This window comes from Vombatus ursinus, unplaced genomic scaffold, assembly GCF_900497805.2.
Source record: "Vombatus ursinus unplaced genomic scaffold, bare-nosed wombat genome assembly UNPS02014884.1, whole genome shotgun sequence".
Classification (NCBI taxonomy): domain Eukaryota; kingdom Metazoa; phylum Chordata; class Mammalia; order Diprotodontia; family Vombatidae; genus Vombatus; species Vombatus ursinus.
In genome coordinates, this window is record NW_020954662.1 from 4,729,011 (window position 1) to 4,799,709 (window position 70,699).

General features: G+C 45.2%; 4 protein-coding genes across 5 annotated transcripts in view; 3 read left to right on the forward strand and 1 right to left on the reverse strand.

Moving 5' to 3' along the window:
* Positions 1–3,752, forward strand: part of LOC114028472 (F-actin-capping protein subunit beta) — a 165,400-nt gene extending 161,648 nt beyond the window's left edge. Inside the window, exon 9 of the mRNA XM_027842706.1 lies at positions 3,509–3,752. Within this exon, the coding sequence (XP_027698507.1) occupies positions 3,509–3,596 (88 nt within the window). The 3' untranslated portion in view covers positions 3,597–3,752. The remainder of the gene's footprint in view (positions 1–3,508) is intronic.
* Positions 3,753–24,871: 21,119 nt separating this feature from the next.
* Positions 24,872–42,820, reverse strand: LOC114028512 (lysosomal amino acid transporter 1 homolog). Of its 2 annotated transcripts, XM_027842777.1 has the most exons (9): positions 42,743–42,804; positions 39,456–39,549; positions 32,322–32,516; positions 29,775–29,904; positions 28,892–28,979; positions 28,168–28,310; positions 27,558–27,650; positions 26,795–26,980; positions 24,872–25,455 (listed from the first exon to the last, which is right to left on the reverse strand). In XM_027842777.1, exons 3-9 carry the CDS (start codon positions 32,495–32,497, stop codon positions 25,375–25,377), a joined length of 897 nt encoding a protein of 298 aa, XP_027698578.1. In that variant the 5' UTR covers positions 32,498–32,516; positions 39,456–39,549; positions 42,743–42,804; the 3' UTR covers positions 24,872–25,374. The 2 variants fall into 2 exon arrangements, with proteins under 2 accessions (XP_027698578.1, XP_027698577.1); XM_027842776.1 differs by lacking the exon at positions 39,456–39,549 and having other exon boundaries at positions 42,743–42,820.
* A 264-nt stretch (positions 42,821–43,084) lies between these two features.
* Positions 43,085–57,480, forward strand: LOC114028516 (aflatoxin B1 aldehyde reductase member 3-like). Its single transcript, XM_027842785.1, has 7 exons — positions 43,085–43,384; positions 46,962–47,149; positions 47,583–47,687; positions 48,107–48,203; positions 52,321–52,420; positions 53,786–53,915; positions 57,052–57,480. The coding sequence occupies exons 1-7, from the start codon at positions 43,168–43,170 to the stop codon at positions 57,211–57,213; spliced, it is 999 nt and encodes a 332-aa protein (XP_027698586.1). The 5' UTR covers positions 43,085–43,167; the 3' UTR covers positions 57,214–57,480.
* A 9,303-nt stretch (positions 57,481–66,783) lies between these two features.
* LOC114028519 (aflatoxin B1 aldehyde reductase member 2-like) overlaps positions 66,784–70,699 on the forward strand; it is a 9,759-nt gene continuing 5,843 nt past the window's right edge. The window contains exons 1-2 of the mRNA XM_027842789.1: positions 66,784–67,015; positions 70,515–70,699. The exon at positions 70,515–70,699 is cut by the window's right edge and continues 3 nt beyond it. Coding sequence (XP_027698590.1) covers positions 66,805–67,015; positions 70,515–70,699 — 396 coding nt within the window. The 5' untranslated portion in view covers positions 66,784–66,804. The remainder of the gene's footprint in view (positions 67,016–70,514) is intronic.

The following is a 70,699-nucleotide window of genomic DNA, read 5'->3' on the forward strand; positions in this document are numbered from 1 at the left end:
AGATAGTGAGACCATATCAACACTAGCCACATTCATATGGCCTCTTTTAAGTGGCGACAAGAAGGCTAGTGACTAAGAAATGTAAATTACTTTCATATTTGATTCCCTGGGTATTACTGACCAGGGTAGGTAGGATTTGGATGGGGTTGCCAGAGGTTCTGAATATGCCCTCAAGACTTACCTAAATCACTGCTTTATAATTTGAAATGTAAAAAGAAATCTCCCCTTGAGTCCCCCTTCACCCATTTATCTCCCTTGGAATTTTCCAGTCCCCAACTGGGAAATCCAACCCCATTCCTTCCAGCTGGGGGATTTTGCCTGGCGTCTTGGCAACACCACATCCCTCCTGTTGCTGTTAGAGTGACTTATACCTCACTGTGGTTAGGGGAACTCCCTGGTCCTCAGGCAAAATGCTCAGTGGTGGCCTAGGTTCCATGGAGTGAGAGACCCCTTGTGACACCCCCACCCTCTTGGGACCCTGTCTCTAGGCAGGTGGCCAGCCTCAGACTCATGCACATCTCCAAGGGGGACCCAGGAAATGTATCTTTAGTTTCCTCTCCCCTCCCCCCTTTTTTCCTGCCTGATGCTGTTGAAACTCTCTGGGAAAAGCCAGAGCAGGGCTGTTCACTCCAGACCCGACCCCTAGTCCCTCACCTAGGGGAGGGGCTGGGGCTGGGGTTTCCCCTCCTCTCTTTCTCCTCCCCTTGTTTTTCTGACTTGTGAGTTTGTTTCTGTCCTTCATTTTTCCTTTGCTCACTGCAGGTGTCTCTCCTCTCCCACCCCCTGTCCCTGGGTCCCTGTTCTTGGCCCATTAGCTTCACTTATTTCTAAACTACTCTCTGTAGATCTATTGACGCTATCCCTGACAACCAAAAGTTTAAGCAGTTGCAGAGGGAGCTTTCTCAAGTGCTGACTCAGCGCCAGATCTCCATCCAACCCGATAACTAAGCCGATCCAGGTACCCGCCTGCCTGCTGCAGAGGCGCAGGGAGGCTCCTCACTAAACCCAAGTGGTCCCTGTGTACAGCCACTAACCTCCCACATCCTCGGGGGCTGATTAACAAACAAGCACCGTAATCCTGCAGGCTCCTGTCATGTCATGTACCTCCTGTAACAACTAGATGCTCTCAAGTGTGGGGGGTGGGGGCGCGCGCACTCGTGTGTGTGTGTGTGTGTGTGTGTGTGAGTGTGAGTGTGAGTGTGAGTGTGAGTAGGGGTGGGCTTGTGCGCCTCTACACACCTAGCAGGGGTGTGCATGCATGTACCTGCCCATGGGTCCATTATTTCCATTCTGGTCAGAGGTCGAGATGTGGAAACATGGTCACTTTTTAGTTGAGTGTTGCTCTAAGAGGGACTAATTGCTCTTGAGCCAGGAGCCCCTGAGTGATGAGGCCGTTTGTCCACATTCTTTCTCCCACTGCCTCCATTTGGCTCCATGTCATGGAGCCAAAAGAACATTGGGTCTGGAATTGGAAGATCCGGGGTCCTCTTCTGGTGTTGCTGCTTAGTGGGCTGTGACTTTATTCATTCACTTCTGCTCTTGGGGCCCGCGTCTCCCCATCCATAAGAGGAGGGGGTTGGGCCCTCCAGGTTTTAAGTCTTGGCTTGTGGTCTCATTTGGTCCAGTTGGGAGCCCCCTGAAATTGGCAGGTTACACCTTTCCACTGAAAAGAGGGAGAACAGCTCGGGCTCAGAGCAGTGAAGCACCTCACTGAGGATGGCTTAGGATAGATGGATCAGAGCCCATCGCTTGACACACTTCCCTGGAAGCCGGGGATGTTTTAGAAAAAGGCATTGCCAAGAATCAGGCCTACTTGCATCCTTCCTCTGGATCCTTCACTCAAAAAAAGAAGGTCACGCTGCCCTTCCCTGAGGGAGTCTGCTGCTGCCCAGCTTTCCAGGAGACTCTTTCCTTGTGGCCCTTCTCCTCGAGGAGCAGGACTGGCTGACCTCAGCAAAGATGCCATGCCATGCCATTTCTCTGCCTGGCCTCAGGGCAGGCAAGACACCAGTGCCCTTAGCAGTGACTCTTGGAGCCCCAATCACCTTACTTATTAGGGACAGACTCCTGATGAGTTACAGATGTCCCCTCATGATGCTTCCCTGAGAGAAAGCGAAAGACTCTTGCTCGCTGTTGATGGCCAGGAGACATAACTGCATCGATGCGGGCAGCACCTCCAGAGAGAAGGAACGCCGTAGTAAACAGAAACCCTCCAGAAAGGCAGGTCTGCATGGTCAGCCAATGTAGAACCTAGCGTGCCCCCATGCAGGGCTGGAGTGAGTCCGCTCAGGGCAGGCAGACCAGATGGACGATGGTCAGGAGCCCCTGCTCTCCTAGCGTTTCTCCCTGTCTGCAGTGCGGCCTACTCCTCTTTGGCCTCCCGTGGGCTCCAGGATTCTCTTGGAGAGTGCCGTCAACATGGCCTCCTAACGGAACTAGAGTCGGAACAGTGGGGGCTGTCGTTTAAGCTGTATTTCCCTCTTGGCCAGTCACCAGCATTGCCTGTTGTCCCCTCTTCTGCTCCTAAGCTGTTCTCCCAACTCCTCAGACATTCATTGAATTGGACCATGAGCCAGCCACATTTGGGCTCACCTGGCCCTGGATGCTCTTGGTGCTTTTTCCTTTGTATTTCAGCCTTTCTGAGGCTAACTTAGGTGACAGGGCATAGAGGCTAGGGGAGAAGCAAGACTAGGGAACTTCTTTTCCAAAGCAGCAGCGGCCATAATCGAGGCAGACATCCAAAAGGGAAGGAAGCAAGCAAGCCTGGCAGATTCACCCACTGGGGCTCTGGGGAACCTGTGCAGGTCAGCTCCTTTTACTGCAGCCGTGGGGAGTGTTGGCATGGCCACAGACCTGGTGTTTCACAGCGAGGGCACGGGCTTCAGGGCTTCTTCACGACATAAAGCCTCCCTTGACAAGTCTTCTGTGCTCATGCAGCCCACCAAAGGCAGGCGCCACTAAAGCGCTTTTGTTCTCAGACTGCATAGCTGTCTCTGAGTCCTGGCGCCCATCGTCAGGGCTTCTTGCCTGTGTGCGTACCAGACCCCCAGGCGGCCAGCCTGTGGAGGCTGTGAACCCCCTTCCCCACATAATCAGAATGGACCCCCTGATAGCTATCTAGGGAGCCTTGGGCCTCAGGTTAAGAACCCAGAAACTACCCCTTCACCACCCCCATGTCTTGGGACTCCCAAAGGCCTTGCCTTTGCCTAATTCTGGTGTGCTCCGAGCCTGCACCCTGCCCCTCAGCTCTGAAAGGTGCTGATGATGGGGGAAGGGGGTGCTGAGCCTTCTCTCCCAAGAGTATGTGTAGCTAGGAGCTATACAGGTAGAGAAGGCCAGCCCTCGGCTCCCGAGATTGAATGTCTCTGAAAAGGGTGAAGTCAGGCCTCCCCTTCCGCCCCACCCATGCCAGGGGACTGTCTGTCCCTCCTCCTCCTCCTCCTCCTCCTCCTGGTCCAGGTGTCGCCTAATCCAGGGTGTGTTTTTCTTTTTCCTTCCCTCCCTACAGGTCTGTGCAGACTTTTGCAGACAAATCAAAGCAAGAAGCCCTTAAAAACGATCTGGTGGAGGCTTTGAAGAGGAAGCAGCAAAGTTAAACTATTCCTCCTGCTAACAAGCCGCGCTGTGCACTCACTAGATTCCTTTCTTAGAGAACTCTGCCTCCGCCACCCTCCCCCCACGTCACATAACAATCTGCTTCCGAGCTGGCCATCTCTCCCGTGAATAAAGCTGTATAAGCCTTCTCAGTCTGAGACCGACTTTCCACCACATTTTCCTACAAGACCTTCCTTCTGGGTTTCCATGGAGACCACGAGTTGTTGTTGGGTTGGGTTTTTTGTTTTTGATTTGTTTTTGGGTTGGTTTTTTTTTTGTTCTCTCTTCCCCCAGTGTCCCCTTCCCCCCCCCCCCCCCCCCCCCCCCCAGTCCATTTACAGGCATCAAACACAGTCCATCTGTCTGTCCAGGCCTGCTCTCCCACCTTTTTGTTACAATGGTGTAAAAAATGTAAAACAAAAAAAATTTATGAAATACTGTGGTGTGTGAAAGAGGAAAAACTGGAAGTCCAATTCCACGTGTGTGTGGGAGTTGTTTGGGGTGGGGGTGGGGGGACCCAAGAGGGATTGTGAGGGAGGGGAGGCAGCTCTGAGAGGAGGCTGAGGTGGGTCCTCAGTGTTGTTCTCTAGACTTACCCCCAGTCCCAAGGAGACGCTATTTTCGGGGGAAGGGTGGGGGGTAGGGAGCGGGAAATCTGCTTTACCGTTCTGCTCTTCTATCTAGCCTGAATCCAGGCGCTTTTCTGTCGATTTTTATGGAATGCAAAAAGGGTTTTTTTGTTTTATTTTGGTTTTTTTTGTAAAGCTTAAACTGAAAAAAAAATTAAATAAAAATAAATCTACATCTTATACTTGAGCCTCCATACTTAAGAAAAAAAAAAGAAAACATCTAAAAAAAATAATAAAAAGAAGCTGGGAAGCAGTAAACATCTACCTTCTTGATTTATTCCCTGGTCTTTCTCTAGCTTGTGGATTATTCAGAATTCTGTGCACCAGCGTGGTAGGATGGAATGGGCATTGAGGATGGGTTCTGGAGCTCAGGCTGGGCTTGTCCAGGGCCAGAAGTGGCTCCTTCCCAGCAGTTTGTTGGGCATGGATCTGGCGGGAATATTGATCTTTACCAACTCCTTTTCTCTCTGCTCTCATGGCATACTTAACATAGGATTCAGAGCTTCATTTAATCCAGACTCCTTCCTGCAGAAGATAACAGGCCCAGTGAGGTGACATTTAGATCAGGTCACAGAGCAGGAATTCTAATCCAGGGCTCTGGCTGCTGCAAACTCCACCCTCACTCCACAGAGGAGCTTTGTTGCTGTCTTCAACACCCCCAGTTTGTCCTCTTTTCTGTTGTCTAGCCCACACCTCTCCATCTTCTCCACAATGAAATCTAAACTGCTAAAATCTAGATACGGCTTATAGCTGTTTTTCACTAAGGGGCCTAGTAACCCTGTCAAAAAAGGCAATAAGTAAGGTTAGTCTGGCATGACCAGCTCTTGAGGATTACCATCTTATCTTCCCTTTCTAGATACCCACTAACTATTCTTCTAAAAATAGATTTTGAGCATTGTGTTAGGAATTGAAGTTAAGCTTACTGGCCTCTAGTCGACAGACTTCTTTCTCCTCCCTTTAAAACACCTGTCTCCAGGAGGTTACCCTTTCCACAAACTTTCAGAGAGCACTAGCAGATCCTAAGCTATCACAATTCCTTTAAGGAGTCACAGATGCCAACCATCTCTTCCTGCTAGCTTGAACTCATAACACCTAAGAGAGCTCTACCAACTCCCCATTTATTTTGAGTTTGAACCCCCAATAAGCCATTTTGTTTGGGCACTGTTCTCTCAGGCTCACTGACCCTAAGGAAGATACAAAGTTGAGATAAAGCATGGTCCTTTATTCTCATGGTGTACACAGTCTAATAGGGGCAATATAAACGTGAGTAATATGCAGTATAACATGATTAGTACATTAGAGATTTCAGAACAGTGCTATGTAAGAACCAAGGGGGAAAGATTGTTGCTAACAAGGGATCAGAGAAGCAAATGAGTTAATATTTGTAGAAGTGCTTAGCACAATGACTGGCATATAGTAGGTGCTATATAAATAAGTACTTATTTCCTTTCTGAAATAAATGGCATTTAGCTGTGCCTTCAATGATGGGTAGGATTTCAACATCTGAAGAGAGGGAGGGAGGAGATCCCAGGCATAGGAAACTGAACGCAGAGATGGGAAAATGTGGAGTGTATTAAGGGAAAGAGATGGAAGGAGGAAGGCACAGAGTAGACTTGGTAGGAGTGTACCTTGTATGAAAGGGAGTGTGAGATATAAGGTAGGGTAGCACCAGATTATGGTGTGGTAGAAAGTTCTGGGCAAAGGAGAGAGAGTTTCAAATCCTGCCTCTTGCCATTTATAGGTATGCACTTAGTTTCATCTGTAAGTGGGGGGCTACTTTAGAAATAACTAATGTTGAACTTTAAATGTTTACAAAAGCACTTAATGCAGCCAAACTCTAGTCTCTCCAGATGTTGTCCAGCAGTCTCCAACGTGATCTGGTGCCACCCTACTTCATCTTAAAGTAGTCAATTTAGCATTTATTCAGTACCTACTATGTGCTGGGCACTGTAGTAAGATTCAGGAATATGAAAAAGAGGCTAAAGAGAGTCCCTGCCTTCAAAGAGCTCACAATTCTCCCCACATGTGGCATAGCTCTTCATTTGATCCTCACAACAATCCTCTGAGATAGGTGCTATTATCCCCATTTTACAGATGAGGCTGAAGGGTTCATTGATTTGCCCAGGATCATTCAGTTACTAAGTGTCTGAGGCAGATTCTAACTTGGGTCTTCCCGACTCCAAGCCCAGCTCCATATTCACTGCACCACCGAATGAGATGTTACACATCTTTGCAAAGTTTTATGTCAATTATTCTTACACATCTAATAAGAATTTGAGACGCTATCCTCATTATAATAATATCACATGAAAAGTGTTGTAGATGCCAAATGTTTTACCTTTGAAGTGGAAAGTTACCACTTATAAGGTAGCATATAATCAAAGGTTTCGTAAAGAAGGGAGCTCTTGAGTTCTGAATTAATGGAAAGGAGAAAGTGTAAAAAGAGAAGAGGGACCAGGATAGGTGCCTTGAGGAACAATTTCATGAAGGATGAGGAAGAGGATGAATCCAGGATGTTAAAGGCTCCTTCAGTTCTAACACGCTGCGATGCCGTGGGCAAACATTGGACGGCCCTGAGTTTCAGGCAAAGGAGTTTGTCCTTCATCTTCAAAGAGGACCAATGACATCACAGGGTGATGTCTTGACTTGTGAGTGAGTTGCATTTAAGTGAGGCAGAGCCGTACAAAGTCTTCAACCTCACTCTCTTCCAGAGTCATCGAAGTCCAGTGGCAAGACAAAAGTCAAGACGACTTGTGATGGCCCGGGATGCAGTGGATGATGTTGGCGTCTTCTATGTCTGACCAAGCCCTAAGTGCTCCACAGCACCTGCTTTAGCCACTACCATAGCCATTGCAGCAAATTGTGCTCATCCTCCCACTCCTCAGGGGAAGTGTTCACAAGCTTTCACGGACATCCCTGTAACTCACCAGTGCGTTTGAGGCCTGTCTGTCATCCTCAACTTTGTTTAGCCTGTCTGCCCTGAGACAGGGTTTACCGGGGTGTGGCTGCTGCCCATGATACAGCTCCTTGGAGCCACAGCTGAGAGTTGGGTGGCAGGTGGACACCAAAGGCAGATAAGCAGCCCTCACACCAAGGTGTGGTGCATAAGAAAGAATAGTTGGGCCACATGCCAAGAATGGAGTGGAGGGAGTAGGCAACAGAGCTATAAAACTGTAATTCTCAGATCTATTTATCCAGCCCTAACCTCTTCTGACTCAGTTTTACATCTCCAACTGCCTATTAAACATCTTGAATTTTCCTGTAGACATCTTTAAGCTCAACTTGTCCAAAACTGAGTTCTACCTTTCCCCAAAAACCATCTCCCTTTCAAACGTCCTTATTACTGTTTAAGACACCACCATCCTCCCAGTCAACCTGAGCTCACAACCTTGGTGTCGTCCTGAATTCCTTTCTCTTATTCCCCTTATCCAATTTGTTGCCAAGGACTTGCCAATTCTCCCTCCAAAACATCTTTAATATATGTTCCCTTCTTTCCTCTGACACAGCCATCATTCTGGAGCAGGAGACCCTTATTACCTCACATCTGGATTATTGAAAGATTCTCCCAGTCGGTCTCCCTGGCTCATCTCTTCCCTCTATAATCCGTCCTTCACTCAGCTGTCAAATTGATAGTCCTTATTTGCAGGTCTGACCATATAACTATATCCAATCAGGGAATTCCAGTGACTCCCTATTACCTCCAGGATCAAATATAAAATCCCCCAGTTGACTTTTAAAGTCCTTCACAACCTAGCCGCCTCCTACATTTCCAGTCTTCTCACACCTTACTGCCTCCCTATCCCTCATTTTCCTTGGCTATCCCCATTGCCAGGAATTACCTCCCTTGTCTCTGCCTCCTGGCTTTCCTGGCCTCCTTTAAGTCCCAACTAAAATCCCATCTTCTGCAAGAAGGCTTTCCCAGTCCCCCTTAATATTCCACTTGAAACGGTCTCCAATTTATCTTCTGTTATCTTGTTTGTACCTAGTGGTTTGCATTTTGTCTCTCCAATGGAACATGGGCTCCTTGAAAGTAGGGACTAGTTTTTGCCTCTCTTTGTATCCTCAGTGCTTAGCACAGTGCCTGGTACATAGTAGGAGCTTCATAAATGCTTGTTGACCTCACAACTTCTAGTGTGTACTTTGCAACAATCTGTTCAGATCCAGGTCACTTTGTAAAAAGCCTCTTTATCCGACCTATGAAATACCCTCTGGCAATTCGAATCCATTCCCAATCCAGTGAATGTGCTTACTACACACCAGGCACCATGCTAAGTGTTGGACATAAAATGGGACAGCCCTGGCCTTCGAGAAGCTTGCATTCTAGGGGAGGAGGTACACAATACAGCATGTTCCCAAACGAGAAAACACAAGATGTATACAAAATCAATGCAAGACAGTTTTTGTAGAGAGTGGATGACAACAAATTGGGAGCCTTGGGAAATACCTTTTGTAAATGGGGCGTGCAAAGAGTTATGCAATGTGATGCTTCGAGGAGGGAATGGGCGCAAACAATAATGGACATTAAGATTCTAAAGCCAATGTAGCCAGATGCTTCCGAGCTCATTCTTTTTTTAAATTTTTTTTATTGCTTTTTGGTGAGGCAATAAGGGTTAAGTGACTTGCTCAGGGTCACACAGTAAGTATCAAGTGTTGGAGGGTGAATTTGAACTCAGGTCTTCCTGGCTCCAAGGCCAGAGCTCCTGATTTCATTGTTTGGTTTATTTTCACTTCTCAGACAAGTCTTCCGTGGAGAAAATGCCATGTGAACCCTGAAGGATTCAGAGGATTCTGAGAGTCAGAGACAAGGAATGAGTGCATCCCAAGCATGAACAGCAGCACGTGCAAAGGAGGGGAAATGGAATGTCATGTAGAGGGAGCAGAAAGTAGGGCCAGTTTGGCTGGAACAGAGTGTGGGAAGGGGAGAAAGGCATCCCTGCTGGGGCCCTCCCTCCCTCCCAAAGGTGTTGATGTTCAGTTATTTTTCAGTCATGTCAGACTCTTCATGACCTGATTTGGGGTTTTCTTGGCAGAGATACTGGAATTGTTTGCCATTTCCTTCTCCAGCTTATTTTGCAGATGAGGAAACTGAGGCAGAGTTAAGTAACTTGCCAAGGGTCACACAGCTAGTAAGCTTCTGAGGTCAGATTTGAATTCGGAAGATGAGTTGTCCTGACTCCAGGCCAGGTACTCTATTCACTGAGCAACCTAGCTGTCCTTCCAAACTACCTTGTACTTCTTTGTATATATTAATTTTTAGCTTTAGGATGACTATATTATTTGTATTTATATTATCAATTTATTAGTTTATATAATTATTTATATTATTATGTGAAAAGTCCATTTACAATAGGTGCCTCCACTTTCTCTCCTCTCACTCACTTCTTGGCCCTTTACAAACTGGCTTCTGACCTTATTCCACCAAAATTACCTTCTCCAGCCTCAGACCAAACACTTGCACCTACCAGCTGTGTGACCCTGGGCAAGTCACTTAACTCCAATTGCCTGGAAAGAAAAATTACCTTCTCCAAAGTTGCTAATGATCTCTTCATCAACAAATCCAATGCCCTTTTCTCAGTCCTCATTATCTTGGACCTCTCTGCAGTCTCTGAACTGTTGATCCCTCTTTCTTCCCTGATACTTTCTTCTCTTTAGGTTTTCAAGACACCTCTCTCTCTCCTGTTTCTCCTCCTACCTGTCTGATCCCTGCTTCTCTATCTGCTTTGCTGGCTTCTCCTCCAGACCACACTCTCTAACCACAGGTGTCCCTTAGGGGTCTGTCCTGGACCCTCTGCTCTTCTCCCTCTATAGTGCCTCACTTGGTGATCTCATCAGCCATGGATTTATTGATCATCTCTATGATGATGATTCTTAATCTACCTTTCCTGCCACAATACCTCTGCTGATTTCCAGTCTTGCATATCCCACTGCCTTTCAGACACCTCAAACTGGATATCCAGTAGACATCTTAAACTCAACATGTCCAAAATGGAACTCATTATCTTTCCTCCTAAACCCTACCACCTCCTACCTTCCCTATTCCTGTGAAGGGCAAGGCCATCCTCCCAGTCCCTCAGACTCCCAACCTAGAAGTCATCCTGGATTCCTCTCAATCTCTCTCACCCCCCCCCCAATATCCAAGCTGTTGCTAAGGCTTATCAATTTCACTTTTGCACCATCTCTCGAATATAATCCGTTTTCTCTTCTGACACTGCCTCCACCCTGGTGCAGACCCTCATTACCTCACACCTGGACTATTGCAATAGCTGCTGGGGGGGTTACCTGCCCTGAGTCTCTCTCTCCACTCTAATCCACCCTCCATTCAGCAACCAAAGTAATTTTCCTAAAGCCCAGGTCTGATCATGTCACACCTCTACTCAGTAAACTCCAGTGACTCCCTATGACCTCCTGGATTAAATATAAAATGCTCTATTTGGCATTCAAAGCCCATCAAAACTTAGCCCCTTCCTACTTTGACAGTCTTTCTACACCTTACTCCCCACATAAACTCGTGATCCAGTAATACTGGCCTCCTGGCTGTTCCGTGAACAAGACACTCCATTTCTCAACTCCAGACATTTCCCCTGGAATGCTCCTCATGCCTGGAATGTTCTCCTTCCTCTACTACTAGTGACATCTTTGGCTTCCTTTAAATCCCAGCTAAAATCCCACCTTCTACAGGAAACCTTCCCCAACCCTTCTTAATCTCAGTGTCCTCCCTCTGTTAATTATTTCCTGTTCATCCTTTATATAGCTTATTTTGTATATATTTGTTTGCATGTTGTCTCCCTTATTAGATTGTAAGCTCCTTGAGGGCAGGCACTGTCTTTTGCCTCTTTGTAATCCCAGCTCACTTAGTACCATGCCTGTCACATAGTAGGAACTTAGTAAATGTTTATCAGAATGATTATATGAACTTGTTACATTAGAATGTAAGCTCCTTAAAAGGATGGATTGCTTCATTCTTTATACTAGTATATACTTACACTAGTATCCCTGGTGCCTAGCATAGTTCCCTGCAATGGTGGGCACTTCCCAAATACTTGCTGATTAAGAAAGCTGGCAATAAGGGCAGCTAGGTGGTGCAGTGGATAGAGCACTGGCCCTGAATTCAAATATGGCCTCAGACCAAACACTTGACACTTAACTAGCTGTGCGACCCTGGGCAAGTCACTTAACCCCAATTGCCTTAAAAAAAAAGGAAAAGAAAGAAAGCTGGCAATAGATACTATAAGCAAATTAGGGGAGCATGGAAAAAATTAGCTGCCAGATCTATGGATAAGGGATGAGTTTATGACCAAACAAGAGATAGAAAGGATCACGGAAAATATATTGAGTAATTTTGATTATGTGAAATTAAAAAGGTTTTACACAAATAAAAGCAATGCAACCAAAATTAGAAGAAAAGCAGGCCACTAGGAAACAATTTTTACAAGTTTCTCTGATAAAAGCCTCATTCCTCAAATATATAGGGAATTGAGTCAAAGTTATAAAAATAAGAGCCATTCCCCAATTAATAAATCATCAAAAGATACAAACAGGCAGTTTTCAGAAGAAGAAACCAAAGCTCTGTGGTCATGTGAAAAAATGCTCTTTTTTGTTAATTGTTTAGATAAATTCAAATTAAAACAACTCTGAGGTACTACCTCATACCTATCACGTCAGCTAACATGACAGAAAAGGAAAATGACAAATACTGGAAAGGATGTGGAAAAGCAGGGACACCAATGCACTGTTGTTGGAGTTGTGAACTGGTCCAACCATTCTGTAGAGCAATTTAGAACTAAACCCAAAGGACTATAAAACTGTACATACCCTTTGACCCAGGATTACAACTACTAGGTCTATATCTCAAAGAGATCAAAGAAAAAGAAAAAGGACCCCTTTCAGGGGAAAAAAAATGGTCATTCAGTGAAATAGGGGACCTCCAAGCATTCTTGATGAAAAGACCAGAGCTGAATAGAAAATTTGACTTTCAAATACAAGACTCAAGTGAAACATGAAGAGGTAAACAGGAAAGAGAAATCATAAGAGACTTATTAAGGTTGAACTGTTTACATTCCTGCATGGAAAGATGATATTTGTAACTCATGAGACCTTTGTCAGTATTAGAGTAGTTGGGAAAAAAATTATATGTATGTAGATAGATAGATAGATAGATAGATAGATAGATAGATAGATAGATAGATAGATAGATAGAGGGCACAGGGTGAGTTGAAGATGAAGGGGTCATATCTGGAGAATAAAATTAAGGGGTGAGAGAGGATTATACTGGGAGAAGGAGAAAGGGAGAGGTAGAACGGGGTAAATTATCTCACATGAAACAGAGAAGAAAAGGCTTTCACAGTGAAGGGGCAACAGGGAAAGGTGAGAGAGAAAGAGTGAATCTTATTCTCATAGGATTTAGCTTAAGAAGGGAATAACATACACACTCAATTGGGTATGGAAATCTATCTTATCCTACAGGAAAATAGGGGGGGAAGGGGACAAGAGAGCAGGGGGATGATAGAGGGGAGGGCAGATTGGGGGAGGGGGTAACCAGAAGCAAACACTTCTGAGGAGGGACAGGATCAAAAGAGAGGACAGAATAAATGGGGGGCAGGATAGGATGAAGGGAAATATATAGTTTTTCACAACATGACTACTATGGAAGTGTTTTGCATGACTACATATGTATAACCTGTATCACGTTGCCTGCCTTTTCAATGAGAGTGGGTGGGAAGGGAGAAAGGGAGAAAATTTGGAACCCAAAGTTTTAAAAAACAAATGTTAAAAAACTGTTTTCAAATGCAACTGGGAAATAAGAAATACAGGCAATGGGGTATAGAAATCTATCCTGCCCTACAGTAAAATAGAAGGGGAAGGGGATAAGAGAAGGGGGGGAGAGATAGAAGGGAGGGCAGATTAGGGGAAGGGGTATACAGAATGCATGCTGTCTTGGGGTGGGGGGAGGGATGAGATGGGGAGAAAATTTGGAACTCAAAATCTTGTGGAAGTGAATGTTGAAAACTAAAAATAAATAAATTTGAAGAAATAAAAAAGAAAAAGGACCTATATATACAAAAATGTTTATAGTAGCTCTTTTTGTGGTTGCAAAGAATTGGAAATTGAGGAGATGCCCATCAACTGGGGAATGGTTGAACAAATTGTGGTATAGGATTGTGATGGAATATTATTAAGCAAGATGGTTTCAGAAAAACCTGGGGAGACTTACATGAACTGATGCAAAGTGAAGTGAACAGAACCAGGAGGACATTGTACACACTAACAGGATTATTGAAACCATGATCAACTATGAAAGACTTAACTACTCTGATCAATAGAAATAACTCCAAAGGATGATTGCTTGCTGTCTTGGGGAGGGAGGAGGGGAAAAATTTGGAACTCAAAATCTTATAAAAGTGAATGTATCTTTACATGTAATTGGAAAAAATAAAATACTACTAAGTGGGGTAAAAAAAAGAAAATTCCAAAGGACTAATGATGAAAAATGCTATCCACTTCCAGAGAGAGAACTGATGAACTCTGAGTGCAGATTGAAGTATATTTTTTTCATTTAATTTTTTGCTTTTTTTTTCAATATGGCTAATATGGAAATGTGTTTTGCATGATTTCACATGTATAATGGGCATCATATTGCTTGTGTTCTCAATGGGGGAGAGGCTGGAGGGAAGGAAAGAGTTTGGAACTCAATTTTTTTAATGTTAAAAATAAATAATAAATTTTGAGTAGAATTTAAAAAAATTTAAAAATAAAAGAAAGCTGGGAATGTAGGCTTAGAGTCAGACTGTGAAGACCTTTAAATGCCAGGCTGAAGAGTTCATATTTTATCCTAGGGTCACTAGGAAATTCTTGAGGGTTCTTAGCCTGGAAGTGACATGGTTGTGTCTGTGCCTTAAGAAGCTTACTGTGGTGGTTGTGGAGGATGTGTCAGATGAGGGAGATAACGGCTAAGGGAGAGCCCGGGTGCCATTTTCATTCCAGTAGGGGAATTGTAGGCATAGAGGGCTCTGCCTGGAGCCCCTGTTTTTGCTGTGTCTCCAGCTGAGACTGGAATAACCAGGAGGGCTTTCCCGGAAAGGGCTGGGGCCCACCAGATGTGGTTTCCAAGGGTCGGGCTCTTTAAAGGTCTCCTTTCAGAGGTACATACCACGGAGACAGAGCAAGCAGGTGGCCCATTTCCAACCTAGGCTTTCGCCCCAATGCAGCTGCAGGGAAACCAGGCGGGGGCCGGGGTGAGCCAGGTTTTCCAATAGACAGCTGTTGGGAAGTGGGGCTCCATGGTGGTTTTGCTCTAGGCTTGTGGTTCTGGAGGCACTGAGGAAAATTTCAACACACTTGGAATACACCTTCATTTGACCATCTTGCCTGGGCAATGCTCAGGCAGACAGGCAGGAGGAGGAGAATCTTAGGACTGAGAATCAGAAAGGGAATTAGGGGGCCTCTCCACCCAACATGCTCCTTTTTCAGAAGACACTGAGGCCCCAAAGAAGGCATGGGACTTTCCCAAGGTCAAAAAGATTGGGATTTGAACCCAGCCCCCCCCCATGTCTACATTCAGCGTAACCAGATGCCCACAGGATACTTTTTTTCATTGCTGTTATTTCCCAACATACATCCCTCCTTGTGACAAAGGAGTATGGTTAAGGGAACTGATCTATTGTCCGTGAGTGATAAAACATGCCCCATTCCATACCTGTTGTCTATTCAGATCCCACCAGACACCTGAGGACCCAGTGAAGCAGGAGGTAGGGATCTGTCCCCTGATCCTAGAACACTCCCTGCCTGCATCTTACCAGAATCTCCCCTTCCTCCCACCTACCTCTCAAAACTCCTCCTTTCCCCCTCCTGCCTAGATAATGACCCTCCATCCCCATCCCCATCCCCCCAACAGGCAGTCCAAAGCTCCTTCTCCATTTCAACTTTTGGGCCCACACTACCCTTCCCAACAGTCATGGGCCCAGACTGCTCTGGCTCCCGGGTTGTGGGGCAGAAATGGCCAATCACACTTCTTTGATGAGCAGAAAGTCACCAGTCAGTCAATAGGCTTTCATTAATCCGCCTACTGTGTCAGACTTTGTGCTCAGCGCTAGGGATAAGAAAGGCAAAAGACAGGCCCTCCTCTGAAGGGGTTCACAGTCTAATGGAGGAGACAACATAGAGACAACTATGTAAAAGTATGTCATATAAATGGTTAATTGAGATAATCCATAGAGGGAAAGTACCAACCATCTGCTCTGCCCCTGTGATCTCAGAACCACTGGGCCTTACCATCCACCGTCTAGTTTACCAGGTCCTACTATCCACCCTACTGTCATAGCCTCCACAGCCCCATATACCATCGCTGCACAACCTGTCCATGCACCCCAAAGACCCCTGGGCCTTTCTATACCCCTTGCCACCAAACCCTAAGCAGGACTGTCCTTCCCAATTAGAATGTAGGGTCCTTGAGAGTAAGGACCATCCTGCTCTTCTACCTGTAATCTCATAACTTACAAGTGTTAGGCACTAATAAATGCTTAAATGGTTTTTCAAAATCATTCATTTTTTTCCCTACTAAGACAAAGGAGATCTATTTCATGATCGAGCCTCTGGTCATTGCATTGATCTGAGTTCTGGTATCTTTCAAAGTTGTTTTCTATTATTGCGGTCACTATATATGCTTTTCTCTTGGTTTTGCTTACTTCACTCTGCATCAGTTCATACATGTCTTCCTATGTTTCTGTGAATTCTTTGTATCTGATGTTTCTTACAGCATGATATTTCATTACATTCATATATCACAATTTTTCAGCCATTCTCCAATGGATGGATAAGCAGTTCATTTCTAGGTTTTATGGTTGGTTTGGTTTTTTTTTTTTTTAGGGGGGGTTGCTACTATAAACTAATCAATAAATCAACAAGCATTTTTTAAGCACCAACTAAGTACCAAGCACAGTACCAGGCACTGTTAAAACAAAAATAAAATAATAATTCCTATTCTCAAGGAGAGCTGCTATGCATATTTTAGTATATATGGGAATTTTTCCTCTGTCTTTGACCTCCTTGGGATATAGGCCTTATATTAGGATAGCTGGGTCAAAGGGTATAAATAGTTTGATCACTTTTCTAGCATAGTTCTCATGGGATAATTCTCCCACTGGTTCTGTTGCTAACTACTGGGCCGTGAGAAAGACCCTGCTACTGCCCTACTACTGAGTGTCCTGAAAGGCAAAGCAGTTAAATAGGAAGTCTGACTTTAAGAGCTGTTTGGGAAAAGGCTTATCTGGACTCTCCCTCCTGGCCTGCATCAGGACGGAGCTTCCCTAATCTAACCAATTCAAGACTTGGGCATCTGTGGCTGGTTAGAGACTTGGGCCCGAATGTTTACTCAGAGGCCTCGAGGGTCTTGCCATTTCAGCTCAGATGAAAAACTAGGTCAGGGGGGAGGAAGAGGGGAAGGACGCCTTGAATTCCCTCTGCCTCAATGTTGGGAGCCCTCCGGCCAGAACGGAAGGGGCTGTTGTCTTAGCTGGAGCTTCAGAAAGTTCCAGGTTAAAATAAATAACCAGATAGAACATTGAGCTGATGTGTCGCCCAGAGACTATTCTTGTTGGGGGGGAAGTTACTGGTTTACCATTCCAGCACGCACCTCCCAGTCTCTGCCCCCCAGGGCTGATGAGGAAATGGACAGGGTCAGGTGGGCCTAGCCTCTCTTCAGAGGTGCCTGATCCAACCATCTCATGGCAGGCTAAGAGAGCCAGGGAAGGGAAGACAGAAAGAAAAACAGAGGCACAGTGGGATGTAGAGTCAGAGGATTTCTTACCTGAAAATGAGCAAATAGGACTTCCTTCAAACCAAGATTCTGTGGCCTTGTGGCTTATCCTGATGCTTCCAGTGGGAGAAACTAAATACCATAGAGGAGGGACAACCTACCTCAGCAACTGTGGATGGCACAGTGAAAAGAGCAGTGAGGTCAGAGTCAGAAGACCCAGGTTTGAATTCTGACTTTTCTACTTACAGGGAAACTTGGGGTTTTTAAATCCTTAGGTCAAGGTGTCCCACTGGATCTGTGGTCCGTCTGGGGTGGGACCAGCTGGCCTTTTAGGGCCCCTGCTGCTCTGAGATTGTGATGCTTGAAATGAGAACATTGCTTGCAGACCCTCTCCTAAATCTTTTCCTTTGTTTTATTTTTCAGTGTGCATATTCTCCTGTAACGGAATCTTAGAAAAAGCAGTTTGGTTTGGAGTATATGGAGATGAGAAATGCTTGGGAAAGAGGGTAGTGAGTGCCTGGAGCAGTTAGTTTGTCAGCATTTATTAGGTGCCAGGCGGGCAGCTGGGTGGCACAGTGTGTTAGACTGCTGGTCCTGGAGACAGGAAGACCTGAGTTCAAATCCAGCCTCAGACATTTACTAGCCGTGTGAATATGGGCAAGTCACTCAACCCCTGTTTGGATCACTGCCATGTCGTGGCGGAGGGCCTTGTATAGCTCAATGATACTATGAGCTATGCTGTGGAGGGTTACCCTATACAGACTGGGCATAGTGGAGAGCTCGGACAAAGAAAAAAAAAAAGGTGACCCACGGGAGAAGGAAATGGCAGCCCACTTTAGTATCTTTAACCAAGAAAACACCATGGAAAAATTATTCCACGGGGTCCCATTAAGTTGGACACACCCGAACAACTGAATAACAACAACATAGTGCCAGGCACTGAGGTACACAAGTAATAGGGGCCATTTATATGGTGCCTCAAGGTTTGCAAAGCTCTTTTTTTTCTTTTTTCTCTCTGTACTCAGCATATTTATTAATTTATTTTGAATTATCAAGAATCACTTCTATAAACTTTTGAGTTTTACATATGATATAGGCTATACATACACATTCCTATTAAATATATTTTTAACATTAGTCATGTTGTAAGGAAGAATTAGAACCAATAGGAGGAACCACCAGAAAGAGGAAATAAAACACAACAGAAGAAAAAAAAGAGCAAATAGTATGCTTCAATCTGCATTCAAACTCCATAGTTCTTTCTTCTTTATGGATAGCATTTTCCATCATGAGGTCTTTGGAGATGTCTTAGATCCTTGCATTGCTGAGAAGAGCTAAGTCTATCAACAATAGTCATCACACAACGTGGCTGTTACTGTGTACAATGTTCTCCTGGTTCTGCTCACTTCACTCAGCATCAGACCATACAAGTCTTTCCAGGTTTTTCTGAAGTCCACCTGCTCATCATTTCTTATAGCACAACAGTATTCCATTACATTCATATACCACAACCTGTTCAGCCATTCCCCAATGCTAGAAGTGCTATTGCTGGGTCAAAGGGTATGCACATTTTTATAGTTCTTTGGGCATAGTTCCAAATTGCTTTCCAAAATGGCTGGATCATTTCACAACTCCACCAACAATGCATTAGTGTTCCAATTTTCCCACATCTCCATCATTTATCATTTTCCTGTTTTGTCATCTTGGCCAATCTGATAGGTGTGATGTGGTACCTCAGAGTTGTTTTGATTTGCATTTCGCTAATCAATTGATTTAGAGCATTTTTTCATATGACTATAGATAGCTTTAATTTCTTCCTCTAAAAGCTGCCTATTCATATCCTTTGACCATTTATCAATTGGGGAATGACTTGTATTCTTATAGATTTGACTGAATTCTCTATATATTTTAGAAGTGAGGCCCTTATCAGAGAGACTGGTCGTAAAAGGTTTGCCAAGCTCTTTATGACAACCCTGGGAGGTGGGTGCTATTATTTTACAGGTGAGGAAACCGAGACCTAGAAAGGGGGAGTGACCGGCCAGAGGTCACTTGTGTGGTGGGCACCAGACCCAGGCTGGCCCTGTGGAGGCTGGAGGGCTTTGGGCAGCTGGACTCCCACCAGGTGGGGTTGTTAAGGAATCAGTGAGGCTGTGACTCAGTGGGCAGCCAGTGCAGGTGTAAAGGGCCACCACCCCCCTTCTTCCTGGGGGAAGCTTTAGTCCTTCCTCTCGAGCAAATTCTACTTCCCACCCGCCAAACCACAAAGTCTTCCTCAAGTAGAGATTTCTTTCCACTGCAGCCCTGCCTGAGAGGAAACATCTTAAAAAGAAGGGGCATAGGGGTGGGCAGCTCGGTGGCACAATGCATAGCGCACTGGCCCTGGAGTCAGGAGGACCCGAGTTCAACTCTAGTCTCAGATATTTCCTAGCCGTATGACCCTGGACAAGTCACTTAACAACCTTTGTCTGCCTCAGTTTCCTCCACTGTAAAATGGGAATACTTACAGAGTTGTTGGGAGGATTAAATGAAATAATATCTGAAAAGCGCTTAACGCAGTCCCTGACACATAGTAGGCACTTAATAAATGACTGTTCCCACTGACAGCTGGAAGGGACTCTGGGAATGATCTAAGCCCAACCTCTTCATCTGACAGGTGAGTTAATTGAGGCCTTGAGAAGGGATGGAACTTGCCAAAGGTCACAGGAGCTGAGTGAGGATTCAAACCCAGGTCAAATTCAGTGCCTGCCCCCCACCCAAGGCTGCCCCTCTAACCCACGCCTCTTCTCCACACCCCTGGCCCCGGCCTGGGGGAAGAAGGGATGGGACTGGGTGGGAGAAGCTCTGCCACTTGGAGTGGAGGAGATCCCTGGGCAAAGAAATTACTTTACTCAAGATCACGGATCTAGAGCTGAAAGTGTTTTGAGAGCTCATTTAATCCGGCCCCTTCGTTTTACAGATGAGGAAAATGAGGCTCAGAGAATGCACAGCAGAAAAAATGCCAGCTTTAAAATCTGTGGTCCTGGGTTCAAATCCTCCCTCTGCCACTGTGTGATCACAGCCACATTACTTCTGAGACTCGGTTTCCTCATCTGTAAAAACGGACCGGATGGCGTCTGAGGTCCCGTGCAGCTCCAGTACCCTAAGTCAGTTCACGTCTCTGAGACTCGGTTTACTCAGCTACAAAATGAGCGTGCCTGGACCAGATGACCTCCGAGCGGCTCTGCCCATTATGACTCGCTCGGGGTCACCGGGCTCCGAGTAGCGGGAGTTCCTGCCCTTCTCAAACTGGGGAGGGGGAGTGTCGGCTTACAGGCACGCCCCGGTGCCCCCCCCCCCCCCGGCTCTTAATTCTGTGAAGAGCCTTTGCACGTGTGGGAAACCAAGCTTGGAGCGCTCGCCGCGGGGAGGGACCCACAGATCCCAGCCCGGGTGTCCAGGGCTTGGCTTACCCGGGCCTGTGGCGCCCTCTAGTGGCCTAGCCCGCACACCCACGGAATGGGGCTTGCCCCTTCCTGGATCAGCAGATAGGCAGGTCGGGCTCTCTTCCCCAGAGGGAACAGAACGTCCTAAGATCCCAGGATTTCGAGGTCGCCTGCTCGGGGAATCCCAGAATCTCACGGTTTTACGGGACCTCAGGTCCACCTACTCCAACCCGCACCTGATCAAGGCTCCACTCCAACAATGATAACAAGCATTTACACAGAGTATGTAGCAGGCCAACATTTACACAGCACTTTGGGTTGGTAAGACACTTTCACAAGTATAATCTCATTTTTGTCCTCGCAAAAACCCTGGAAGGAAGGTGCTATTGTTATGCTCATTTTACAGAGGAGGAAACTGAGGCAGACACTTGTTAAATCACTTGCCCAGAATCACACAGCTACTAAGTTTTTTAGGCTGGATTTGAACTCAGGTCTTCCTGACTCCAGGTTCAGTGCTCTATCCACAACATGCATACATACATACACATATGTGTGTATAAACAAATATGTATACATATGTGTACATGTATGTATGCGTGTAGAGATGTAATAGATGCATGTATGCATGTGTTATAAATACATGTGTGTATGTGTGCTTTAAAGTTTGCAATGTTCTTTACATATCTAATTCAGGCCCCATAAGAGTCTTGTGAGATAGATGCTTTTATTCCCATTTTACAGATGAGAAAATCAAGGAGGGGAGAGATTAAATGACTTGCCCGGGACCACTCAGCTAGTACTTGCCCGATGTGATATTTGAAGCCCATCCTTCCTGGTTCCCCATCCAGCCCTTCATCCCCTACAAAAGATCCCCCACAAGTGGTCATCTAGCCTTTGCATGGAGTCCTCCAGTGAGGGAGGGAGAGCCCACCCCCTCTCCCTCCATGATAACTTTCACTGTCATTTAAGTCTTTCTTGATATCAAGCCTCAGTTTGCCAGGTGGTCACTTCCACCCAAAGCTCTAAGTTCTGTGCTCTGGGGCCAGAGAGAGCGAATTTTTTCTCTTATTTTTACATTACCTTCATTTCCAAATATCCCTCTTCCTCTTTTCTCTCTCAGCGCCTCCCCCAGTAACAAGTAATTGGAGGCGGGGAGATGGGGAAGAAAGCAGATTAGCAAAACTAATATTTTTTGGGGGGGGGTAAGGTAATCGGGGTTAAGTGACTTGCCCAGGGTCACACAGCTAGTAAGTTTCAAGTGTCAGAGGCTGGATTTGAACTCAGGTCCTCCTGACTCCAAGGCCAGAGTTCTATCTACTGCGCCACCTAGCCGTCCCTAATATTTTTCTTTTGAACGGCCAGTCTGTAACCAGGCTTCCAAGGGAGCCTGGGGCATTTTGTGTGATGGGCATATGGGGGAGATGTTATGGAGCCTGAGAGTGACATAGCTGCTTTGTACGCGCCCAGGACACTTACCAAGTTGGTCTAGATGCTCTCTGGGAGAGACACACAGAGACAGAAGCTGCAGGTGTGTGAGGGAAGCCGCCTCTTCTGTCTAGCCCTGATTTCAGGATTGCTTCCTTAGAGCCTGCTACACATGGACCTCCCCAGCGAGATTGGGCCCTCTCCCTCCCTGATGAAAAGCTCATTTATTTTGGTGTATGCCTTGCTATCTTCTAATACGTATAACTTCTGTTTGTTTGCCATTTTGCTCGAATAAGTGGGTTTTACTTGCTACTTGTGATAGTCTTTTGTGTAATTAGTGTTTGTCAGGAAAGGGCTAATTGGTGAGTGGGAGCTAAAGGCCACCATCCCCTTTAAAAAAAACCACTAGGGATAGGGGCATAGTGGTAGAGCATTGACCCTGGAGTCAGGAGGACCTGAGTTGAGATACTTACTAGCGGTGTGACTCTGGACAAGTCACTTAACCTCAACTGCCTCAAAAAAAAAAAAATTCAACTAGCGAAGCAGATTTCCTTCCAACTCCAGGCCTACCTCTCTAGACCCGAGATAGGTAAGGGATAGATATAATTCTACTAGATACTCCTTTCAGAGACTGGAGAAAAGAGTGCCCAGCCTCACTGAACTCTTGGGGCCTGCCTGGCACTCCCCAAACTCGCCAAAGAGGCACCGACTACCCTTGGCTCTGCTCCAGAGAGGAGCCAGACCTCAGATGGTGTCTATGCCGTATCTACAAATTTAGATGAAATCTTGTGGACATCCTTCCTATCTTGCAGAGATAATGCTTTTATAACCTAGGTCACAGGACTTGGGGCTTGAAGGGAATCCCAGCCAGCTGACAGTGGAATAAACTGAAGCCCATAGCAGCAAAGTGACTTTCCCAAGGTCAGCCAGCTAACGAGTTAGAACTCGGATCCGGATCCTCTGAGTCTGCCCACTACATTCTCTGGCTCAGCTCTAGCGCCACCTCCTTTGGTAGCTTTTCTGATTCCAGTTGTCAGCGACCTCATTCCCAAATGCTATCACTTACACCTCTTGGTATAAGGACAGAGAGGACTGGCCTCTTTGCCAATACACCCTTCAGTCTCTACAGTCAGAGAGCTGGCTATAGCCCTGAGTGTTTAAGTCTCTTGACCCAGGCCACACAACCAGGAGGTGATGGAGGTGAGACTGGAACCCAGGCTGTCCTGGCTCAAAGGCCAGCCTTCTAACCAGGATATCACACTGCCTTTTGTTTGTTTGTTTTTTGGTACATATCCTGCATTTATCTATAGAAGTTTTTCCCCACAATGGAATATAAGCTCCTTGAAGGCAGGGATTGTCTCATTTTTGTCTTTGCCTACCCAGGCCTGGTGACCCTGTTTAGTAAATACTTTTGATTAATTGATACTTTCCAAGCTCCAAGGAGTGCAAAACTCAAGCATTGTGAACAAATGTTGCTTTATCCCACAGAGGATCCTAAGCTTTCCTACTGAGGGCAGAAGAGTCATCAGAACTGAGGGGAGACCCCAAAGGCAATTGAGTCTAACCTGTGCTCAAACAGGAATTATCTCTAAAAAACCCTTGGAAAGCGGTGGCCCATCTGGCCTTTGCTTGAAGACCTCCAGGGAGAGGAACCCCACTAATCCCTGTTCTGTACAGCCCTTCAAACGTCTAGCAGCCCAATTCATTTGAGGGCAGCCACAGGGCTGGGCTTGGAGCCAGAAAGATCAGAGTTCTAATGTTGCCGTGGATGCTTATTGAAGCCCACAGACCAGCATGACCCAGGATACTTCATCTCTATGAGCCTCAGGGTCCTAATCCAAAAATTGGGTAACAATTCCGTATTAGCTATACCTCAACCCTCCAGGCAATACCCTAAGGTTAAGAAGCCAAATAGAGGGAATTTCCTCACAAGGAAGAATTTTTTTTTTTTAAAGGGCATGTCTCAGTTTGCTTCTTTGCAATTTCATCTGTGAAGTGAGGGGTGGGGTTGGATCTGATGACCTCTGGGGCCAAGGAGAACAAGTCTCAACCCTCTCCCAGGACACAGCCCTGTGACTTCCAGCTGCCCAGCTAAGCTGGGGACAAGCTGGCCTGTTGCCCAGACCACTGGGGGTTGATGGAGCCCAGGACCTGTTTATCTCTCTGTTGAGCACACTTAAAGCTTCCTGGGGTCTCAGGGAGGATGTGGATGGAGGGCCCTGGAGAGCACTGATCCCCAGTGGGGCATTACAGAATCTGAGTTGGAGGGGACTGGCCTCTGAGGTCACCCAGTCCAGCCCATCGAGAGCAGGAACCCCAACCTCCCCTCCTGGGAATAAAGGTTATCCAACCTCCCTCTCCTGGAGGCTCTCTGGGGAGGGGGAGCCCCTGACCCCTGAGGCAGCACATTCCAATCACGGATGGTTGTCATTGGCAGGATGTTTTCCCCAGGGTCCAACCACCATCTCTCTGCCTGTCTGCAATTCTCATCTGCTGCTTCTTCCAGGATTTTACCCTCCAGGGCCAAGCAAACCAGTCTAATCTGTCTTCCACAGGACAGGCCTTCAGACCCATGGCAGCTCAATCTTCTCAAACTACTGTAAAGTACTTTGTAAAATCAGTGCCTGGCCTGTAGTAAGCACTACAGAAATGTTAGCTATTGCTATTATTATTATTATTATTATTATTATTACTAATTATTCTCTCCACCAAAGCTAAGCATCCCTTATTCCTCAAATAGCCTGAAAGGCCCTTATTCAGGGCAAAACAGAAAGAGTCTAATCCCTTTTCCCCAGACCAGTCCTCCTCCTCCAGGTATGACACCCACAAACGATGCTCACAGGAGGCGATCTGCAGGAGCCCGGCCATGCTGGCCACCTGCATGCTGGCAGTCCACTGAGCTCCTGCCCATGAGTTCTGGTACTTCAATCCCAGAGTCTGCCCGAAGAGCTTTGCTTTTTCTCTTCCCCCAAGAGCAGCAGGGGACATACAGAGGGTTCGGGACAAAATGCCCCCCACCTCAGCTGGAATAAGAAATACAAACAAAGGGCTGTCCATTTGGATGGATTTTACTAGCAAATTTGGTGCTGGGTAAAACACAGGGGAAGGAGAAACTGCTAGCTGAGTTGTGGGGACCAGAGGCCAGCCCCTGGGGAGGTCAGGGGTTGGGGAGAGTGTAACCCAGCCGAGGGAGGGCCCGAGGGGATACATCCTGGTGATCTGACCCCAAATCCCTGCCCATGCTGCTCTGCCTGGGAGCCCAAGATCTAAGCTGGGGGGCCAGTGGGGTCTGGTCCTTGGGAAGGCAAGTCCTGGCTCACAGAAGGAAGGGAGCAGACTCACAGAGGCTGGAAGAAGTCTCAGGCAGGACGACAGCCAGAGACAGGAGAGTTTCAGGGCTCCCCTCTGCCCTGCTGGCCCTGGCTCCCTCCTTAGCACCTAAACCCATTCCGACCAGGGGTGGGCAGCACCACCATCTCCCTTCCACGCTCCTCCCCTTGCCCCGGTGTCTGCCTGGTCCTTTGGCCATCCTGGTCTTGGCCTTGGCACACGATCAGCTGGGATCCTGGCCCAGCAGGGGCTCTCTCTCAGCGGAGGAGGGCTGCTTTCTATAGATGAGGAACTGAATGGAGATCTGGAGGACAAAGTCAAGGATAGCCACAGGGCAGGGCCCACCTGGCTCCCGGCTGCGCTCCGCCCCATCCCCCACCTTGGGAGCTTCAGATCCTGGAATGTCCCCTGCTTCTCCCCTCCCCCCCTCTTCTCCTGAATAGCCTTTGCAGCAAAAGTCAAAGATCACCTCCTCCAGGAAAACCTTCCAGATTCCCCCCACAACCTCAGAGAACACCTCACTGACACCTCTCTCTAAATACAGTGATCACGAAACAATGAGCATTATAGTTATTTCTATGTCCCAGTCCTCTATTTGACTGCAAACTCTCTAAGGGAGGGACTGTTGCTTAACTTTTCATCCACCTCCCCAGGGAATGGTACTTCTCTCCCTCCCCCCCAAAATCACTCTGTATTTACTTCACAGAGGTTTATACCCCTCTGCTTCCATAAAAGAAGGTAAATTTGGGGGCAGCATCCTGTACAGGGCCCAGCACAAGCCTGGGCACTCTGTAAAGACTCACACGAGAAGGTTGAAGAGTCTGTGATTTCACTGGTTGCCTTTCCTGTCCCGTCCCCCACCAGAATCCCAACCAGCCAAGGGCTTAGCGAGTCAAAAGGCATTTAGCCAGCTTCCATGCTAAGTGCTGAAGACACAGAGAAAGGCAAAAACTGTGCCTGTCCTCAAGAAGCTTCCATTCTACTGTTAGGTGCTCCGAAAGAGGCCAGAGAGGCTGAACTCCACTTGCCCTGGATTACACAGCCCATACATGTCAGAAGATCCCTTTCCCTCCCCTAGCACTTGATACAGGCTACCTGGATCAGTAATGATTTATGCAAATGAGATGGAGGTTAGCTTGCTCCCTAAAGCACCGGCTCCACATGCCAGCTCCCTCTCCCCATGCCTGTCTCATGCTCCATCTAAAACTGGCATAGCACAGACTCCCTTTTTGTAGGGCAGGCTGGCACCTTCTCTGTAGCTTAGAGTCTTAGAAAGTTTCCTGGGGGCTCTGAGAGGTGAAATCCCCGGCCCAGGGTCACACAGCCAGCATGTGTCAGATGTGGGATTTGAACTCAAGGCCCTCTGCCTCCCAGGGCCAGCTGCTCATCACCCACTATACCACACTGCCTTTCAGGAGCTCACATTTCCATGTTGTTTTATAGCTTACAGAGCACTTGGCTCACACCAGCCCTGCGTGGAGGCCAGTCCACGTTATCGTCCCCATTTTACAGAAGGGAAACTGAGGCTCAGCGGGAATGATGGTCGTGGCTAGCCTCTTCTCAGCAGAACCAAACAGCCGCCCCCACGCGTGGCCCCAGGGTCCCCACCCCGTCTGCCTCTAGCGGCTAACGCTCAAGGATACGATGACGTCCAGCAGCAGCACGCCCAGGCTGCCGATGAGCCAGGGGAGGTGGTGGAGCAGGAAGCTGCTCTCGGTCTGCCCGGCCTCGGGGTTCTTCAGGAGCACGCTCAGCCCGTACATCATGTTGCCCAAGATCACCAAGGCAAAGAGGGAGTAGGAGATACCCTGGGTGGACTTCCTCCGGAACTGGAAGAGCAGAAGGGGCCAGCTAAGCCCGGGCCCACCCAACTGGCTTCGTGCCCTCTGAGGAAGGGTCTCCCCACTAGTTAAACCAAGGGCAGCCACAGATCCAGCAAGGAACCGATGCTTTCAGTGACTGTGGGGCCCAGGAACCTGATTCCCAATCTCTCAGCCCCCAGAGCAGGCTCCCTTTCCACCTCCACTAGAGCCCCTCTGCACAGACTGGGAAGAAGCCAGTCCACTGGGCCCAGGCCCCAGAGCTCGGTCCTTCCCCAAGTCAGTCCCAACCGGTCTCCAGCATCTGTCTCTGAGGCCATGAAGACGTCAAGGCCGTTCTGGGGGAGGACGCTATCACCTTGTAGACCCAGACTCACTCTGGCGGTGAAGAGGCCCCACCTGATTCTGACGATCACCCTTCCCTGGGAGTGGAGCACGCCCCTGGCAAGACAGCCTAGACAGCTGACCAGACAGCCAGCGGCAGACGGAAGGGCGCTTTGGAGGACAAGGAGAGCACGCAGATGGACACAGAAGGCAAGAGGTGGCGTCCCGGGGCAGCAAGGCCCTTCCCCACAACGGCACTTACGTTGGTGTAGATCTGGGGCAGACGAGACGTCAAGTACAGCACGCTGGAAATGGAGCCGATGGTGAAGCCAACGATCTCCTGCTTGGTGAAGGGCTGGGGCAGAGGGAAGGAGACAGAACCAGACGTTAGGAGGCCTAACATTCCCAAATAAAAACTCACATTTCATCAGATCCCAGCTCTGGGGCTGGAATTCAGAGGCCCCCAGATCTACCCCAAAGCCCAGGGAGGTCACCAGACTCGCCCGAGTCACAGGGCTAGTAAGTGACGAAGCCAGGATTTGAACCATGTCATCTGCGCCTCCAGATCTCGGGCAAGATATTCTCCGAGACCTCCGCCAGCCCTATGTCTACGATTCTGTAATTTCCCCAACAAGTGAGTTTGAGCTGGGATCTGACTCCAAGTGTAAAGCTTTATTTTTGGCAGACTGGAGTCATTCTGGGTGTTGGGGGGGCCCCCTGACTGACCTACCTCTTTTTAGGGAGTCCCACTGCTCCACGGCTCATTGTGGACCAGAGACACTGCCTGGGCTCAGAGTGCCCACCACCCCTCCAACCCTTCCCCCATCAAAGGTCATTTCCCCTTAACCTCCCTCCCGTCACTTGGGACTTACTTTATCAGCGGGCTCTATATTCAGGAGCGTCCTGCTCCGGAAGACCTCCTGTGGGGATGAGGGACTGAGCTGCAGGAGGAGGGGGCTGGCTGACACTGCCCCAAAGGAGATGAACAGGAAGACTGCGTTGATGGGGGCTGATACTGCACACAAGACAAGACTGGGGATTAGAGATTTGGGCCTCGTCCCTCCGACCTGCTCGATGAGAACGTGGGTGGGAGCAGCGGGACTTCAAAGGGACACGCCTCTGAGTGGAAATTTGGGAGACTGAAAAAAGATAGGCTGGGGAGTGTTTAAACTGAAATTCTGCAGACTTAAAAAAAAGAGTTGGGGGAGAGTTTCATCTCATCAAGAAACTGGGTGGTGTTGGGCAGAACAGAGCAAGGCCAGGGAGAGGGGCTTATATCAGAGAGCAAATCCCACAGAGAACATCAAAATCAAGAAAGAAAAAGAAAAAAGAAAGGAACAGGAAAGGAAGCCCCAGGCGAGGGCCCCAGATGGTCCTGGAGGATTAGATCTACAACAAGTAGATCTCTAGATCTATAATAAGTAGATTTCTCAAGAGTTCCCTATCTTAGGAGATAGAAGACCTCAAAACCACAGAGAGGGCCTTTGAAATTTCTCCTTTAGACCCAGAGAATGGGCCGTGTGGTTCTCTCCCTCCCAGTCACTGTCGGGGCCTCAAATGGCAGAACAGTCCCCACTTCCCCCACCCACCACTCACTTAAGGAGCGCCGGTTTCTGAACTTGTAGTAGAAGTAGAGAGATATCATTAGGAGGTCAGCCAGCACATAGTAGATGGCAGTGTAGGTCTGCAAAAAACCCAAGACATCAACTAACTCTCATTTATAAGGCACAGATAGGTTTCTGAGCCTCAGTGACACCCTCACAGGGAGAGGGGAAGGGGGGAAGGATGATGTTGGGCTCTCAAAGGGAAGGTTGGTGGAATGGAAGCCTGGGCACATGGGGAAGGCTTGGACCATGGGCCTAGTGCCAAGCTGTACATCTATTGTACAGAGACCAACCTGGCTAAGTTTGTACAGACTGATCCCCAAGATGGCAGCAGAGAGATGGGTTTTTCCCACCTGACATTAAGAAAGGAACTATGATTTGCCTCGGTATCCACTTGGAATCAGGATGCCTAGGTTTGAGTCCGAACTCTGCCAAGGGGCCCTGGGTAAGTTGCTTGCCCTCTCTGGACCTCCCTTTACTCATCTGTAAAATGCAGACAATAATATTTACACCACCTCCTTCACAGGGTGGTTGTGAGTAAAGGACTTTCTAAGCCTCAAAGTTTTACACAAGGGAGGCCTGAGAAGGTGGACACAGCTATTAAGTATCCAGAGAAGGACCTGAACTTAAGTCTTCACCAACTCTCTGAATTCCTGGCACTTTCCACCTCAAGACCTAGACTTTAAAGACTGGCACAACCAGAAGAGGAAATCGGGGCCCACATAGGTCATCATTGGCCTTGGCAGACCTCCCAGCCCTGGGCTCTTACCCCAGGCTCCCCTCCCCCATGCCCCCACCCTACAAGGCTGGACCCAGGGACATTTCATCCCTGCCCATGCTGCCAGGTCATCTCAGGACCAAAGATGAAGGGATACCTGCAGAGGTAGCTGACTGGCGAGGAAAGAGCCAATGAGGTTACAGGAGTCTCCGCCTAGCCAACCCATCAGGAACCAAACGGAGATGGCCTGGTCCATGTTGCCTGTCCTGCAGGCCTTGATGTACTGGCTGTGGAAGAGAGAGAAGGCCATCACCTTCACTCGAGAACTGCTCCTCCCTCACCCAGTATCTTCTGATCCCAAACCTTCCCGCGTACCGCAGTGACGTCAGAGCTGACTCTGCTTTAATAAAGAGGTTCAGAGGTGCTAGCCATACCTGGGTTCACAGATTCATTGATCGAGAGCTGGGGGGGACCTCAAAGGGTCTCCAGTCTAACCTCTCATTTACAGATGAGGAAACTGAGGTTTAGATAGGGGACGTGACTCAGGACAAGTCAGAAGGGCTCTCACAGGCTGTCTGGTCCAACCTGTGCACAACCTCCCCCCCACCCATTTTGCAGATGGGGAAGTAAAGGAAGCAGCCTATGGTCACCCAAATAAGAAGAACTGAGATTTGAAGCCAGATCCTCTGACTTAAAGCCTGGCACTTGATTTCCACAGTGACACACTGCCTCTCTATGGAAGAAAGACCATTCCAACGAATGCATAAAGAACAGATTATAAGGGGAATACCTGTGGGATGAGCATTACATTAGTCCAGTGGGAGTGAGGGCCCAGACTTAGAGTGGGAGCCACAGGGACAGGGAGGAAGGAGTGGATGAAGGGGGGCCCCAGAAGCAGATTCAAGTCCCGGTAACTGACCGGATATAAAAAGGAATGGAGAAGGGAGGTCGGGGCTGTCCAGTAATGGTCCTAAAGTCATCAGGTAGCAGAAGGTTCTTGAGAGCAGAGGAGTCAAACATGCAGCCCCAGGGCCTATAACACCCTCAAGTGCAGCCTAAGCCAGATTCAAAGGTAACTGGGAAATACTGAACAAGACAAACAAAAATGCAACAAAATGTAGATAATATTACTACGTGATTATCTAAGTCGCTGTGCGTGTATGGTTTAGTGGCCCCTATTTCTCTTAGAGTTTGACACCCCTCATGTAAAAGACCTGGAAGACTTCACCATCACAGGGTGGAGTGAGGTGGGTACGATGTTCCCCCCCATACAAGTTAGGCTAATTTGTCCTTAAAATATATCACAATCGTCTTGGAGATTTGACTGGCTCAGAGGACTAAGGCTGAGGCATAGCATCCTGGTCATCTGAACATAAAGCAGCCCAGACCCAAGGGGCTGGAGCCCCTTCCTAGCCTTCAGACCCTAGATCACCTCAGTGAAAAAAGCTGAGCTCATATGAAGCAAGGCTTTGTCTTACATGAGCATCCTTTCCCAGATCTGAACACCCTCCTCCTACCATGGCTAAGTAAATCTTTTGTTAACTGTTTAAAACAAAGGAAGTGAGGCTAGAGATGCAGAGAAGGTCACTCCCCCACTCAAGAAGTTTCAATGGCTTCCTATTTGCCTCTAGGATCAAAACAAAACTCTTCTGTTTGGAATTTAAAGCCCTTCACAACCTGGCCCCAGTCTACCTTTAAATGTCATAACAGGGCTGCTAGGTGGTACAGTGGATATAGCACTGGCCCTAGGCCCTGAAGTCAAATCCAGCCTCAGATACTCTCTAGCTGTGTGCCCCTGGGCAAGTCACTTAACACCAATGCCTCCAATGATAATAATAATGATGATGATGATGATGATGATGATGAAGAGGGTGATAAATGTCATCAGAAATATCAGGAAGAATCCAAAGAGCCTCTATCTCTCCACCAGATTCCCAGAGTTCCGCAAGCTTCCTGGCACGCAGTAAATGTTTAATAGATACTTTTTGACTAACTTTTTCATTCATTCATTCAGGATGGAAATAGTGAATGTCAGAGGGCTAAGATGAAGAAGTCTTTTGCCATTCTCCTTCCAGGCTCGACTTCAGACATGATCAGGCAAGGGCAGGCAGAGGCCACAGTAGCTCAGAGATGCTGAGTGACAGGTGAGAGAGCGCAGGTACCATTTCAACGCTCAGGCTGAGGTTGATGCTGACGGGGAGGGGGAGGCTGAGGCAGGGAGAGGGAGGAGGTCACAGCATCACAGAATCTTAGCACTAGAAGCGTATCTCCCCCAAGCTGGCCCTAACCAAGAATTCTGTCTACAGCATTCCTCACGAGTGGGCATCCTGCTCACCGTGTGCTGGGATGGAGGGCTTCACTAGCTCCCCAAGCAGCTCATTCTACTGCAGACTGAATCCAATGGTTGGTCACTGACACCAGGCCTAATTCTGCCTCTCTGTACCCCACCTCCCCCACTGCATCCCAGTTCTGTTTCTTCAGGACTGACCCTTCTCCACTTGACAGGCCTTCATATATTTGCAGAAGGCAGCCAGAGGCCCTTCTGTCCTTCCTCCCTCCCTCCCAAACCCCACAAGGCGTTTTCTCTTCTCTCGGCTAAGGCCCCCTTCTCTTCCCCAGATTAAGAGTCTGTATGTCCTCAGCACAAGAGAGGCTGACGGTCACTGCTGGCCGCACTGGCTAACTGGTCCCCAACTCGACTTACGGGAAGGCAGCCGCAATAAAACAGACTATTGAAGTCAGGCCCAGGATCACGCTGGCTAGGTCCCACCCATCCTGGGCACACTCGTTGAACAGATCCCAGATCCAAGGGGAGCCATTGGGACAACTGGAGAAGTTCTCTGCGGCAAGCACGTTGGAGCCAAAGTTCTTCCAGACCATGGTGGGGGTGGAGAAGATTCTGAAAGGATCAAAGGAGTAAACATATATAAATCTTAAAGTGCTATATCGATATTATAGGCAACTAGGTAGATCACAGTGCTGGAGTCAAGAAAGCCTACACTGCAATCCAGCCTCAGATTCTTACTTAGGGGTGTGACCCTGGGCATGTCACTTAAGCTCTGTTTGCCTTAGTTTCCACATCTGCAAAATGGATTTAATAACAGCCCATACCTCCCAGGGTTGTCATGAGGATAAAATGGGATAATAATTACCAATTGCTTAGCATAGTGCCTGGCACACAGCACTTTATAAATGTTGCTGTTGTTATTATTGTAATTACACCAAAGTTTCCTGTAAAATGAGGATTTTAACACCTACTTTATAGGGTTAGTGTGAGCATCAAGTGAATAACATATGTGAAAAGCTTTGCAAACCATAAAGTGCTATATGAATACCAGGTGTAATTATGATTATGATTATGACTGAAAGGACTTCCAGGTTAGGGCAAGAAGGCACCAGAGCCTGGAACCAGGCCCTCCAAGGCTTCTGGGGGTTAGGGTTAGGGGCAGATGAAGAGGGCCACTTCTCTAAATCCCAATCTTGACCTCATCTGCTCTCTAATCAACCCCTAGTGCCCGAGCCCTCTCAAGAATAATCAGATTAAACAGACACCATGGCTAACCCAGTCAGGATGGAAGAAAGAGATAATCAGTCCTGGATACAGACCTAAGGAACAAGTTGTAACTCACCTTCCTACTTAGCAGTGTAAGGATGATAGGTTTGGAATCAAAGCCTGGCTCAGGCCACTTGCCATCTGTGCTGACCCTTAGCACAATTTCCTTAGGCCTCAATATCCTCATCTTTAAAAGGGGGATAATGAGAACATCTCCCCCACAAAGTAGAGGATCAAATGATTTGTAAACAGTTAACTTAATCTGCTTTTGCATGCCAGCACAAGGCTTGGTGCTGGGATACAAAGTCAAGTGTGGTCACATCACCAAGCCTAAAGCTCACAATGTGTCAGGCACAGTGCCAAGTGCTAGGGATACAAAAAAGACAAAAAACCACATAGCCCTAAGCAGACAAAAATCAAACCTCCTTTACCCTCAGGGAGCTTCCATTCTAACAGAGGAGATCAAATATACAAATAAGCCCCTATTTAGGTGTGACTTCTTTTATTACTGAGAAGCAGAGTGAACAGAGAGCCTTGGGTTCAAATCCCTCCTCTGACATGTAGGCTGGGTGACTCTAGACAAGTTACTTAGTGTCTTGTGGTCTCAGTCTTAGAGTAAGACTCTACGTTAATCTGTATCAGTGGGGTGCATTCCCCAAGCCATGAAATCCTCAGTGTGGTCCAAAAGCCACTGTCATTCACTGCCCTGCAAAGGCGGATCCTTCAGTTGTCCTCCCAGCCCGAGCTGTCTGGATACCCCATGCCCTCCAGAGCCACGAGGTCTATTTCCCCTTAGCCCCAGCTCTCCCATGGGCTCTTCCTCCTCCTTCACCTGGGAGAGTCAGGGGAGGTTTACAGCATTTCTCAATGTTTGCACATACTCCTTCCACAGGGACATCCAAGGTCTCAGTCATTAGTGACCCTAGGAAACTGCTGAAGCTGGGGTCATGTGACTGTGTCTGGTTGTGAAAGAAACCCTGAAGCAGCTTCCTCTTTGTCCCCAACTTCTTGTGAGGAGTTTCTTAGGAGCTCAGGGCAGCTACAATGCTCCAATCATTGGAAGCTGCCTTTCAGCTATGCAAGGAGTCAAGGGGTGGTGGGTGGCTGGGGAGTCTCTAAGATGACGGGATTGAGCTAGAAGATGTCTGAGGCCTCTTCCAGAGCCAAATCTATAATCATTGGAACAGGGACAGATCCCACAAATCAGCTAGTCCAATCCCCTCATTTTAAAAAAAAATAATTTGTTTCAATGAACAAAAATCTATTTTATCTCCCCAAATGGAAAACAAACAAAAAAAAAGTGAAAAGAAAACCCGTGTAATGAACATTCAAAGTCTACAAAACAAATTCCCAAATTGGCCAAGTCCAAAAGTATGACTCAATCAGCCCCCTCCATCCACCCCCTCTCCATGAGGAGGTGGGCAGCAGACTTCTCTCTGGGGCCTCAGGAATTGTGGTTGGACAGTGCATTGAGCAGACTTCTCAAGGCCTTCAAATCAACCCCTTCACTTTACAGATGAAGGAACTGAAGCCCAGACAAAGGAAATGGCCTTTCTAGGCTGACACAGGCAAGCAGCAGAGCCTGAATTTGAACCCACGCTCTCTGCTTCTGAATCCATTGCAGTGAATCTCAAAGAGCTATGGATGAGTCAGTTCTAGTGCCTGTCCTGTCTAGAGGGCCTCTGATTGTTACACAGCCTTGCCCTGGGAGGGATCAGGCACCAAAGAGGTAGGAAAGATTCAGTCTTCTTTCCATTCCCATGGAGCTGACATTTGGAGAAGGGCCTGAGATCCTCAGCAAAGACAATCACAGAGAGCACCCAGCCTTGAACCTGGACTTCTACAGATATCTTTTCCATTTCCATTGTCATTTTTTATAACATTATGAAAAACATAACATGACCACAATAAATGCTCATAGTTCAGAAACCGAGACAGTGTGACCTCACGGATAGAGTGCTGGACTTTGCGGGCAGCAAGAACTGGGTCCTTCCAAGCCCTCTCTGACACAATTTACCAGGGCAAGTCATTTAAAAGCTCTTAACCTAGGGGCAGAGCCATGATGGCAGAGAAAAAGCAGGGACTCGACTAAGCTCTCCCCAAAACCCCTCCAAAGACCTTTAAATAACACCCTAAAACAAATTCTGTAACAGCAGAACCCACAAAATGCCAGGGTGAAGCAATTTTCCAGCTCAAGACAACTTAGAAGTTCGACAGGAAATGTCTGTCACACCAGGGTGAGAGAGGAGCACAGTCCAGTGCACGCCGCACCAGCAGCAGCACCAGCACCAGCAGCAGCACCAGCACCAGCACAAACCAGCCTCAAGCAAACCAGGAGTAAGGCTTGGGAGTAACTAAATCAGCAGCGGCAGTGGATGTTTCCAGAGGTCTTAGCCCACAGACAGTAAGAGGGTTGAACAACTGGTCAGAAGGAGATTACAGGGGTCTCTTTACACTGAGGCAGGACTCTGTTGCTTTGCCCATACTCTGACCCAGACTGCAGTCCTGGGCAGCAATCCCAGGGCAAGGAGGAGCACCAGCACACCAGAGTTTGCAGCCTCAGTGGAACAGGAATCCTCATCACAGTTCCAAGGCAGAAAAGAGTGCTTGTGGTCACTCATAGACCAGAGCAAAGGCCAGGAAAGGAGTAAACACCTTGCCCTTGATCATACCACCTTGGGAGAACTGAAAACTTACAGGTCCCTAGAAATATCTCTGAAAACAGCTGCACAAAACCCCCGAAGCTTGGGACAGTACATTCTCCACATTGGAAGCAGACCCCTACTTTAACAAAGAGTTTATAACTCACATAATTGGCTGGGAACATGAGCAAACAAAGGTGCAAAAAAAGTCAGACCACAGAATCTTTTTTTGGTAACAAAGAAGATCAAAATGTACAACCAGAAGAAGACAACAAAGTCCAAGCCCCTACATCCAAAGCCTCCAAGAAAAATATGAATCAGTCCCAGGCCATTTTTGGAAGAGCTCAAAAAGAATTTTGAGAAGCAAGTAAGAGAAGCAGAGGAAAAACTGGGAAGAGAAATGAGAGTGATGCAAGAAAATCATGAAAAAATAGTCAATAGCTTGCTAAAGGAGACCCAAAAAAATACTGAAGAAAATAACACCTTAAAAGATAGCCTAACCCAAATGGCAAAAGAGGTCCAAAAAGCCAATGAGGAGAAGAATCCCTCAAAAAGCAGAATTGGCCAAATGGAAAAGGAAGTCCAAAAGCTCACTGAAGAAAATACTTCCTTAAAAATTAGAATGGAGCAATTGGAAGCTAGTGAGAAATCAAAGACATTGTAAAACAAAACCAAAAGAATGAAAAAATGGAAGACAATGTGAAATATCTCATTGGAAAAACAACTGACCTGGAAAATAGATCCAGGAGAGATAATTTTAAAATTATTGGACTATCTGAAAGCCATGATCAAAAAAAAAAAAAAGCCTAGACATCATCTTTCAAGAAATTGTCAAGGAAAACTGCCCTGATATTCTAGAACCAGAGGGCAAAACAGAAATGGAAAGAATCCACTGATCACCTCCTGAAAGAGATCCCCAAGGAAACTCCTAGGAATATTTTAGCCAAATTCCAGAGTTCCCAGGTCAAGGAGAAAATATTGCAAACAGAGAGAAAGAAACAATTCAAGTATTGTGGAAACACAATCAGGATAGCACAGGATTTAGCAGCTTCTACATTAAGAGATCAGAAGACTTGAAATATGATATTTCGTAGGGCAAAGGAGATAGGATTACAGCCAAGAATCACCTACCCAGAAAAACTGAGTATAATCCTTCGGGGAAAAAATGGACATTCAGTGAAATAGAGGACTTTCAAGCATTCTTGCTGAAAAGACCAGAGCTGAACAGAAAATCTGACTTTCAAATATAAGACTCAAGAGAAACATGAAGAGGTAAACAGGAAAGAGAAATCATAAGGGACTTACTAAGGTTGAGCCGTTTACATTCCTGCATGGAAAGATGATATTTGTAACTCATGAGACTTTCATCAGTATTAGGGCAGTTGGAGAGAAAAAATTATATGTATGTATAGATAGATAGATAGATAGATAGATAGATAGACAGACAGATAGACAGATAAACAGATGGATAAATAGAAGGCACAGGATGAGTTGAAGATGAATGGGTGCTACCTGGAGAATAAAATTAAGGGGTGAGAGAGGATTATACTGGGAGAAGGAGAAAAGGAGAGGTAGAATGGGGTAAATTATCTCACACAAAATAGACAAGAAAAGGCTTTTTCAGTGGAGGGGATGGGGGGGAGGGAAGGTGAGAGAGAATGAGTGAATCTTATTCTCATCGGATTTGGCTTAAGGAGGGAAAATAACACACACACTCAATTGGGTATGGAAATCTATCTTACCCTACAGGAAAACAGGAGTTGGGTGGAAGGGGAGAAGAGAACAGGGGGATGATAGAGGAGAGGGCAGATTGGGGGAGGAGGTAATCAGAAGCAAACACTTCTAAGGAGGGACAGAGTCAAAAGAGAGAATAGAATAAACAGGGGGCGGGACAGGATGAAGGGAAATAGGTGTTCTGCATGACTACACACATAAAACCTGTATCAAATTCCTTGCCTTCTCAATGAGGGTAGGTGGGGAAGAAGAAACAGAGAAAATTTGAAACCCAAAGTTTTAAAAACAAATGTGAAAAAAAATTGTTTTCACATGCAACTAGGAAATAAGATATACAAGATGGGGTACAGAAATCTATCCTGCCCTACAGTAAAGTAGAAGGAGAAGGGGATAAGAGAAGGAGGGAGAGATAGAAGGGAAGGCAGACTAGGGGAAGAGGTATTCAGAATGCATGCCATTTTGGGGTGGGGAGAGGGATGAGATGGGGAGAAAATTTGGAACTCAAAATTTTGTGGAAGTGAATGTTGAAAACTAAAAATAAATTAATTTTAAAAAATTATAATTGAGCAAGTAGAAGCTAATGATTCTATGAGAAATCAAGAAACAATAAAACAAGACCAAAAGAATGAAAAAAAAAATAGAAGATAATGTGAAATATCTCATTAGAAAAAACAACTGACCTGGAAAAAAAATCCAGGAGAGATAATTTTAAAATTACTGGACTTCCTGAAAGCCATGATCAAAAAAAGATATATTGTGCTTTAAGAAATGATGAGCTAGATGCTCTCAGAAAAACCTAGAGACTTACATGAAATGATGCAAAGTGAAATGAGTGGAACCAAGAGAACATTGTACACAGTAACAACAATATTGTAAGATGATCAAGACAACTCTGAAGGACTTATAATGAAAAATGCTATCCATTCCCATAGAAAGAATTGATGGAGTATGAATACAGACCAAAACATACTTTTTTTACTTTCTTTATTTTTCTTGGGTTTTTAATTTTGGTCTAGTTTTTTGTTTTTACAACATGACTAGTATGAAAATATGTTTTGCATGACTACACACGTATAACCTGTATCAAATTGCTTGCCTTCTCAATGAGAGGGGTGGGGAGGGAGGTAGAGAATTTGGAACTTAATTTTTAAAATGAATGTAGAAAACTGTTTTTACATGTAATTGGGGGAAATAAAATACTACATTAGAATGAGAAAAAATAAAAATAAATCAAAAAACCAAAAAAGGAAAAAGTTCTTAACCTCAGGTTCCCCATCTGTGAAATGGGAGAAAATTAATGATAGCATCAACCTCACAGATCATCTCGAGGGTCAAATCAGGTGATGTGATGTATATACAGTGATCAGAGAAAACGGAAAAGAATCTATATGTTCTAATATTTATTGCAGCTCTCTTTAAGGTGGCAAAGAACTGGAAAAACTGCGGTGATGCCCATCAACTGGGGAATGACTGAAAAAGCTGTGGTATATGAATGTAATGGAATACTACTGTGATATAAAAAATGATAAACAGGTTGGTTTTATAAAAACGTGGAAAGACTTGCATGAAATAAAGCAGAAATGAGCAGAACCAAGAGAACGTCGAATATAGTAACGGCAATATTGTTCAAAGAGTAACTGTGAACGGCTAAGCTATTCTGAGAAACATGATCAGCTACAAAGGAAAATGCTATCCACCTCCAGAGAAAGAACTGATATATGGAAATGTATATTGTATGGTTCTCTCTCCTCCTCCTCCTCCACCTTTACCTCTCTCTCTCTCTCTCTCATAAACACACATACATGCATATATATAAAATGTTGGCCTTCTCTAATGTTGGGTTGGGAGGGAGGGAGGGAAACAACTTAGAACTCAAAATGCAACAAAAAATAAATAAAAAAAAAAACACCTTGCATGGGATCCTTGTGTATGTCACTCTTTAAAGCATTCGCATCAGAGAAGCTACATCTTGAAGCTCCAGCCACATTAAAAAGTGTTAAACACTAAAAAATAAAACAAAAACAATTAGGCTCTTAATAAATGCCTGTTCCTCAAAGAGGGGGTGGGGTGTGTCCTCTCCTCCCCCAGGATCCTTCTGGCTCTAGGCAGATTATCAAGCCTCGGACCACTGCTTTTTTTCCTCTCCTGCCTCATTCTCCTTTCTCTGAACACTATGGAGACTCTAAAGGCCTCTGGGCCAGTTCAGAGCATAATTCAGCTTCCAGGGCACACCAAAAGGCTGGTTTCTGAGTAAAAGGTAAGATGGGGTTTTCCTTAGAGGTTCTTGTTAGCCTCTTCCCAAACTGGTAGGAGACAGCAGTGAACCTTAGAAACTCTGCTTTTTACCTTGGAAGTTCATAAAAATACAGAATAGGAGTTCAGAGGTCATCGAACTCAAAACCCCCACTCTTCCCCACCTCGTTTTGTAGCTGAGGAGCTTCTCCTAGAGTGGACATTCACTATATTCTCCCCTCAATTAAAAGATGTGCAGTCCCTTCCAAGTGTACTAGTCTGAAACCTGAAACTCCAATCCTCTCTCCAATACTTCTCCGGGGAATTTAAGAAGGTTCTGTATTATCAGGCATCTCATTCCAAGCAGTATCAGAAACATCTCCTTCAGGGAAATGTCTTCTTCAGTAGACTGAACCAGAAAACAAGCCTCGGAGGACTTACCCCTTTTATGCCTGGAACTCCCTAGAGGCCCTTCTGCAATGGAATTGTGATTGCCTCAGTGACCCACTGTACTTAAGCCTAGCTCCATTCACGATTTATCTTAATAACAGAATCGAGCATGTATATAGCACTTTACCGTTTGTAATACACTTTATATATATATATATATATGTATATATATATACATATATATTAATTCATTTGACTTTACTCTCAGGAACCTCTCACATACATCCTTTTATCCATCTATGCTCCTGCCTCCTTGGCCCTCACTCTCTCCTTGTTCAGTCCCGTCTGACTTTTCATGACCCCACTATGGGTTTTCTTGGCAAAGATACTACAGTGGTTTGCCATTTCCTTCTGCAGCTCATTTGACAGATAAGGAAACTGAGGCAAACAGGGTTAAGTGACTTGCCCAGAGTCACATAACTAGTAAGTGTCTGAGGTCAGATTTGAACTCTAGAAAATGAGTCCTCCTGGCTCACTATCCACTTCCCCACCTAGTTGTACCTTCTGCAACGACTTCCAAATAAAACAGCCCTCCCTGGCCCTCCACTTCTCAATTGGTATGGTCTCCTCCATTAGAAGGGCAGCCCCTAGAGGGCAGGTTATCTCCTCACATTTGTATCCTCAGGGCTGTGCACTCTGTAAGTATGTCAGTCAATAAACATTTATTAAGTGCCTACTATGTGCCAGACACTGTGCTAAGCTCTGAAGATACAAAAAAAGGCAAAAGACAGTCTCCTGCCTTCAAAGAGCAAACAATATGGGGGGGGGGTCTATGACAAGCAAACAAATATGTAAAAACAAGCTATATACAGATTAAATAGGAAATACTTGGGAGAGTAAAGGCATTTGAACTAAGAGAGGACAGGAAAGAAATTCCTGTAAAAGAGGGATTTTAGTGGGGCCTTGAAGGAAGTCAGGGAGGGTAACAGATGAGACAAGGAGGGAGAACATTCCAGGCACGAGCGACAGCCAGAGAAAATGCCCAGAGATAGGGAGATGGAGGACTTTGTTTATGGAACAGCAAGGATCTAATAAAACCAGGACCTAATAAAATGACTTTCATTTATATTTTTCACTCAAACTTTTCCTCCATAGTTTACATTCCCACAGAGTTGGTGGTGGTCTTTTTGGAGATCTCAGCACAGTCCAGAGACTATTCCCTCAACTGTGAGAGTCCAGCTCCATTACTGTGCACCTGTCCCCCAATAACTAGGTAGCCATGGTGATCCCTCAGTACCAATACTCAACTGCACACACACACACACACACACCCCCCACAATGCTCAGCACTGTCTAGACCCTCACCAGGATGATGCCTGAACAAAGTCACTGAGGGTTTAGAAAGCCCAGATCCAATGCCAAAATCCTGGATCAGCCCTATACACAATGGGCCTGGGCTGCAGTTTGGAGGAGTCTAACCTTAAAATCCCTGTCTAGCCTTTAGAAAAGGCAAGGGATGGAGTATACCTCATTTATTATAGATATTTGAGGTGTCTGCACACATGGCCTGCACACAACACTCTTGAGTATTGCCCAACAGATTAAAATGAAATTGGGAAATATTTAACAAAATAAGTAAAAATACAATCGAACATAGATAATGTTCACATGTTTTTATCTCTCCCCATTAGAGTGTAAGCTCCTTGAGGGCAGGGGCTGTCTTTTGCCTCTTTTTGTAGTTCGTTGAATCAGCACAGTGCCTGGCACACAGTAGGTGCTTAATAAATGTTGACTGATTATCAGGCTTTCTCACACTCCTGGATTCTGCTGCTTAAAAATTCAAGGTAAGAGGCTGACTTCCTTATGTGACTTGATGTTTACAATACATCTGGAAATGTGCCAGCACATCCTTACCAGACAGCTTAGGCACGCTCATTAATACCCTGCTTGGCTGATGGAAGGGACGGGGAAATGGGGGTGGGGTGACAAGAGGCCCAGGACTTCTGGGTCCCCAGGACTGCCCTCCCACCCCTGCCGGATTACTGGGTCCCTTCCGGGGGGATAAATGATAACCTAGCCTGGAAGTTTCAGTCCTTCCCTGCCCAGGAGGCTGTGCCTCCAGGCTGAGACAGGCATAAACAAGACCTAAGTTGGAATCCTAGCTCAGGGAGACTCCAGGCAGATCCCTTTCTGTCCCTGGACCTCAGTTTCCTCATCTGAAAAAAGAAGAATGTTGGACCAGAGACTCCCTTCAGGTTGCTTTCAAGTCCACATGCCGGGAGGCCAGTGAAGGGTCTCGGGGCGCGGGGGTGGGAGGTGGGGGTTGTTGCCTGTTTTCTTCCCGGGACCAGGGGGGTCCGAAGAGCATCAAGCCCGGGTATTCGAGGACTCAGGCCATCATCCTACCTACCCCTCCAGGGCTAGCTGCAAGCCCCGGATCTCAAAGCGCTTACAATGCCTCCTCCGAAAGAAGAGTAAGTGAAGCCCTGGGAAGGTGGGGGAGCAGACTGGGGGGTTCCCGGGCGTCCGGGGCCGCCCCGCCCTGAACCAGCCGCCTCACTCCCCCCAACGTACCGCTTAGACGGCTCCGACCGCAGCAGCTTGGGCTCTCGCAGCCCGGCCCGTCGCAGCCCAGCCTCTCGCAGCCCGGCCCGGCTCTTGCAGTCCAGCGGGCTCCGGTCACCTGACTGCAGCCGTCCCTCCGCTCCGCCCTCCGGGAGGTGCCGTCGCTCCGTACCTCCTCCTCCGTTTTCTCCTCCTCCTCCGCCTCCGCATTCTCCTCTGTCCGGCTCTTTATAGACAGTCCCTGGGATCCGCGACCGCTCCGCCCTCCCCTCTCCTTACCAGCCTCCTGCGTGACGTCACGGGGCGGGGCCGGCGCCTCCAATGTGCTGGCAGCGCGCATAAAGATCCTCCTGCCCAGAGCCTCGAGCGCACAAGTGACTGCTCTGCCCTCCTGGCGCAAGTGTCTGCTCTGCTCTCCTAGCGCAGCCGCCGCGATGTCCTGGACAGCTCGGAATCAGGACCGTCCGGCCACCGTGCTGGGCGCGATGGAGATGGGCTGGCGCATGGACCAGGCATCCAGCGAGGCCGCCATTCAGACTTTCCTGGACCGCGGCTACCGCGAGGTGGACACGGCCCACTATTATGGCGAAGGCCAGTCTGAGAGTTTCTTGGGCAGCATGGACCTGGGGCTAAAGGACGGCAGCAAAGGAGGTAAGCCAGCCTCTGCCCAGCCCTCCAGGGTCTATGCCACCGAGTGAGATGCAACTTGAATCCCACCCACCCCAGACGTGGCAAGTGGGTCCTGACGTCGTGCAGCCTCGACTCTCCTTGATGCCGCAGTCTGAGGAGTGCACCTTTGGACGCTTGACCCGGCTCCGAGGCCGGTACAGGCCAGAACTCCTCATCTGGGCCTTGCATCCTCAGTCCTCTTGATCTGGGTTCTCAGTGCCCTCCCCTGCAGCCCCGCCAAAACATTTTGTTTTGGGTCCCCTGACACCTTTGCATCCCTAGCTTTCACCTGGCCAGTGGGTCCAAAGGCGTGCATTCTAATCTCCGAAAGAGGCTGCCTCCTCGCCTGAACAGTGTAATTAATCTCTGGCCTTACTGCCTCTCCAGAGTTAACCCTTGCCTCCCTCAATCAGCAGGTTCCCAAACACTCTGACTTCCCCTGGCGCCTACCTGGCGTCTTTTAAAGGACGCTTGTTCCCAAGGTGTCCCCAGCCCCATGACGGTCGGCCCGAGCAGTAACTAGATTCTCATCATAGTTACTCACTCTTTGGCTAGTAGCCTTCCTATGGGCTCCCTGCCCCCAAGCATGCCCCCGAATACTTCCTTCGAAGCCTGCCAGGCTGAGTTAAAGCTCCTGCCTAAGGAAAGGGAGGACACGTTGTTGACCTTGGGTGAAGCTTTGCACGTGGTTTCCTGCAAGTCAGGGAGAGGACTTTTTCAATTTTATCTGGCACTACTCAGAGACCAAGGAGTTTGAGAGGTGGGGTGGAGAGAGGGAATAGGTCTGTTCTGTCTCAAGGTTGTGATGCTACTTAGAGCCTCCATTGGGGCTGGAGGAGAGACTCAGGTAGAGTCTTCCCTTGCCACACTTCAGCAAAGTGAATGAGCCCCATTTATGGCCTTAGTCCTTCAGTGCCTGATCTCACCCCAGACTGCCTCCCTGAGTAGGTGATCTGCTGCTTTCTCAAATTTATAGAATGTAAGAGCTGGAAGAAACCTTAGAACCCAGATTGTTAGAACTCAAATAAACCTTAGAAAGTGGAATGTCAGGACTGAATGGGCTTAGAGATCACTTTTATCTCAACTCCCTATTTTACAGAGAGGGAAACTGAGGCCCAGAAATGGAAATGACTTCTCTAAGGCAACACACACAGTGAATGAACTGCAGAGTTGGGACAGGACTGGCAGCCCAGGGCTTCTTTCTTCCACATTGTCCCATTTGAGCATTACTTATTTCATCTTGGTGTCCAGGAGGAAGGAGGGTTTGGGGATTCAGTATTACAATTCAGGGCAGCCAGGTGGTGCAGTGGGTAGAGTACCAGGCCTGGAGTCGGGAAAACCTGAGTCAGATCTGGCCTCAGACACTTACTAGCAGCTGTGTGACCCGAGGCAAGTCACTTCACCCTGTTTACCTCAGTTTCCCTATCTGTCAAATAAGCTGGAGAAGGAAATGGCAAATCACTCCAGTATCTTTGCCAAGAAAACCTCAAATGAGGTCATGAAGGCTCAGACAGGACTGAAACGACTGGGCACACACATTATACATCTGTACGCTCTCAGATCCGAGCTCTGAACTTTCATTGTGACCTTAAGAAAGTACTTGAACTCTCTGGGTATAGAATCATCAATTGAGAGAAGCAAGGAACCTTAGAGGTCATCACATCACAACTCTCTCATTTTACAGATGAGGAAACTGAGACCCAAAAAGATTTTCCCCTTACCTGAAAAGCGACAGGTTTGGACTAAATGTCTAGAGGCCTTCCAGCTCTACACTTGTGTTCCCATGATCCCTGAATTATCTTTCCAGCTTCTTGCTAATCAGGGCCCTTTAACCACCATTCCTCTCCACCACCTCTTTCCCCACCCCCGCCCACCACTTAGGCTGGGTCCTATCCCCCAAATTGTAGTTGTAGCTGAAAACAAAGTTCCTAGCAGAACCCAATCTTTTTCTTTTTGTTTGTTTGTTTGGTTGGTTTTTTTAGGCATTTGGGGTTAAGTGACTTGCCCAGGGTCACACAGCTAGTAAGTGTTAAGTGTTTGGTCTAAGGTCGGATTTAAATTCAGGTCCTCCTGACTTCAGGACTGGTGCTCTACCCACTGCCCCACCTGTCTGCCCCATAAATTACATGTGTGTGTACTTTTTTTTGGGGGGGGTCAATTGGGGTTAAGTGACTTGCCCAGAGTCACACAGCTAGTAAGTGTCAAGTGTTTGGTTTGAGACCGAATTTGAACTCAGGTCCTCCTGACTTCAGGGCCAGTGCTCTATCCACTGCACCACCTAGCTGCCCTAGGACCCAATCTTTTTCCTGGCAGCTAAGAGAGGAAGGATAGAGTATGAAACTAAGTAGAGGAAACCAACTAAGTAGAGGAAACCACCTAAGTGATTGGACTGCCTTCCATGGGCAGCTAAGAATCAGGAAGACCTGAGTTGGAATCCAGCCTCAGCATTTACTAGTTTATAACCCTAGGCAAGTCACTTAGCCTCTGCTTGCCTCAGTTTCCTCAACTGTTAAATGGAGATAACAATAGCACCTACCTTCTAGGGTGGTTGTGAGGATCAAATCAGGCAATATCTGTAAAGCATCTGGCACACAGTAGGTACTTAATAATGCTTTGTGTCACACTAGGCAGGTGACTTAAGTCTGGGAGCTCAGTAACAGGTGTGACAAGTAAATTTAAAATGACACCTTATTGATTGGACTTAAACTTGACTTTTGTCCTCTTCTCCTGACTCCCTTGTCTCCAGATCCCCTCCCCCTCATTCATAGGAACACCAGATGTAGCATTTGAGATTAGAGATCATTTGACCCAACCAGCCTGCTCCTTCTAGGGGCTAGGAAACAGATTCAGTGAAGTGACTTGCCCAAGGTCACAGAGCTACTGAGCAATAAAATCCCTTATTTGACAGATGAGGAAATTGAGACCCACAGTGAGTAAGTGACTTGCCAGAGGCTGCACAGGTTGTCAGTGGCCCAGCCAGGATTTGCAGCTGAGCTCTCTCTCGACTTCAAATCCAGAATTCTTTCCTCTATGCCAGGCACACACACACACACACACACACACACACACACACACACACACACACACACACACACACACACACACACACCCCCACTCTCTCTTCCTTTCAGGAAAGCCCATGTTCAGGTGACCTGGATAAATCATTTTTCCTTGGTAGATTTTGGTATTATCCAAGGTAAGATAAGACATGTGAGCTGGATCGGGGGTTCTTAACCCTGGGGTTCTGGGATAGCTTTCAGACGATCTGTGACATTGGACAAAAAAAAAACAAAAACCTCATCTTTCTTTTCACCACCTTCTCACAGAAATGTGATATTAATTTCAATTATTTAAAAACATTATTCTGAGAATGGGTCCATGGGCTTTGCCAGATTGACATAGGGGTCCATGAAGGAAGGAAGCAAACAGGAATTTATTAAGTGCATACTATGAGCCAGGGACTGTTAAGCACTTGCAAATATTATATTGTAGAATTTTCTGTCTGTTGCTTGAATTGAATTGAATCTCAGCCACTCCTCCCACCTTCTTTCTCCCCAAGTGAAAATTGCTACCAAGGCCAATCCTTTGGATGGGAAGACCCTCGGGGCCAACAGTGTCCGGTCCCAGTTGGAGACCTCCCTGAAGCGGCTGCAGTGCCCCAGAATAGATCTCTTCTACCTGCATATGCCAGACCATAACACCCCAGTAGAGGAGACGCTGCAGGCCTGCAATGAGCTGCACAAGGAGGTGAGAGCAGAGGATGGTAAAGAGGGGACTAATTACGGTACAGAATGTCAGATCTGGAGAGACCTTAGTGAATCAATCAATCAGTCATTCATTCAAGATTACTAACCATGTGCCAGGCATTGTGCTAGAGCTGGAGATAATGAAACAGTCCCTACTCACAAAGACATTCTGATTATCTTTCCTACCTCTCTCCCTCCGTCCCTCTCTTTCCCCCCTCTTCCTCCCTTCTCCATCTCCCTCCCTCTCCCTTTCTCTCACCCTTTCCTTCTTCCTCTCCCCTCTTCCTCCCTTTTTCCCTTTCTCCCCTCCTCTCTCTCCATCCCTCTCTCTCCTCCCCCTCCTTCCTACCTTCCTCCCTCCCTCCCTTCTTTCTCTCTCCCCCTCCCCCTCCCCCTCCCCCTCCACTCCTTCTTTCTCTCTTTCTCCCCTGCAGGGTAAGTTTGTAGAGCTGGGCCTCTCCAACTACTCCTCCTGGGAAGTAGCTGAAATCTGCACCCTCTGCAAGAACAATGGCTGGGTCCTCCCCACGGTATACCAGGTGAGCAGCTGTCTGAGCCCGGGATGCTGCTGGACATCCTGCAGGCCGTTCTTGGTCATTAGGTTCAACGGCCCCATGGGCAGGGAACCTTTCTACCCTCAAGGTCAAAGGAGGGAGGGACTGCCCCCATGTGATACTGCTAGTAAATGGCCCAGCTGGGACTTGGGCTCTGACTCCCAGTGCTTTGGGGCAGAAAGAGCGCTGGCTTTGGAGATAGAAGACCTAGGTTCAAATCCTGACTCTGCCACTTCCTACCTAATGCCATCTCTGGGCTTCAGTTACCTCATCTGTAAAGTGAATGAGTTGGACTAGACCTCCAGCCAATGTGCCAACCTGGTGACCTCTCCTGACCTGGACTGGTTTGGGGGGTTCTCCCTTCCCTGAGCCTCCTCATCTGTGCTGTCCTCCCTCCCTCACAGGGCATGTACAATGCCATCACCAGGCAAGTGGAGACGGAGCTGTTCCCCTGCCTGCGTTGCTTTGGACTGCGGTTCTATGCCTTCAATCCTTTGGCTGGTATGAGGAAAGAGGGGGGAGGGACCCCAGAGTCTGTGGGGTAGGATAGTAGAATGAAGACATGAAGTCAAGAGATCTGGGTTCAAATCTGGGCTTTGATACTTGCTAGCTGTGTGTCCATGGGCAAATTGCACCCTCTCTCAGCCTCTCTGGCCAAATGGGGGAAATAATATTTATACTAACTACCTCATAGAGTTACCTCATTTTTTTAAAGATAAAGATTGCTCCAGAAATCTGAATTTATTGTGGCTTCCCTTATACCTACTAAGTCTCTATTCTAAGCTTAACTTGAAGAAGGTGGAGGAAGAGAGAGACAGTGTCCAAGGATGGTGGGGGGGTCTCAGTGGGATCAATTAGAAACAGGAGACAATAATTCACACATGAGTAACCTTGTGGGCCACATAGTAGTTTTCTTATATTTTTATTTATTTTGTTAAATATTCCCTCATTACATTTCATTCTGGTTTTGCCCCTTTGCCCTAGAAGAACTAGCTTTCTCCTCTTCCTGCCCTCCCAGTTCAGCCCCACTCCACCCCCAGTTCCGGAATTATGAACCAATGAACCCTGGCCATCATCCCAGGGCGGGTTTGACGTCCCCTGTTACCCCACTCAGCCTCTTATTCACTTTTGCCACCCAAATGCTTCTTCCAGGCCTGGTCTTTCATGTTGTTTCTCTGGTTAGAAAGTAAACTTTTTGAGAGCAGGGACTTTTTAAAAAATTAAATTAATTAATTTATTTTTAGTTTTCAACATTCACTTCCCTATGATTTTGAGTTTTAAATTTTCTCCCCTGCCCTCTCCTTCTCCCTACCCAAAATGGTGTGCAATCTGATATAGGCTTTACTTATACATTCATATTAAGCATATGTTCACATTAGTCATGATGTATAGAAGAATTAGAACTAATGGGAGGAACCATGAGAAAGAAGAAATAAAACAAAACAACAAAAGAAAAGAGAAAATAGTATGCTTCCATCTGCACTGAGACTCCATAGTACTTTCTCTGGATGTGGATAGCATTTTCCATCATGAGATTTGGAGTTGTCTTAAATCTTTGCATTGCTGAGAAGAGCTAAGTCCAACAAAGTCAGCCATTGCACAATGTAGCTATTACTATGTACAGTGTTCTCCTGGTTCTGCTCATTTCAGTGTGCATCAGTTCATGTCTTTCCAGGTTTTTATGAAGTCCACTTGCTCATCATTTTTTATAGCACAATAATATTCCGTTACATTCATATAATACAACTTGTTCAGACATTCCCCAATTGATGGGCATCCCCTCAGTTTCCAATTCTTTGCCACCACAGAAAGAGCTGCCATAAGTATTTTTGTACATGTGAGTCCTTTTCCTATTTTTATGATCTCTTTGGGATACAGACCTTATTTAGTGTTTTTAATAGGAATGAATGTTGTATTTTGTCAAATGCTTTTTCTGCATCTATTGAGATAATTATATGACTTCTGTTTTGTTGCTGATATGGTCAATTATGCTGATAGTTTTCCTAACAATGAACCAGCCCTGCATTCCTGGTATAAATCTTACCTGGTCATAGTGTATATTCCTCGAGATAAGCTGCTGTAATCACTTAGCTAATATTTTATTTAAAATTTTTGCATCTATATTCATTAGGGAAATTGGTCTATAATTTTTTTTCTCTGTTTTGGCTCTTCCCAATTTAGGTATCAGCACCATATTTGTATCATAAAAAGAATTTGGTAGGACTCCTTCTTCACTTATTTTTCCCAGATAGTTTGTATAGAATTAGTTGTTCTTTAAATTTTTGATAGAATTCACTTGTGAATCCATATCGCCCTGGAGATTTTTTCTTAGGGATTTCATCGATGGCTTGTTCAATTTCTTTTTCTGAAATGGGGTTAAGTATTTTATTTCCTCTTCTATTGATCTGGGCAATTTATATTTTTGTAAATATTCATCCATTTCATTAAGATTGTCCACTTTATTGGCATATAGTTGGGCAAAATAGATCCTAATTATGGTTTTGATTTCCTCTTCTTTGGTGGTAAATTCACCCTTTTCATTTTTTTTTTTTTTAGGCAATTGGGGTTAAGTGACTTGCCCAGGGTCACACAGCTAGTAAGTGTCAAGTGTTTGATCTGAGGCCAGATTTGAACTCAGGTCCTCCTGACTTCAGGGCCAGTGCTGTATCCACTGTGCCACCTTGCTGCCCCTCACCCTTTTCATTTTTGATGCTGGTAATTTAGTTTTCGTCTTTTTTTTTTTTAATCAAATTGACCAAAGGTTTATCTTTTTTATTGATTTTTCTTTTTTCATAAAACCAGCTCTTACTTTTATTTATTAGTTCAATAGTTTTCTTAATTTCAACTTTATTAATCTCTTCTCCTTTGGTTTTCAGAATTTCTAATTTCATATTTAATTGGAGATTTTTAATTTGTTCTTTTTCTAGCTTTTTTAGTTGCATGCCTAATTCATTGATCTCCTCTTTCTCTATTTTATTCATGTAAGCATTTAGAGATATAAAACTTCCCCTAAGAACAGCTTTTGCTGCATCTCATAAGTTTTGGTATGTTGTCTCATTATTGCCATTCTCTTGGATGAAGTTACTGATTGTTTCTATGATTTGTTGTTTGACCCACTGATTCTTTAGGATTAGATTATTTAGTTTCCAATTCATTTTTAGTCTGTCTTTCCATGACCCTTTATTACATGTAATTTTAATTGCATCATGATCTGAAAAGGATGCATTTAATATTTCTGCCTTTCTTCATTGGTTTATGAGGTTTTTATGCCTTAATGCATGGTCAGTTTTCATGTAGGTGCCATGTACTGCTGAGAAATAGGTATATTCCCTTCTATCTCCATTCAGTTTTCTCCAGAGGTCTACCCTATCTAACTTTTCTAAAATTCTATTCATCTCCTTAACTTCTTGTTTATTTTATGGTTAGATTCATCTAGTTCTGAGAGGGGAAGGTTGAGGTCTCCCACTAGTATAATTTTGTTGTCTATTTCTTCCTGTAACTTCCTTAACTTCTACTCTAAGAATTTGGTTGCTATACCACTTGCTTTATATGTTTAGTGATGATATTACTTCATTGTATATAGTACCTTTTAGGAGGATGTAGTTTTCTTCCTTATCTCTTTTAATTAGATCTCCTTTTGCATTTGCTTTGTCTGAGATCAGGATTGCTCATCCTGCTTTTTTTTTACTTCAGCTGAAGCATAATATATTCTAATCCAGTCTTTTACCTTTACTTTACTCTATGTGTATCCCTCTGCTTCAAATGTGTTTCTTGTAAGCAACATATTATAGGATTATGGTTTTTAATCTACTCTACTATCCAATTCCATTTTACGGGAGAATTCATCCAATTCACATGCACAGTTATGATTACTATCTGTGTCTTTCTCTCCATCCTATTTTCCCTCCTATTTATGATTTTTTCTCTTTCTCCCTTTCCCTCCTCATTAGAATTTTGCTTTTGACCACCACCTCCCTCAATCTGCCCTCCCCTCTATCAGCACCCTCCCTTTTCTTTCTCTTTTCCCCTCCTTCTTCCTATATAAGGTAAGTTACATTTCTACACCTAATTGAGTATATTATTCCCTCTTTGAGCCAAATCTGATGAAAGTAAGGTCCAAACAATGCTCATCTCCTTCCCTTCTTTCCCTCTATTCTAATAGGCCTTTGCACCTCTTAATGTGATGTAATTTACCCTTTTCTACCTCTTCTTTTCTTCTTCTTCTCCCAGTACAATTCCTTTTCACCACTTAATTAGATTTTTTATCATCCCATCAAAGTCAATTGATACCCACACCTTCTGTCTATATATACTCCTTCTAAATGTCATAATATACAGTTCTCAAGAGTTACAAGTATCATCTTCCCATGTAGGAATGTAAACAGTTGGGCAGGGACTTTTTTTTTTTTTTTTGCCTTTTTATCTGCACTTATAGCACTTAGCTTTGACTACTTTGCAATAGTTTAATAATGTTTAGTACGTGCTTTTTCATTCATTCTGCTTCTTTCTGGATTGTTGTCAAGTTGAAAAGTGAGACCCCAGCCTCATGTAGCCTTTTTCCTTTTACTGAGCTCTAAGTCCATGTGGGTATCCTTAGCCCTATCTGTCCTTTCCACAGGTGGTCTCCTGACTGGCAAATACAACTATGAAGATGAGGATGAAAATCAGCCAATAGGTCGATTCTTTGGGAGGAATTTATCTGAGATCTACCGGAATCGGTGAGCTGCATGTGAGTGGGTCAGAGATGGGAGAATGTTCTGATCCCTCCCAGATCCTTGAGTCCTCTTTCCTGTGGGTTTTGACCATCTTAAACTGTCCTGACTCCGGTGGTCCTGGCTTCTGTGCGATTGGTTATAGGATTGTAGTAGGGAGAAGAATTTAGAAGTCACCTCCCTCTTTTTACATATTGAGAAACTGAGGCACAGAGAGATGAAGAGACTGACTGTCACAGAGCTAGTTGGCAGCTAGCCCTCACATGTGAGCCTGAGTCTTCTGGCTCCAAATGCATTGTTCATTCTGCCATACCAATCTCCCCTTGAGATCTCTCTTGCCTCTCTGAGCTCACCTTCATGGCCAGAATTGCAGGAATTGAGCCTGGAATTAGGAGTCCCTAGTGCTTAATCAGAACTTCACATCTTGCCTTAGAGATGACTTGCTTATCAGATGGTGAAAAAAAAATGCTGACCTGGAAATCTAGGTCTGTTTTCATCATTAAGTAGCTCTAGGACCTTGGATGAGGCATCATCTCTGAGTCTTCCTTTCCCCATCTGTAAAATGGGTATGAGCCTTTGGCCCACCTCTCAGAAAACCATCTCATATCTCAGAGTTAGAAGGACCTTTGAGAGCATCTGGTCCAACTCGAACATGAACAAGAGCCCCCTTGAAACCATCCCTGAGAAGCTCAAGCAGCCCCTTACCCTTTTGGGCCCCTCTCATTATGAGGAAGGGTTTCCTGACACTGAGACAAAATTGACCTATTTGGAACCGTCCACAGGACAGGCCCTCACATGTATGACAGGTGCCCTTCTGCCTTCCCAACTGCCCCCAAGTTTAGACCAAGCAGCCCCAGTTCCCTAAACCCTTCTTTGAGTGTCTGCCATGGCCTGGAGGGGCCTCACCTTCCTCTGGACTCTCTCAGTGTCCTTCCCAGAATGTGGCAGCCAGTCCTAAAATGGGCCCTCGTAGAGTGCCACATGGGATGAGATGGGTGATTATGGGAATACGTGACCCCAGAGGAATGAAGGGCTCAGATAACGTGTGCCCACGGCCTCCGTCTCGCACTCATGAATCGTTCATGGGGTGGTAGCTGAGCATAAACAAAGGTCACTTTGGGTGCTTTGGGATCCTCACTGGGGAGGTGCAGCCCCACTTGGAGGTTTGCAGTGGACAGTACCTGTGGTCACCCAGCAAGTAGTGGCTGGTGGAGCCAGGACTGTAACTTGGCCTGGGCTGCCTAACTCTGTCAGGGCTCCTGTGATTGGGAGCCTGGGTTCTCTGCCAAGGTGAGCCCCCACACAGGCCCTGCTGAGGCCAGCCTGGGGGGCACTGACCACTGAACTTCCCTCTCTGCCCATTCAACACAGCTACTGGAAGAAACATCACTTTAAAGCCATTGATCTTGTGAAGAAAGCCCTGGTGGCATGTTATGGGGCCAACCCTCCCAGTATGACCTCAGCAGCCCTCAGGTGGATGTACCATCACTCCCAGCTCCAGGTAATGCCCCAGGGGCCCCAGGAACCCACCCGTCCCCAGGGGTCTTGAGCCCTTTAGGAGGTTGGGCCCATTCTCAGCTTTGGCATTATTTCGAGGACATGTCCTTTCCTTCATAGAAATGTCTCTGTTCACTTTTTCTGGCCCTTGATCCAATGGGCTTTTTAGCAAAATTGGATAAATATTGTTTGAACACAACTGGTTAATGACACTACAAAGCATACTTCCTGAAACTCCTACTTGGATAAGGGATTCTTTTGTAATTTACACTTTGTACACAAAAGCTCTCTCTCGACCTACTGGTTCAGTTTTCTTCATTCTGAAGGGGAAGGAATCAAACATTTATAAGGCACCTACTGTGTGCCAGATGCTGTGCTGGGCACTGTTCAAATATTCTCTCATTTGTAATAACCCTGGGAGTTTGGTGCTATTCTTATCCTCATTTGACCTTTGGGGAAACTGAGGCAGGCAGCAGTGAAGTGACTTGTCCAGGGTCACACAGCTTCTAAGTATAAGGTCTTCCTGAGTTCAGACCAAGTACTTTATCCTCTGGGCCATGGAACTGCTTCTGAAAATCACCTTAGAGTCTTCCCACATGCCTTTGATTTTTTTCTATTTATCTATACCTTCCTTCAACCATAATGACCCATGACAGTGGCTGGTCAGAGTGGATAGAGAGCTGGCCTCACAGTCAGGAAGGCTTGTGTCCAAGGCCCATATCAGGCCTAGGACGCAGCCTTTCTAGCTAGGTAGGAGTTGTCTGAGGTTGTTCATCTCGCTGGTGCTGACTTGGAGAGCCCAGGGCTCTCTGTGGCACAAGGCAAAGAGAAAGCCTTCCTTGACCTAACTTTCCTGTTTCTGGGCCAGAGCAGAGGAGTGTCCCTCTTCCTCTGGCCCCCATTGCTTTCCTTCCAAAACTTTAGACATTTCCATCTTAGGCTTTGATGATAAATCTGAGAGGCAGCTAGATTGGCACAAAGGATAGGGCATTGGACTGGGAGTTGGGAAGACTTGAGTTTAAATCCAACCTCAGACTTATTAGCAGTGTGACCCTGGGCAAGTCACTACACCTCTGTCTGCCTTGGTTTCCTCTTCTCTAAAATGAGGATAATAATATCCCCTACCTCCTAGCGTTGTTGCCATATCAGATGAGATACCATGGGTAAAGTGCTGTGAAGACCTTAAGGTGCTCTATAAATGTGAGATAATATTATAGTTCTGATCCAACTAGATTATAAACCTGTAAAGAGGGATACTGGGTCTGTAAGCCTTCTGTGTTCCTGAAAGGTTTGCTGGGACGCTGAGAATACCGAAGAGGTGTCTCCTGCAGTGCATTCACATACCCAAGCCTTCTCTGAGTCAAGTGGCAAAAAGTTTATTGATGCCAATAGAAGCGGGAAAGAGTCCTTAGGGAACCTATGAGCTAGTGAGGATGGTGCTGGGGCTTATATGGGAAAGGGACAAGGATGCTAATTAGGTAATCTAGGGACTTCAAGGGATATATCAGGGGTCCAGGTGTCTTTGGGAGCAGGCGCCTATAATCTATGGATGGGAAGATGCAGGCAGTCTGCAGAGATAACTTTGTTGATATCAGGCATTGAGGGAGAAAAGAGTTTTTTTGGTTTAGCTGCCAGAGGCGTTGACCTTGGGGATCTGGCACAAGGGACAGTCCTTGGGCCAGCCAGGGACAAAAATCCTTGGGCCAGGCACCCCTGTGTCTGTTCTGATAAGAGAATGTGTTCAGCAACAAGAGAAAATTTTCTCACAGGGCAGGAGCCTGCTGTGAAATTGGGAGGCTTCCAGAGACATGATCTTAGGGTTTTTTATGGGGTCCAGGTGCCACCATGCCATCATGCCCTCAGCACAGAACCCACTGTCATGCACATAGCAGGCAGTCAGCAAATGATGATTCAGTCCGAGCATCGTTTGGAGGTTAAATGAGAGTAGAAAGTGTGTTGAGTTTCCGTGCAGAGAACCTCAGTGCGGACCCTGGCTCCACCTCCTCCACATCTCTGGCCTGTGGCAAATCACTTCAGCTCTCTCAAACTCAGTTCACTTGTACGGAGGGAGGAGGACGGGCTTCATGGTCTCTGAGGTCCTTTGTAGCTGTTTGTGTGTGATTCTGGACACTACCCACTACGGTAGGAACAAGGTGAAGTGTGTGGTGTTGGGGGAGATGTTTGGGGATGGCTTTGGAGCTGCCATGTTCCCTGGTGAATTCCCTCCCCTTCTGGTTCATTTTTTGGGTTCATTTCTTGCTGTCCAAGTTACAAAGAAGACTCACCCACTATGGGCTGGAAACTGCCTCCTTCTGGGTTTGCAAAATAGTCCCTGGGCATGGAGGGGGGCCCACTGGGATTGTCTGGTTGTTGCTACTCACTGGTTGCTCTACCATCTCCTTGTATGGCTGTACTTTTGAGTTCTATTCAGCGAGCATCGATAGGGCACCTGCTGCATGCCAGGCACTGCTTGAGGCCCTAAGAATTCAGACACACAAGGGAACAATATTCCCTGCCTTCCAGGAGTTGCATCTAATGAAGGGTAGGATGCATAGATGAGTAACCTCATGATCATGTGAGCATGAGAAAGCAGTAACAGTTAAGAAGAGCAGGGCAGGCTTTCAGGAGGAGGCAGTATTGGTGCTGAGCCTGGAAGGAAGCTGATGATGCTAGGAGGTGGAAGGGAGACTATTCCAGACATGCTACATGACCAAGCAAAGGCAAGAGGGATGAGAGATGAAAATCAGGTTGGGAAATACAAAACCATCCAGTTTGGTGGGAAGTGTGGAATAATGAGATGTATGTCTGGAAAATAAGGTCAGATCATCTTGAGCACAAGCCTCCTTGGTTACATGCTGAAGCCTACTTATGCCCACCTTGTGTCTTACCGTGGGTGGGGTGGGGGGAAAGGGGGAAAGGCCAGCAATGGCGGGGGGGAGGGGGGGAGGGTCTTCATAGATTGTGGTCTACCATTAGTAACCCCAGAGCAGCAATGGGAGAATATTGGTGCTAATGAGATGATAGACTTTTGTGTCTGGAGGAGATACTAACAGTAAGACGTTCCTTGCCTTTGTGACTCTTCCAGTCATAAGGATATGCAACCTGCACACATAGTTGCTTTCTCCCTCCTCTCCTGACAGGGTGCCTGTGGAGATGCCATTATCCTGGGCATGACCAGCCTGGAACAGCTGCAGCAGAACCTGGCAGCAGCAGAGGAGGGCCCTCTGGAGCCTGGGGTGGTGAAGGCCTTTGACGAAGCCTGGAACCTCGTCACCCACAAATGTCCCAACTATTTCCGCTAGCTCCAGCCATGGTGGTGGAGAGAGGCCCCCTCACTGATGCTGGCTATCCCCATGCTCTCGGCCCCATCAGCCAGCCTTTGCCTTAACCTGCTGTAGCCTGAGCTCTGTCTTCCAAATTGTCCCTGTTCTCTGAATCCATGGTTTTCTAGCCTCCTTCCTGGATGTGAGACCTCTGGCTGCCTGCCCTGTTGCTCCTACTGTTGAGAAGGGTGAGGGCCAAGACCAGCTCTGTCCTGTCCTGTTGGAATAAAAGCAAGTTTTGCACAAGAGAGTGTCCTGGAGTGAATTATGAGCAGGGCTCTTCTGGGGCCTGGGGTTGGTTGGGTCCTTGGTGGGATGGTGTCTAAGAACTTGAGATGAGGATTTCCCTATGTAGTCAAGGAATTGGTCTGATTCAGGTAGCTTCACAACTTATTCAAGGCTCCCCCAGATGCATACCTGCACACCCTGTAAAATGCTCTATAAATTAGTAATTATTATTCAGCTCCCTGGGGCTCAATGTCCTCATCTGTTGAATGGGGATACTCTAGGTATTATCTTGCTCAGAAGAGGAATAAATACCAATTTATATATAACATACAACCCTTAACATGCTACAGAAAAATGGCAGTGATAACAGCTGATGTTCATAAAGGGCTTTGTTCAACTTGCATTTCTGGTAGAATATAAGCTCCTTGAGGGCAGGAACTGTCTCACTTTGGGGTTTCACAGGATCATATCTTTACAGCTGGAAGGGACCTCAGAAGCATCCAAACTCCCTACTTTTCTAATGAGGAAGCCAAGGCCTGCAGATGTAAAGTAATCATCCCAAATAAACATCGGAAGTGAGATTTTAACTCAGGTACTCCTACTACTGAACCAGTGCTCTGTCAACACCTATCACAAGCCTTGTACATAGCAGGGGCTTAATAAATGCTTATTGGTGGATTGACAGACCTTGTGTCATTTATTGTTGTTGTTCTGTCCAGAACTGAGATGCCATCATTATGAACAATTCTTAGAGTAGAATATACATTCCACCAATTCTGGGGACAAAATACTAACTTAAAAGAGGAAAGAATCATAAATCTTTAAAACAAACATATCAGTTCTAAAGACACAAATAGAAGAAACCATAAACCTAACTCATAACTTTTAAGTGTGAATGGACTAAATATTCCAATAAAAAGAAAGAGGGTGGCAGACTGGACAATAAAAGAAAACCCTTCCTTCCCAAAACTCTGTTATTGACCAGAAACAAATGAAAACCAAAGACTTGTATAGGAGCTAAATGAGAAGATGGAACAAAACAGAGTATGCATCAGGTGAAGCAAAAAAGCAAATGCTGGAATTATGCTATTCCACAAAGCAAAAGTAAATATTCACAATATCATTACAGTCAAACAAGGACATTAAATTATATTTAAAGGAAACATAGACATCAAACCACTATCCATATTAAATTTATATGCACTAAGTCACATACCATCTAAATTCATAAAGGAAAAATTAATTGAATTTTTAAAAAGATACTAATAATAACAGTAATAGTAGGAGACTTTGATGTTCCTTTCTGAGCTGTGCAAATCTAAGAAATATAAATAAAAGAAAAAATAATGTATAAAATGAACAAATTATAGCTAAAAGATTTATAACATTTCCTAAATGGAACCACTATTTCTGAGCACTAGATGGCATTTTTTTTACAAGAAAGTAAGAAAGAAATTTCAAATAGATATAATACTAAAAACATTTACAGACCATAATACAATAAACATAGTAATCAACTGAGGAAGCACAACCAAAAAACACTGAGGCAAAATTGGGACAATAATGAATCCTAAATAACAAATAGCTCAGAGAACAAATCATAGAAACAATAATTATGCAAGATAATGACAGTGATGAGACAACACACCAAAATTTCTTAGATGCATTTCTTGAATGATTTATGTACTGGAAATAGAAAGCAATATGCTTTCTCACCTATTCATAGCACCTTTAAAAAAGTGGATTGTGTTTGCACATGTATAACCTATGTCAAATTGCTTCCTGTCTTAGAGGGGGGAGGGAAGGAAGGAAAGGAGAAAATTTGGAACTCAAAAAGTTTTTTGGAATAGTATTTTGTTTTTTCGAATTACATGTAAAGATAGTTTTCTACATTCGTTTTTATGAGATTTTTCAGTTCCAAATTTTTTCTCCCTCCCTTGCACTCCCCCTCCCCAAGACAGCAAGCTATCTGATAGGTTATACATGTACAATCATGTAAACATATTGCCACATTAGTCAAGTTATGAAAGAAGAAACAGAACCAAAGAGAAAAACCACAAACAAAAAAAGTGAAAATAGTATGCTTTGATCTGCATTCAGACTCCCTAGTTGTTTCTCTTGATGTGGATAGCATTTTCTGTCACGAGTCTCATGGAATTGTCTTGGATCACTGTATTTCTGAGAAGAATTATGTCTATCACAGTGGATCATTGCACAATGTTGCTGTTACTGTGGAACTCAATATTTGAAAAAAAGAAAAAGGAATGTTAAAAATTGCCTTCATGTGTAATTGGGGAAAAAATAGAATGGAAAATATTGAATATAGCCCTCACTGACCACAATACAATAAATGCATAGACAGTCATGGACTTTAAAGTAAGAAATCAAACTGAAATGGAGACCAAATAATTTACTTCTACAGAACAAAAAAGATAATTTCATAATTTGACAAAATGTCAATAATGAAAAAGCATAATAAAACTTTGAGTTGTAGCCAAACAAGATATTTAGGGGATATCTAGAAACACTTCTATCAACAAAAAAAAGAACACATCCATAAACTGGCCATGCAACAATAAAAACAAAAACCTAGAGAAGGCCAATTAAATTCTGAAAACTGAAGAGAAACAAAATTTTTTTTTAAAAAAAACTATTGAATTGTTAAATAAAGTGAGGGATTTGTTTAGCAAAAAATTAATAAATATAGATAAGTGATTGCTAAAAAAAATCAGTGCTACTATCAAAAATGAAAAAGGAGAAATAAAAGAAAGCATCAAAACATTTTTTGCTCATTAATATGTCAACAGATAAATGAAATGGATGAATATTTACAAAAATATATAACAACTAAATTAACAGACTAAGAAACAGAAAATTCAAATTACTCAATCTCAGAAAAAGGAAATTGAATAAATCAAAAAGTAAATTCCAAAGGAAAGATCTCCAGGACTAGATGGTTTTCAAAGTGAATTCAATGAAACATTAAAAGAATAATGAATTCCAATATTGTATCAACTATTTGCAAAAACAGGGAGAAAAAGGATCCTACCAAACTCCTTCCATGAGACAAATATGGTCCTGATGCCCAAACCAGGGAGAGAAAAAACAGGAAAAAACCAACTATAGACCAATGTCTTCAACAGATACTGATTCAAAAATATTCAATAAAGTGCTAACAAAGAGTCTACAGCAACATATTTAAAACATTATATAACATGATCCTATTGGATTTACAGCATTTATGCAGGCTTGATATTAAGAAAACTAAAAACATGATAGATAATATTAATAAGAAAAAAATTAAAATCACATGATTACCAAGATGCAGAAAAAGCTTTTGACAAAATAATACCACTTGATGTTAAAAAAATTAAAAAGCATAGGAATAAAAGACATGTACTATTTCTTATAAATAGTAGTTATCTAAAACCAAGAGCAAAGATTATCAGTGTTGTGATTGGAATTTAACAAAAGGGCAAACTGAAGCAGATCTCTGAGCAAGATAACATTTATTAGCAGGGGCATGCCACCTGTCAATAAATGGGGTCAATGTATTGCCTCTATTAATGACAAAGACCCCAGTAAAGGACAGTTCCCCTTATATAGGTTTTGGGGAGGACAGAACAAAGAACAGAACAGGGTAGATGACATCATGGGATTAAAGACAACAGGATTGGTTACAGAGATGGCGCTCAGGGAACAAGATTGGTTGGAAGTTTGGTAATGGGAGCTAGTGATGACACCCCCCCCCCCCCCCCCACCCCCGTTCTCTCATGAGACTAAGAGGTGCTCATTGTCTGAGGGCAGGTGTGAGATAGTGGCTCAGACTTTTTGCACAGGAAACCAGACATCCTTGAAGGATAGCTGGGTGAATTAAAGATATCAGGTCCAAACTCCTTTTCTGTTCACACATATTCTCTAAAACCAGTTAAATTCCTTGAGTGGGAGAGCTGGATTTTTTCATCTTAACCTACTGCAGGCCAGTTGAATTCTTAACCAAGTTCACAGACAAAGAAATGTGATTTAAACAGTTACAGGACAAAATCAATTACTTGTAAATAGTGTCAATAAATAAATTAGAACAGATCAATTTTAAACTTCTCATCAGCAATGAAGAAATACTAGAATCCTTTCCAGTAAAATAAGAAATAAAGCAAAGATGTCCATTGTTTCCATGATGTTTTATATCATACCGGCTGTGACAGTTATAGCAATGATATATGAAAATAAATTGAGGGAATAAGCATAGACAAAGAAGAACTAAAGTTATTGATTTCTGCAGATTATATGATGTTTCACTTAGAAAATCCTAGAGATTGAACTAAAAAAAGTTCACTGAAATAGTAACTTCAAAAAAGTAGCAGGACCTAAAATGAATCCACATAAATAATCAGATTTCCTGTATATTATCAACGAAACCCATAAGAAAGAGACAGAGTGATTCCATTCTATTTGGTTACAGAATTTAAAAAATATTCAGAAGTCCACCTACCAAGGAAGAAAGAGAATTATAAAAATATAACAACAAACCATTCTTTACAGAAATACAGTGGATCAGCCTGCCAATATAATAAAAATGACAATATTATCAAGTTAATTTATTCAGTGCCATCCCAATCAATGGGTTAATTTATAAAATGATAAAAAATAATAACAACACTCATTTGAAGGAAAAAAATCATATTACATTCATATCTAGGAAGTTAGAAAAAGCAGGGATGAGGAAGAAATAGCATTTCCAGAAGACAAACTGTTTTATAAAGCAATAATCAAAAAATTAATTGGTACTGGCTAGAAAGAAATAGAAAATTCATCAGTGAAATATATTACATGAATAAAACTTAGATGAACATAGTAATGATAAATTGTTAAACCCAAGTATCCAAACGACTGGAATAAGGACTTGCTATTTGACAAAACTGCAGGGAAAACTGGAAAGCAGGTTCGCAGAAATGCAATTTAAATCAGCATATCACACCATATACTATAGTTACCTACAAATGGACACAGGACTACTAGTGATGTGCAAATCAACTGAGATAAAGAAAAATACTTAAATGTGTTGACATACAATAAACTTAAAGATTTTTTACACCTTTGAAAATTTTAAATATGTATTATGTCCCTCTTTTGCTGCAAACACTTGTTCTCCATGATTAAACTTGGAGCTTACAAGACTTTTGACACTAATTTTTCATCTTGAAACTATACTTTTATCACATTGTATAGTAAGCATACTTTTGATGGACAGTACTTTTTTTTTTTCCAAGTCTAGCTTTGTTGATAGATAACCCATAGATTTTCACTGGGGATTTAAATCAGGTGAGTTTCCAGGTCATTGAAGAATGCTTATCTCCATCTCTTGGATAAATGTTTTAACCTTCTGTGATGTGTGGCATAGTGTAAGGTATTTTGCAGCATTTCTGCCTCAGACACATAGGAGCTGTGTGATCGTAAGCATGTCACCTAAATTCTCTGAGTACCAGTTTCCTCATCTGTAAAATGGCATTAATAATATTACATTATTATAACATAATAATGTTGGAGTTGTTGGACGGACCAAAGGAGATAATGTTTAGGTAAAGTACTTGGCAAATTTCAAAGCACTATCAAAATGTTCTTCAAAAGGCCTGAATTGGCTTCAGCCATTCCTTTTTGGTGGTCCTCTGCTCATACTGTGATTCCTTCACAGACAGTGACTGGTAAGAGACAAAGTTCTAAGAGGAAAGGCTCTGGGCCCTTCCCTCCAAGGCCAATATCTGTCCCCATGAAAATGGACCTTGGTGCTTTGTCTCAGTATTTATTCTGTTTTAGGTGAAGGAGATGAATCTAGAGGCTCTGACCTTGTGGGTATGGAAAGGTCAGGAGACCAAGGCTCCAGGAATCTGGAGTCTACAAGCTGGAGTCTATGCCAGGTTTTAGAGCCAGTCTACCACTGCTGTCCTGAGAGTCAAGGAAAGACCATAAGGTCCAATGGTACCTGAAATAAAGAATCACCCTTCAGTCAAGCCTCATCTAGATGGCAACTTGATGGGACCAATGCTATGTAGAAATGCTTGTTTGATACACAACCTGTAACAACACTATAGATATCATATCATACCATACCACAAACAAATTAGAGAAACAAAGAAGGAGATTCTTTTCATACAATCATGGATAGGGAAAGAGTTCTTGACCAAACTGTGGAGAGAGAGACTCACAGGACATAAAAAAGAGAATTTTGATTATATTAAATTAAAAAGTTTTTCCACAAACAAAAGCAATGAAACCAAAATTAAAAGGAAAGCACAAAATTGGGAGAAAAGTTACAGAAAATTTTGCTGATAAAAATCTCATTTCTCAAACATATAGAGAACTGAGCTAAACTGGATTATAAGTAATTTTCCAATTGTTAAATGGTCAAATGCTCTAAATCACTAAAAATTAGAGAAATGGAAATTAAAACAACTCTGACATACCACCTCACACATATCAGATTAGCTAACCGTGACAGAAAAGGAAAATGACACATGTTGGAGGGGCTGTGGCAAAATAGGTACACTAATGCCTTTTGGTGGAGTTGGGAACTGATCCAACCATTCTGGAAAACAATTTGAAACTATGCCCAAAGGACTATAAAACTGTGCACACACTTTGACTCAGCAATACTACTACTAGGTCTATATCACAAAGAGAACAAAGAAAAAGCAAGGGGACTCATATGTACAAAAATATTTATAAAAGCTCTTTTTATCGTGGCAAAGAATTGGAAATTGAGGGTATACCCATCCACTGGGGAATAGCTGAACAATTTGTGGTATATGAATGTAATGGAATATTATTATTCCATAAAAAATAGTGAACAGGCTGATTTCAGAAAAACCAGGCAAGACTTACATGAACTAATGCTGAGGGAAGTAAGCAGAACCAAGAGAACATTGTACATAGTAACAGCAACATCGTATGACGATTGACTTTATTACACTTAGCTCCTCTCAGCAATGTAATGATCTAAGACAATTCCAAAAGACTCACAATGGAAAACTCTATCCACATCAGAGAGAGAATTGTAAAGTCTAAATGCAAATCAAAGCGTACTACTTTCTCTTTTTTTGTTTGTTTTTTCTTTCTTGTGGTTTTTCCCTTTTGTTCTGATATTTCTTTCACAACATGACTGATGTGGAAATATGTTTAATATAATTGTATAAGTATAGCCTATATCAGATTGCATGCCATTTTGGGGAGCCAGGAGGGAAGGAAGGGAGAAAAATTTAGAACTCAAAATCTTACAAAAGTGAATGTTGAAAGCTAAAAATAAATAAATAAAAATAAAGTAAAAACTTAGAAATGAAAAGGACAATTTCGATTATATTAAATTAAAAAGGATTTGCATAAACAAAACCATAAAACCAAAATTAAAAGGAAAGCACACAACTGGGAGAAAAATAACAGCAAGTTTTGCTGATAAAAATCTCATTTCTCAAATATATGGAGAACTGAGCTAAACTGAGAAGATTATGAGTCATTCTCCAATTGGCAAATGGTCAAAAGCTATGACTAGGCAGTTTTCAGAAGAAGAAATCAAAGCTATCAATAAACATATGAAGACAAAAATGCTCTAAATCACTAAAAATTAGAGAAATGCAAATTAAAACAACTCTGTCATACCATCTCACACTTATCAGATTGGGACAAAAAAAGGACAATTGTTGGAGGAGTTATGGGAAGAGAGGCACACTAATATACTATTATTGTAGCTGGGAATTGCTTCAACTATTCTGGAAAGCAGTTTGGAATTATACCCCAAAAGCCACTTAACTGTGAATACCTTGTACCCCAAAATGATCAAAGACAAAAGGAAAGGACCCATATGTGGAAAAATGTTTACGATGTAACTTTTTGTTTTAGTAAAGGGAATGGCCGAACATAATATCATATATGAATGTAATGGAATATTATTGTTCCTAAGGAAAAAGGAAAGGGTTAGATTCAGAGAAATCTGGAAATTTGTATCAATGAACTGACACAAACTGAAGCAAGCAGAACCAGGAAAATAATATATACGAAGACAACATTGTAAAGGGAAACAACTTTGAAGGACTTAAGAACTCTGACCAAGTCAATGACCAGCCACCATTCCAGCACTCTGACAGAGAATGCTTCCCACCTTCTGATAGAGAAGTGATGGACTTCAGAAGAGTAGGAGGCATACATTTTCTGACAAGGCCAATGGATGGATCTTTTTTTTTTCCTGGACTATATTTATTGTTGAAGGGTGCAGTGGGAATGTTGTTTAGATTTTTGGGGGGAGGGAGAGAAAAAGTTATGAGTGAAGGAGAAGGGAGTAATAGTGGTTCCCCTAAATAATGCAGCATTTACAGTATACAGAGAAGAAAGCAGATGGAAATGGATATAAACAGAACAGGATTGGAATTATCCTGTTAAATTTATTCTATATTTGAAAAAATAAGCCTGACGTAATTGAAATTTGTGGTTTCACACATACTAATCTTTTCTATTCTTTTATGTAGATATGATCACGTTAGTTGATGTCTGAAGTTCATAATCTTTTTAAAAGATTTAATGGCATGGTTTTCCGGGTTTCTGATTGATAGGAGGTATTGCTACACCACCTATATTTCCCATTACATCCCTCCCTCCGCTGATTGTTATAGGCACCTTCACTAATTCCCTGCTTGGGTGATGGAAGGGAGGGGCAGAATGGGGGTCACGGGACACGAGGCTCAGGACTCCTCCGTCCTCAGGACTGCTCTCCCACCCCTGCCAGATTACTGGGTCCCTTCCAGGGGGATAATGAAAACCCAGCCTGGAAGCTTCAGTCCTTTCTCGGCCCTCCCTGCTCAGGGGGCTGGAACTCCAGAGTGGGACCGGGATAAAAGAGTCCTAGGCTGGAATCCGAGCTCAGGGAGACCCCGGGTAAACGCCTTTCTGTCCCTGAGCCTCAGTTTCCTCATCTGAAAAAGGAGAGTGTTGGACTAGAGGTTCCCTTAAGGTTGCTTCAGCTCCAGATTCCGGGATACTGGAGAAGGGTCCGGGGTGGGAGCGGGGCGGTACGCACCGGCCAGTCCCGCTGCCGTCCGTCGGGACCGCGCGGACCCAAAGAGCACCCAAACCTGGTCCGGGAGGATGCAGGGCTTCCACCTCCCTCAGTGGCGCAGCGCACTTCGCACACGAACCTAGACAGATGGCTCTCTCCGCTCTCCCCCTTCCCTACCCACCTCCTGAGTGACGTCACGGGACCGGGGCCCGCGTGCGCGGGCAGCGCGCATAAAAAGTTCCTCCTGCCCAGATCCTCGAGTGCACAAGTGTCTGCTCTGCTCTTGTAACGCAGCCGCCGCGATGTCCTCGGCCGCTCGAACTCTGCCGGCCACCGTGCTGGGCGCCATGGAGATGGGCTGGCGCATGGACCTGGCAGCCAGCAAAGCCTCCATGCAGGCCTTCCTGGACCGCGGCTACCGCGAGGTGGACACGGCCCACTATTATGGCGAAGGCCAGTCTGAGAGTTTCTTGGGCAGCATGGACCTGGGGCTAAAAGACGGCAGCAAAGGAGGTAAGCCGGCCAGTGCCCTGCCTGCCCCGACCCTGTGCACCAGCCCCTGCCCAGACCCCGGGGTCCGTGCCTCCCAGCGTCGTGCAACTTCAATCCACCCCACCCCCAGACATGGCAGATGGGTCCTGAGTCCGTACAGCCTCGACTCTCCTTGATGTCGCAGTCAGAGGAGTGCACCTTTGAGTGCTGCCACTGGGCTCCAAGGCCGGTACAGTCCTGAACTCCTCCTCTGGTACTTGCATCCTCAGTCCCCTTGATCTGGGTTCTCTATGCCCGCCCCTGCAGCCTCTACCCCGCCAAAACATTGTTTTTTGGGTTCCCTGACACCTTTACAACCCCAGCTTCCACCTGGACAGTGCATCTGGAGGCCATGCATCCTAATCTCTAAAACGTGCTGTCGCCTCACCTGAACAGTGTAATTAATCTCTGACCTCTCCGCCTCTCCTCAGTAACCTTTGGCTTCATCACAATCAGCTGGTCCCCAAACACTCTGACTTCCCCTGGCGCCTACCTGGCTCTTTTAAAGGACCCCTGCTCCCAAGGTGTCCCCAGCGCCACGACGGTCGGCCCCGAAAAGTAACTGGATTCTCATCGTCGTCGTTACTCACGCTTTGGCTAGTAGCCTTCCTATGGGCTCCCAGCCCCCAGGCATGCCCCCAGTACTTCCTTCGAAGCCTGCCAGGCCGAGTTAAAGTTCCTGCCTAAGGGAAGGGGAGGGCATGTTGTTGACCTTGGGTGCGGTTTTTTCAATTTTATCTGGCACTGCTTAGAGACCAAGGAGTTTGAGGGGTGGGATGGAGAGAGGGAATAGGTCTGTTCTGTCTCAAGGTTGTGATGCTACTTAGAGCCTCCATTGGGGCTGGAGGAGAGACTCAGGGAGAGTCTTCCCTTGCTACACTTCAGCAAAGTGAATGAGGCCCATTTATGGCCTCAGTCCTTCAGTGCCTACTCTTACCCCAAACTGCCTCCCTAAGTAGGTGATCTACTGCTTTCTCAAATTTATAGAATCTAAGAGCTGGAAGCAACCTTAGAACCTAGACTGTTAGAACTCAAATGAACCTTAGAAAGTAGAGTGTCAGGACTAAGGGAGCTTAGAGATCACTTTTATCTCAACTCCCTCTTTTACAGAGAGGGAAACTGAGGCCCAGAAATGGAAATGACTTCTCTAAGGCAACACACACAGTGAATGAACTGCAGAGTTGGGACAGGACTGGCAGCCCAGGGCTTCTTTCTTCCACATTGTCCCATCTGAGCATTGCTTATTTCATTCCTGGAGGAAAGGAGGGTTTTGGGATTCAGTATTATAATTCAGTGCAGCCAGGTGGTACAGTGGATAGAGCACCAGGCCTGGAGTCAGGAAGAGCTGAGTTAGAGCTGGCCTCAGACATTTACTAGCAGCTGTGTGACCCGAGGCAAGTCACTTCACCCTGTTTACCTCAGTTTCCCTATCTGTCAAATGAGCTGGAGAAGGAAATGGCAAATCACTCCAGTATCTTTGCCAAGAAAACCTCAAATGAGGTCATGAAAGCTCAGACAGGACTGAAACGACTGGACACACACATTATACATCTGTACGCTCTCAGATCCCAGCTCTGAACTTTCATTGTGACCTTGAGAAAGTACTTGAACTCTCTGGGTATAGAATCATCAATTGAGAGAAGCAAGGGACCTTAGAGGTCATCACATCACAACTCTCTCATTTTACAGATGAGGAAACTGAGACCCAGAAGAGATTTTTCCCCTCACCTGTAATGGACTAAATGTCTAGAGGCCTTCCAGCTCTACACTTGTGTTCCCATGATCCCTGAATTATCTTTCCAGCTTCCTGCTAATCAGGGCCCTTTAACCACCATTCCTCTCCACCACCTCTTTCCCCACCCCTACCCACCACTTAGGCTGGGTCCTATCCCCCAAATTGTAGTTGTAGCTGAAAACAAAATTCCTAGTAGGACCCAATCTTTTTCCTGGCAGCTAAGAGAGGAAGGATAGAGTATGAAACTGAGTAGAGGAAACCACCTAAGTGATTGGACTGCCTTCCATGGGCAGCTAAGAATCAGGAAGACCTGAGTTGGAATCCAGCCTCAGCATTTACTAGTTTATAACCCTAGGCAAGTCACTTAGCCTCTGCTTGCCTCAGTTTCCTCAACTGTTAAATGGAGATAACAATAGCACCTACCTTCTAGGGTGGTTGTGAGGATCAAATCAGGCAATATCTGTAAAGCATCTGGCACACAGTAGGTACTTAATAATGCTTTGTGTCACACTAGGCAGGTGACTTAAGTCTGGGAGCTCAGTAACAGGTGTGACAAGTAAATTTAAAATGACACCTTATTGATTGGACTTAAACTTGACTTTTGTCCTCTTCTCCTGACTCCCTTGTCTCCAGATCCCTTCCCCCTCATTCATAGGAACACCAGATGTAGCATTTGAGATTAGAGATCATTTGACCCAACCAGCCTCCTCCTTCTAGGGGCTAGGAAACAGATTCAGTGAAGTGACTTGCCCAAGGTCACAGAGCTACTGAGCAATAAAATCCCTTATTTGACAGATGAGGAAACTGAGACCCACAGTGAGTAAGTGACTTGCCAGAGGCTGCACAGGTTGTCAGTGGCCCAGCCAGGATTTGCAGCTGAGCTCTCTCTCGACTTCAAATCCAGAATTCTTTCCTCTATGCCAGGCACACAGACACACAGACACACACACACAGACACACACACACACACACACACACACACTTCCTTTCATGAAAACCCATGTTCAGGTGACCTGGACAAGTCATTTTTCCTTGCTAGATTTTTATATTCTCCAAGGTAAGATAAGATGTTTGGACTAAATCAGGGATTCTTAACCCTGGGGTCCTAGGATAGCTTTCAGGGGATCTGTGATATTGGGAAAAAAACCTGCCTCCTGTTTCTTTTCACCAGCTTCTAACAGAAATGTAATATTAATTTCTTTGAATTATTTAAAAACATTATTCAGAGAATGGGTCCATGGTCTTTGCCAGATTGACATAGGGGTCCATGAAGGAAGAAAGGAAACAAGAATTTATTAAGTGCCTGCTATGAGCCAGGCACTGTTAAGCACTTACAAATATTATATCATTTCAGTCCTAGGAGGTAGGTGCTATCATTATTATTCCCATTTTACACTTGAGGAAACTGAGGCAGATAGCATTTCCATGACCTGCTCAGAGTGACACAGCTAGTAAGTATCTGACTCAGAATTTGAACTCAGCTCTTCCTGACTCCAGTCCCAGCAATTAGTTCACTGAACCACCTAACTGCCTCTAAAAACATACTATTAAGGTACATAGGAAGGCCCCCTGGGAAGGGGAGAAGAGATCCTGGGGAAAACTATGAGGATGAAAAAAACAAAAGATATCAATAAAACCTTTTGAAATAAATGTCAGCTGTTTGGATATAGGGCTTAGCTGAGGGTTTTCTGTCTATTGTTTGAATTGAATTGAATCTCAGCCACTCCTCCCACCTTTCTCCCCAAGTGAAAATTGCTACCAAGGCCAATCCTTTGGATGGGAAGACCCTCGGGGCCAGCAGTGTCCGGTCCCAGTTGGAGACCTCCCTGAAGAGGCTGCAGTGCCCCAGAGTGGATCTCTTCTACCTGCATTTGCCAGACCGTGACACTCCGTTGGAGGAGACGTTGGAGGCTTGTAACGAGCTACACAAG

What these genes read in the sequence shown, in the direction of transcription:
- LOC114028516 (XM_027842785.1), top strand. Translation starts at nt 43,168, where the DNA reads ATGTCCTGGACAGCTCGGAATCAGGACCGTCCGGCCACCGTGCTGGGC. An exon ending in TGCCTTCAATCCTTTGGCTG is followed by an intron (nt 48,204 to 52,320) that starts GTATGAGGAAAG and finishes TCCTTTCCACAG; the next exon opens with GTGGTCTCCTGACTGGCAAA. An exon ending in TCTGAGATCTACCGGAATCG is followed by an intron (nt 52,421 to 53,785) that starts GTGAGCTGCATG and finishes CATTCAACACAG; the next exon opens with CTACTGGAAGAAACATCACT.
- LOC114028512 (XM_027842776.1), bottom strand. Translation starts at nt 32,497, where the DNA reads ATGGTCTGGAAGAACTTTGGCTCCAACGTGCTTGCCGCAGAGAACTTC. An exon ending in TGCCCCAGATCTACACCAAC is followed by an intron (nt 26,981 to 27,557) that starts GTAAGTGCCGTT and finishes CTGCTCTTCCAG; the next exon opens with TTCCGGAGGAAGTCCACCCA. An exon ending in TGCTGCTGCTGGACGTCATC is followed by an intron (nt 25,456 to 26,794) that starts GTATCCTTGAGC and finishes TTTGTCCTCCAG; the next exon opens with ATCTCCATTCAGTTCCTCAT.